The 72,089-nt window shown below is 33.5% G+C and overlaps 2 protein-coding genes across 2 annotated transcripts; one reads left to right on the top strand and one right to left on the bottom strand.

Moving 5' to 3' along the window:
* Positions 1–36,685: 36,685 nt before the first annotated feature.
* On the bottom strand, positions 36,686–37,182 carry LOC139848820 (TPD1 protein homolog 1B-like). The gene is made up of 2 exons (XM_071838511.1): positions 37,122–37,182; positions 36,686–37,029 (listed from the first exon to the last, which is right to left on the bottom strand). Exons 1-2 carry the CDS (start codon positions 37,180–37,182, stop codon positions 36,686–36,688), a joined length of 405 nt encoding a protein of 134 aa, XP_071694612.1.
* A 1,369-nt stretch (positions 37,183–38,551) lies between these two features.
* LOC139848819 (uncharacterized) lies at positions 38,552–39,496 on the top strand. The gene has a single exon (XM_071838510.1). It carries the CDS (start codon positions 38,552–38,554, stop codon positions 39,494–39,496), a length of 945 nt encoding a protein of 314 aa, XP_071694611.1.
* Positions 39,497–72,089: the final 32,593 nt, after the last annotated feature.

The following is a 72,089-nucleotide window of genomic DNA, read 5'->3' as shown; positions in this document are numbered from 1 at the left end:
GTAACAGGATGGCGTGTATGTATTGATTATAGAAAATTAAATAACGCCACCAGAAAAGATCACTTTCCCTTACCTTTCATAGATCAAATGTTGGAAAGATTAGCCGGAAATAGTTACTATTGTTTTCTAGATGGATTTTCCGGATATTTTCAAATTCCAATAGCACCCGAAGATCAAGAGAAAACCACATTCACGTGCCCTTATGGTACTTTTGCTTACAAACGCATGCCATTTGGACTTTGCAACGCCCCTGCAACCTTTCAAAGGTGTATGATGGCGATTTTTCATGACATGATAGAAGAATGCATGGAAGTTTTCATGGATGACTTTTCAGTCTTCGGTGATACATTTGAATCATGTCTAGTTAATCTGGAACGAATGCTTATTAGATGCGAACAATCAAATCTAGTACTTAATTGGGAGAAATGCCATTTCATGGTTAAAGAAGGCATCGTTCTTGGACATAAAATTTCAAAAGAAGGAATTGAAGTGGATAGAGCTAAAGTAGATGTAATTGCTAAACTTCTACATCCCACCAATGTTAGAGGAGTTAGGAGTTTTCTAGGGCATGCCGGTTTTTACCGACGTTTCATAAAAGATTTTTCTAAAATTGCCACTCCTATGAATAAACTCCTGAAAAAGGATGCTCCATTCATCTTTTCAGATGAGTGTATCAAATCTTTTAATATTCTTAAAGAGAAACTCACTAATGCACCGATCATGATAACACCAAATTGGAATCTACCATTTGAACTAATGTGCGATGCAAGTGATTTTGCAATGGGAGCCGTTTTAGGACAAAGGATTGAAAAATGATTTCAACCTATATATTATGCTAGTAAGACGTTACAAGGAGCACAAACGAACTATACAACTACTGAAAAAGAACTCCTTGCTATTGTCTTTGCTTTTGACAAATTTCGATCATATCTCGTTCTAGCAAAAACGGTGGTCTATACCGACCATTCTGCTCCTAGATATCTATTTTCAAAACAAGATGCTAAACCAAGATTAATCCGTTGGATCTTACTCTTACAAGAGTTTGATATTGAAATCCGAGATAAAAGAGGAGCAGAAAATCTCGCCGCTGATCATCTTTCTCGTCTTGAAAATCCCGAATTAGAAGTTCTAAATGAATCGGCCATACAAGACAACTTTCCTGATGAATATCTATTGAAGATAGATTATAATGAAATTCCATGGTTTGCAGACTATGCAAACTACTTAGTTTGTGGATTCCTTGAAAAAGGATTATCGTACCAAAGACGAAAGAAATTCTTCAGTGATATAAAACACTATTTTTGGGAAGATCCACATCTGTTTAAAAGTTGTCCCGATGGAATAATACGCCGATGTGTATTTGGAGATGAAGCTAGTAAAATTTTAAACCATTGTCACACAGGACCAACAGGAGGGCATTATGGGCCTCAACTAACAGCAAGAAAAGTTTATGATGATGGATTCTATTGGCCTACAATTTACAAAGACGCACACCTTCTTTGCAAATCCTGTGATGCTTGTCAAAGGGCCGGAAAAATAAGTCAACGTGATGAAATGCCACAAAATGTCATCCAAGTATGTGAAGTATTTGACATTTGGGGTATTGACTTTATGGGTCCATTTCCAAAATCTCATAATAATCTATATATACTCGTAGCCATTGATTATGTATCTAAATGGGTGGAAGCACAAGCTCTACCAACTAACGATGCACGAGTTGTAGTCAACTTTTTAAAACGTCTTTTTGCAAGGTTTGGAACACCGAAAGCTTTAATAAGTGATCGGGGTACTCATTTCTGTAATAATCAACTTGAGAAAGTTTTTAAAAGATATGGAGTAACTTATAAAATCTCCACCGCATATCATCCACAAACAAGTGGACAAGTTGAAAATACCAACCGAGCTTTAAAACGTATTCTAGAGAAAACCGTAGGATCAAATCCGAAGGAATGGTCCATTAAATTGGAGGATGCACTCTGGGCTTTTAGAACATCCTACAAAACTCCAATTGGAACCACACCTTTTAGACTTGTTTATGGATAAAGCATGTCATCTTCCAGTAGAAATTGAACACAAAGCATTTTGGGCTTTGAAGACATGTAATCTTGATTTACATGAAGCTGGATGTTTACGATTAAATCAACTAAACGAATTAGAAGAATTAAGACATGAAGCATACGAAAATTCATTAATCTATAAAGAAAGAACGAAGAAATGGCATGATAAAAGAATTAGAAGTTCAAAAGAATTTAAAGAAGGAGACAGAGTTCTTCTTTTCAATTCACGATTCAAGCTATTTCCTGGAAAATTGAAATCAAGATGGTCTGGACCATTCATAGTCAAAAGTGTTTTCCTATATGGAACGATAGAATTAATAAATTCAAATGGGATTGAATATAAAGTTAATGGTCACAGAGTTAAACATTACATACATGGTCCGATGGAAGTTGACAATGAAGTTAATCATAATTTCACCACCCAAGAAAACCTTCAAAATGAAAACATAAATATGTTATCAACAACATATGAAAAATCAAAACTGGAATATAGGGAGGATTCAAATTTGAGTGATGAAGAAGAATTCCTATACAAACCTCCCATTCCAAGAAACGAAGAAAAATGTGAACAAGAAATTCAAATAGAAATGAAAGAACCAAGGAAAGAACACCCGAAAAAGGTTTACAAACCAACTCGACTTACTAAAGTAGGAGACCCGGGTGAATTTATCATTTCTTGCTTACTTAATGATGGTGCTGTATATAATGGACTCGCAGATTTAGGAGCAAGTGCAAATATTATGCCTCTTTCCTTATACAAAAGATTAGGCATGGGTAAATTAAAACCAACCAAAATAGGTGTTCAATCATTTGACCAAACCATTAAACACCCGGTTGGAATAGCAAATAATTTACTTGTTAACGTGGGAAGTTTGACCTTTGTTGCAAACTTCATAGTGATTAATATGGAGGAAAACCTTGATATTCCTCTAATTCTAGGTCGCCCATTTTTAGCAACCACCGAGGCATTCATTGATGTAAGAGAAGGTAGAATGACACTTAGGAATGGTGATACATTGATCACCTTTGTGAACCGAAAGTTTAGATCTCCACAAACCAAAACTGTTAGACCAAAAAAAACGCATAAGTGTGCGGAAGATGAAGAAACACTTAATGATGATCCAATCACAAAGAATGCCGTTGATGATACGAAATTAGATGAACCCATTTTTAACAGTTCAACGAAGAAACTTTATAAACGGATTCACGATGCTAAGATTAAAGGAAACTTTAAGTTATATAACCGATTAATATCTAATTTATCGTCAAAAGAAAAAGCAATATTAGTTGAATTTGTGAAAGTTACGGAGGAAATCAACAAATGGATTGAAGTAAAAGTCAAAGATATACAAGTTGTTGATGATTCAATTGAAAATAATGTTAATCACAATTTCGATACCACAGCTGACTAAGTGTGGGGAGAATCAAGGGGTTTATGTATTTCTGTTAGAGTTAGATTGTCTGTTTTCGTGTAGTTCTCGAAAATGGAACCCGAATGGTCTTTCCCTAGCAGACCCTAAAGAACTAGTCTTCTCCCCCCATTCTGAATTTTTATTTTTTTTAGGTTTTTACAAAATGAAGACTGCCTGTGAACTAAACCATGGTCTAATGCTACACGCTTTGATCACTAAACGTAATAATGACACACTACCGAGTGAAATAGTATCAGTAATCAGAGAAAGAATGGACGGAGTTAGAAAAGAATCCAGATGCGAAGATAATAAGTTACAATTTGGTAAAGGAAAATCAAAATCCGCAGCGAAAAGAAGAGCACGACACCTAGAAAGATGTCACAAATGCGGAAAATGGTCACATGGAGGTAAATGTTCAAATAATCAAACCTATTCAAACACCGAATTTGTTACTTTATGCAGAGACGGACCGTTCGTATGTTTAGAAGAAAAAACACTGAATGCTAGAAGTTACGCCTATGTAGCCATGGAAAACCAATTAAACCGACTATCTTATGAATGGGATAGATCATATAACTAAGAAATCTATTTCACAGGTAAGTCTGTACAGTTTTTTTTTGTTTTTTTTTTATTTTTAACCTTTTGATAATAAACGCTAATTTGTTCGCTATAAAGTATTAAATTGGTATTGAATAAAATTAGGTTTGGCGACCGAAATTGTTGATATCATACAAAAATTTATTACATCACTGCGAAATTTAACGTTTATTCTTAAGGTATAAATATCTTTAATCAATCAATCCAAAATATTTCAAAAATTCGTCATGAGTTAAATTAGGTCTTGGAACCGAAATTACTTTACCGAAAAGAGGGGCGCGTGTTTTTGATAATATTTGATTGATAAAAGTGGGATAAAAAGCCAAAAAGATTTTTAATTTTATTTTTACCATGTTTTTAAAATTAATATTTAAATCTTAAATTAATATTGTAAACTTTGTAAAAACAATATATTTAAAATTATAAATATTTGAAAAATTAATATAAGTTTGGTGTGAATTTATAATATGAATTTTTAAATTAAGTTTGGTATGAATTTTTTATTTTTAAAATATAAATTTTTAATTTTATGCATTTTAAATTTTAAAGTTTGGTGTGAATTTTTAATATTAATTTTGAATTTTATATTTAAATTGTGTGAATTTAAAAACAAAAATTTACTTTATCTCATTAAGTTAAAAATATGATTTTTAAAATTCGTCGTAAGTTGAAGACTAGGTCTTTGAACCGAAATTGCTTTACCCGAGGGAGGGACGAGAACTTTTATTATCATTATTTTTAATCTTATTGAATTAAAGTATGCCAAAAACATTAAAAAAACCCAAAAATCTTAGCTTTTAAAACAATCTCTACAAAAAGACAAATTTTAAAATTTTGTCGAAGGACGGACTAGGACATCGATCCGAAACGACCTCGTCCTAAATAACAAGGGAAACAAAATTTTAAAATTAATTACTTAATTGTTTTAATTAGTATAAGATGTAAAAAAAAAAAAAAAAAAAAAAAAAAAAAAAAAAAAACTCCGCGAGTCGCGGAGTTTGAAAGGTAAATCCACCGCGACTCGCGGAGAATGAAAAAACCAAAAAAAAATATATACTGATGGAACTGATCAGTCCCAACACAGAGAAAAAAAAAACTGCGAAAAACCTGCGCGAAAAAATCACGAAAAACACCCCCAAAATCACAATTTTTAACCGTTAATCATCAAATCTTTTACTAAAATCATGTTGAGAAGGATGCTATCAAGGAATTACTCAAGAAAAACGGTAAATTTCTACACCTAAACACCATTTAATCCGAAAATTAGTGTTCTTGAGCAATTTTTTCCCCAATTTGATTTTGATGCTTTTTAGTGTAATTAGGCTTAAATTGTTTATGTATTATGCTTGTATAACCTAGATTGATGCTGTTTAACATGATTAGAAGCCTTAAAGTTCAAATTTTGAGTAATCTAGGGTTTGTGTTCTTGAGCAAATTTGGGGCTTTTTGATATAAACAGGTTATGGCCGATTTTTGTCATGAATTGTTGCTAAATTAAGTAGTGTAACATGTTTAGGTAGTTAAATGATCCAAACTTTGAGCCTAAACATGATTTTGAGAATTAAAGTGGACTTTTTCAAGTCTAAAATTCATGAACTTGATTTTTGAGAGATAATGCCATTTGAAACTTGTTTAATTGCTACTAATGATTATTTTGACATGTTATTTGAGTTGAATGCTTATGAACTTGGCGAACATTTTCGTATATGCTTATTTGAAAAAGTGTAGATTTGATAAAAATGTGAAAATAAGCTTAAGTTTGATATAAATTGATCATTTCATTGTAATTATTTTGATTGATGATTTTGCTGACACTAATGCATATTTGGATGCACAAAAATTGTGTTTGATGTGTTTTGCAGACTGAAAGGGGTGAATCTTCATCCCAAGCTCGCAATGCTCCTGCTGAGAATGCGGAACAACAGGAGGTGGATAACTACTACAAGCAAGATATACCTCATCCAGTCATGACCTTTTCTGATATGCACTTGGAAGATTTGCACCCGAACCTGAGATTTGACAGACTTTGGATAGATTATCCAAAATACCAAAGGGGTTTGCATACTCTTCATTCTAAGGTTGTTGAGGTACCTAGGGTCATAGAATGGGGACCATTAGAAGCTGTAGAATTGGCCGGGCCAATTAGGGAATTACTTGTACAGAGGTATGGTAATTCTACTTTTAATGACTGGGTACATTTATTCACCATGCGTAGACCTGTATATAAAGTATGGTGTGAAGAATTGTTGTGTAGTATAGAATTAAATGATCGGGTAGCTAGTTTAACCGATCGATCTTTTATCAGATTTTTGTTAGGAGGTTCGATGCGCCACATGTCTTTACTAGACATGGCTCAGGCTTTACGTATATATACGCCTGAGGAGTTAGCATCTGCCGATTGTAGAGGGTTGATACTAAATGGTAGAAAGATAGATGAAAATTTTGATACACACGGTGTATGGAGTCAAATGACAAGCCATCACCGATTCAAAGGGGGAAATTACTCTTATTTGGATATAGATAGAGCTGAATTAAGAGTGATTCATAGGTTTTTAGCTAATTCGATTACACAAAGAGGTAAGAACAAGGAAAAGGTAAATGAACAGGATTTGTTTTACCATATGTGTATTCGAGACCCACAAAGCGCTGTAAGTATACCTTATTGTGTGGGTTATTATTTATTAGCTATGGTTAGGGGGATGAGACCGCATAGCATAATAGGAGGTGGTATTTTTATTACTTTGATTGCTGAATATCTCGGTGTGGATATAAGTCGGGGGGGATTATTAGTCGAAGAACCAGAACCCCGCGATACTATAGGTTTAAATGTATACCATGGTGCGAAAGTTTTGAAAAGGCGAAATAACGCCGCAGTACAATACCATGGTAGACATCCACAGGTTGAGAGAAACCAACAGCAAGGTAATGTAGGAGGGGGAAATGAAATGCAAGAAATGCAAAGGTTTATAGCTTCACAGGAGTACGAAAATGTTAGACAGAGAGCATTTGAAGATTGGCAAGTTCATCAAAACCAAATCATAGCTCATTGCCAACATATAGGTAGAAACTATATTCCTACTCCAAAACCCATATTCCCTCCCTGGTCTATAGAGATGCAACCACCGTATCCTACGTATGACCCTGCCGAAGCATTTTATAGCACCTATGGTTATGCTTGGAACCCCTATTGGTACCAGTATCATCCCTAGTCTACTTAGTTTTATTTATTTTGTAATTTGTAATGTTGATATGTTTAATACTTATGTTAATATTGTAATAGTTTTTATAATTTTCTAACTTTTATTCTTAGATTTTAATAATTTTTGAATGTGAGGTAATATACCAAACTTCAAAAATATGTATATATGTTTGTAGTTTATCTTATGTACACAACAGGGTAAAACAACGCATTTTCAAAGACTGGCATTAAGTTCAGCAAAAGCAACTAATTTTGACGACAAGATGCAAAATATATGTGAAATAACAACAAGACGGAATGAACAAATGATGTGCACCATTTATCATTCAGCAAACAAACGCCAATATGTTTGGAAACTTTGGTAAATTTTAATCATTTTCACACAAATCACCCTCAATAATTTAAATTGTTACTGATTTCTTGCAAATGAGGGCATTGCAAGATCTTAAGTGTGAGAAGGGGTTAAATTCTTTCAGATTTTAAAATTTTTATCTTAAACACTGGGTTACCATTAAAAATACTAGTAAAGCAGTAGTTGTATTAGAATCTAGTGCTCTCTGATAATAAAGAACAGCCATAGTCTTATATACTGACTACCCAATTCTAGTAAAAATTTTCAAAATTTTCAATTAAATGAACTCAAATTCATGTTTATACATATTTATGAATGATAAAACTAGGTTTTAACACCGAAATTATTGTTACCTCAGAAAGGACATAAATTGAGAAACAAACCAAAATGTTAAAATTCATTTAAAATGGAATAGAGGACGATAAAAAGGAAAATAAAAGCCAAGTGTGGGAAAATTCTCCAAGTTATTCAAAACATATGTCACATATTTTTGTACAAATAAACTGAAAATACTTTTGCTTTGAACTAAATTAATTGTTTTACCTGATTTACTGTAAGAAAGATGGATCTACACGATGAATCAATTCCATCATTAAAAGGAAGTAAAGTCTTCCGAAAAAGACACGCGCTTCTTGATTTAGGTCAAGAAGTTATCGTCCAGACCAGCTGTAGGTTGACGAAAAATCTAGAAAAGTAATCACTAAAATCAGCAGGAAATCCACGGACCTCAGCATTAAACAGGGTCGCCAAGTGGTCAGATTTATCCTAACCATGAGAAGGATTTATCTCGTAAAATGGGGGGCACCATGCAAATTAGCTGGATAAGACTAATGAATCAGATCCCCAGAAAGGATAATCTCCTTAAAGATTAAAAATCAGCTTTTAAGACTGATATTACTCAATCCTAGAGATTGACCTTAAAGATTGAGAATTACAAACTCATGGAATTCAATGATATCTAAACTCGAGCTTGAACGAGAAAATATTTTGATCAAAATTACAAACCGATTTGTTTTCTGAAAACCCTATTTTCAATGCGTTCATTACCATTGAACGTGAAATCCTAGGAATTCACCTGGAATTCATTAGGTCACCTGAACTAAATCAGGTGTCAACCGTAAGAACGGTGATTGCATAGTGGTCAAAGACAGGACCTTGTGCCAGACCGAAAAATTATAAGGGTGAGCTTTACTATTGCTCCTACCAAGGATAGTAATTGCGTCCGACACATTATAGACCATAATTAAAAGCATGTCATGGGACATTGCCTTAACAGTTGCTTGTTCAACGCTTTCCTTTACAACCGGACGGTAGTTTACCGAAAGGTAATATACGGGACAAGTAAACTGGATGTGTTGCTTTCCAAATACAAGGTTAGCAAGTGGATGACACAAAATCATAAGTTTTGAGCTAAAATTTTCAAATATGAAACCCACCAAACCCACAAAAATATTTTGCAAACACCGGTGAAGGGTTATTCCGGAAAACTTATCTAGAGTAAAAACTAGATTTAATTTTCAAAAGATCAAATGTTTTCATAAAGATCCAATTTCCTTAATGGATCTAAAATTTTTATAGTCATGTGGGACTGTAAACCATATCGTTACTACCATTGTTTATACCACCGTATAGAAATCACTGATGTACAAAGTGTGAAGAATAAAGAAGTGATTCTAGTATTTCAAGATGATATTGCTTGAGGACAAGCAACACTCAAGTGTGGGAATATTTGATAATGCTAAAAACGAACATATATTTCATATCATTATTCCTCAAGAAAGACAAGCTTTTAGTTGCAATTGTTCTATTTACAAGTGATATTCGTTTAAATAATAAAAGGTGAAGACAAAATACAGATTCGACGAATTGAAGACGCAAACGACCAAAAAGCTCAAAAGTACAAAATACAATCAAAGAGGTTCCAATTATTGATAAGAAACGTCTCGAAATTACAAGAGTACAAGATTCAAAACGCAAAGTACAAGATATTAAATTGTACGCAAGGACGTTCGAAAATTCGGAACCGGGACCAGAGTCAACTCTCAACGCTCGACGCAACGGACTAAAAATTACAAGTCAACTATGCACATAAATATAATATAATATTTAAATAATTCTTATAATTATTTAATATATTATATTTATTTATAAAACCGTCGGTAAACAAAGAGCCAAACTTGTGTGAGCTGTATTTACAAACTCTGCGACTCGCGGAGTTTGAAGGCCAAAAGAGCCGCGAGTCGCGGAGGCCCAAACTCTGAAAGTCCCTATAAAGCCAACCGAATTCTGATCATTTTTCACACTCTTAATCTATCTCTCTTTCAATATATACGTAAAAATATATATATAATTTATATTTTAATTTTAATTTTAATTTTAAATCCTAATAATAAGGGCATGTTAGCGAATGTTGTAAGGGTGTAAGTCAAAATTCTGTCCGTGTAACGCTACGCTATTTTTAATCATTGTAAGTTATATTCAACCTTTTTAATTTAATGTCTTGTAGCTAAGTTATTATTATGCTTATTTAATCCGAAGTAATCATGATGTTGGGCTAATTACTAAAATTGGGTAATTGGGCTTTGTACCATAATTGGGGTTTGGACAAAAGAACGACACTTGTGGAAATTAGACTATGGGCTATTAATGAGTTTTATATTAACTAAACAATACCTTGTTAATTTAATATACAAACTTATAATTCGACATATTTATATATAACCACATACGCTTGACTGGGTACGGTGGGCGGGATATCTATAAATACCAATAATTATTCATTTTACCGGACAAGGAACTGGATTAATAGTTAATAGACTTGTTGAAACAGGGGTGAATTACATTCAAGGGTAATTGGTGTAATTGTTAACAAAGTAGTAAAACCTTGGTTTACACGCAGTCGATAACCTGGTGTATTCATTAAACAAAGTATTAAAACCTTGTTACAATTCGAATCCCCAATTAGTTGGAATATTTGACTTCGGGAATAAGAATAATTTGACGAAGGCTTTCGCTCTTTATATTTATGACTGATGGACTATTATGGACAAATCCGTATGGACATATTAAATAATCCAGGACAAAGGACAATTAACCCATGGGCTTAAAATTAAAATCAACACGTCAAACATCATGATTACGGAAGTTTAAATAAGCATAATTATTTTATTTCATATTTAATTTCCTTTATTTTATATTTAATTGCACTTCTAATTATCGCATTTTATTTATTGTTATTGTATTTAATTGCACTTTTAATTATCGTACTTTTTAATTATCGCAAGTTTATTTTATCGCACTTTTATTATTTGCAATTTCATTATCGTTATTTACTTTACGCTTTAATTTAAGTCTTGTATTTATTTTTAATATTTTACATTTGGTTTTAACTGCAACTAAAGTTTTAAAATCGACAAACCGGTCATTAAACGGTAAAAACCCCCCTTTATAATAATAATATTACTTATATATATATTTGTAATTTTAAAAAAGTAAACTAATATAGCGTTAAGCTTTGTTTAAAAAGATTCCCTGTGGAACGAACCGGACTTACTAAAAACTACACTACTGTACGATTAGGTACACTGCCTATAAGTGTTGTAGCAAGGTTTAAGTATATCCATTCTATAAATAAATACATATCTTGTGTAAAATTGTATCGTATTTAATAGTATTTCGTAGCAAAAATATAAGCTATTTTATATACTACTCTGCTAAAACATCAGTATAGCAATATAAAGACACGGGAGAATGAAAAACACTATAACCCCAAGGTAATAGTAGAAGAAAATAACCTCCTCTGGTGGCAGATGAAAAAGAAGAATGAATGCTATGATAGAAAAGAAAATATCAAGAATCAGAACTGGATGAAGCATTTTCACAAATCTTTTGTAAGTATGAAATAAGAAAGAAGATTATAGGAGTGGTGAAAATAAATAAAACGGAAGAGGTCAATTTATAGCAAAATATCAGACATAGCAATTGAGGCAGATTACGCATTTAATCAAAGGAAATCTTAATTTTCTTAAAATCTGAAGAATCAAATCTTATTTAGATTATGAAGATTTTCTATTCCTTAAATTCTAGAAATCAATCGTTATTACGTCAAGAAATAAGACGCATCTATATTCTCCATTTCACTCGATTACGATAACTTCTCTCATACGCTTCGAGTAATTGGATTGCTTTATCCATATTATTCAACGGTGATAAAACTCTATTTATCGACTCATATACGTCATGAAAACATTTTTATTGTTAGCCATGACGACCTCACTCAAATTTCGGGACGAAATTTCTTTAACGGGTAGGTACTGTGATGACCCGAAAATTTCTGATCAAATTTAAACTTAATCTTTGTATGATTAACATTTCTGACGCGATAAGCAAAGTCTGTAAAACTGAATCTAAAAATTTTTGAACTTCTTTCATATATTCAAATACCTTTCGGTTGTTTTCGACGATTCGCGAACAATTATATGTAAATAGATACATATATACTATAACTTGAAAAGGTAACAATGTATTAATTGTTTGATACCGTACATTAAACTTATTGGTTTAAATATCTATTTGAATATATATGATAAGTTGAAATATTTATTATTAAAATTTATTTATAAATAACTTCCAATGTGTATTTAAAAACTGATTTATGTATATTAAAAAGATATATACATATATATAATTTCAAGTTATTTAGTAAACGATAGTAACATTCGTTTATTAATTCGATTGATATTTAGATAAGTTAACTAAAGCATTTAAGATGAACCAGTAAAACACTAATTTGCTACAGTATTTTCAAATTGCTACAGTACCCAAAATGCTACAGTGTTTTCGAAAATCACTATTTACTACTGTGAATTGCTGCAGTAAAAATTGACTTTGCTACAGTAAAACACTATTTTAAAATGTATTTTAACAAATAGCGAGACGATGATTTATAGATGTAAATGACCAAAACACTCAAATGTATAAGTTATATTTTGAGTGATATAATTTAGGGATAATTTAAGGCTATATTTTGACTAAGGTACGTGTCCCAAAATGTAATGTACAAGTTTTCTCAGCGTACGAAGGGACATTCGAAAAATCGGAACCGGGACATAAGTCGAGTGACGACGTACGACTTATCGAAACAAAAATTACAAATCAACTATGCACGAGAATAAAATATAATATATAATTAATTAATTTAAATTATATATTATATATATTATAAAAATATGTCGACGAGCTAGTTGCCAAAACATTGTGAGCTGGAAAAGTTTCCCATGCGATCGCATGGGAATTACACTGCCCAGCCATGCGATCGTTTTGTTCGAATATATTTATTTTTTTTCTCAAAATCTCTCTGTCTCTTAAATATATATATATATATATATATATATATATATATATATATATATATATATATATATATATATATATATATATATATATATATATATATATATATATATATATATATATATATATATATATTATTAATCTTATTATTTTTATTAGTAATATTATTAGTATTATACATAAAATACTACGACGAGGTTATGTCCAAACGATTTCAAAACAAGTTTACGAGCAAGCTAGAGTTAAGGAAATTATGGGTTATTGCCAAGGAGGTTATGGTTAATGTTCGGGGGTATATTTGTGAATCAAACCTAGTGTTTATCATCTCCGTTACGTCTACGTACTTTTCTACAATATTAAATCTCAATATTGATACATTGAGATCTATGGTTATTCGATACTCTGAGTTTCGATCACATTACGATGAACGACTTTATATGCTGATAAGGTGAGTTTCATTTGCTCCCTTTTTAAATGCTTTTGCAATATATATTTTTGGGCTGAGAATACATGCACTTTATTTTAAACAATGGACACAAGTACATACTAAATTCTATACTGAGTTTAAACCGAAAATCCCTTAGTTTTGGTAACTAGTAACTGCCGGTTATAAGAACTGGTAGACGCGAGTAGTAGTATATGGATCCATAGGGCTTGACATCCCTGTCTGTTCCAGGTATAGAAACCCTAGCCTGAACTATAACACAGACGTATGCTATTTAAGTTTAGTACACGTTGGTTTGCGTGTATTGTACATGTTGGTTGCATGTATGTTAAAACAGGGGTACTTATTATAACGTTAAAGTTTAGTTACCAGGGTGCTCAATTTCGTAGAATATTTTGATAAACGTTTCTGGATGAAACAACTGAAATCTTGTGATCCATCTTTATATACAGATTATACGAAATATTAAAACTATGAACTCACCAACCTTTGTGTTGACACTTGTTAGCATGTTTATTCTCAGGTTTCCTAGAAGTCTTCCGCTGTTTGCTTATATGTTAGACAAGCTATGTGCATGGAGTCTTACATGGCATATTTATCAAGGAAACGTTGCATTCACCAAATCATCACCATGTATCTTATTTTGACTGCATTGTCAACGGAAGTACTATTGTAAACTTATTTACGGTGATTGTCTATATGTAAAAATCATCAGATGTCGAAAACCTTTGATTTAAATATTCATTTATGGTGTGCCTTTTCAAAAGAATGCAATGTTTACAAAACGTATCATATAGAGGTCAAATACCTCGCAATGAAATCGATGAATGACGTGTTCGTTCATATGGATTTGGACCGATCGTCACACGTTGCGGGGAGTCCAATCTGTCAAATACCAAAGTTACTTAACGGCACACGTTAATCACTTGAAGACATTACTGTCGATTCTAAAAACCCTCACAGATCGTGTAAGATCATAACAAAAAACTACCATATACTACGATCAATTTGAAGCGACTAGCAGAGATGTTTAAGCTTTGAAGACGGTGTCACCTAAGCAAAGCCAGGTGGTTATTTTTCTGCTTCATATCTTGTTCTTATGACGACACAAGATTCACGCCTCCCTGCTGGTACAATTAGGCGTGAGGTTGAAAGTCAACAAACTACAGTTTACCAAACCAAAGAGGCCACCCCTGCTGAGATCAAAACTTAAATTTAAGATTGATTTATGTTTAAATAATGCATTTTGTAACTTATATAACTTACAATTACTAGATGGGAATTACTAATAATCAGAGAAATTACTATATGGGTAGAGGTATAGGCAGAGGCTTCAAGCTAGGGATGACAATGGATACCCGATCCAAGTGGATATTTACCCAATCCACCCGGTTATTTGTGGATATGGACGATATAAATGGATATGAATACGGATATGGATGAATTGAAATGGATATTGATATGGATATGGATGAAAAGTTCATCCATGGATGAACCCGATTTTACCCGAAATAACTAAATATAAAAATTTATCACTCAAATTAATATCATTTATGTAGTGGTATTTCATTAATTATATTCATCTTTCTTTATATTTTCTTTAAAAATATAATCTTTTTCTTATATTTTGTTTTGTTTAAATCATTAAATGTATTTATCGTACTTTGGTGGTATAAATGTGATTCCATGTAATTAAAAGTTAAGCAGCTTATATGTAATCGATATCTTTACACGTTTAATAGGCTATTTATTGACTATCTGTTATATAGATTAGTAAAAATGTGACTTTCGGTCTCATAAACTTTTAAGAAATATTACTTTTAATCGTATACAGTGAATCACCACTTATAATTGTTAAAAATAAAATATATTTAAATGGATATGGATGATTATCCAACCCGCTTCACCCGACGGATATGGATATGGATGAAATTCTTATAAATGAATATGGATTTGGATTAAAAAATGGATATGGATATGAATATGGATACAATCTCACCCGATCTAAAACCGATCCATTGCCATCCATACTTCAAGTAGCAATTGATCATCATATATCTAATGATGATAATATCCGGTTCCGTGTGGATGATTGTATCCTAAGAGCATGATTGTGAAAGCAGACCATAATGTTCACAATTGGAGGCTATCGCCCATCTCAGCAGCTCATGGGTCATCAATTATTAACATGTTTGGGAGCTTGAGAAATAACGGTAAATGGATTTTTCAACATTTTGATGCAGAGTTATCGTAGGCGTGGGGAATAGTGAAGGTTCAAAATATGAAGCTTTTGATTTGCCTTCTATCCTCTCAACTAGGAAAGACGTGTGTACAAAATATGTGCCCTTAGTTTTGGACAATAATGCCCTCACATGATTAACAAGTGCAGTTAGTTAACTTTGGTATTTGACGGATTAGACTCCCCACGCAGCGATTGTATACTACGAGGACTCCCCATACCGAAAAAATTGTTTTGGACTTTTGAACATACCCTAGGGACTCCCGACGCAATTTTGTCTTATAATTATTAGATTCATTGTAATGTTTTGATTGATAATTTTTTTTAGAACATCAAATTTATAAAACAACCACCTTGCTAGCGAGAAACTAGAAGGGGAGCAACCAAAACAATTACAATGGCTTTATTAGCCAATCGTTCCAACTAATGTTTACATGTCCTCTATCCGATAACCAATTATACGAATACATTCTAATCAAATCAAAAAGTTCTTGTTTCTATCGAATAGAAAAGCATTACGATACTTCCACAAAATCCATACCAAGGCCGCAAGTTATTTATTAATTATATTAATTAAATTCACACGGAGTAACGTTTTAATTGTTTTGATGCATAATCTTGAGTAAATTGAACAACGTAGCTATTATCTAAACTTTAAATTCATATTGAAAATTAAAACTAATCAGATCCAATTAACCACACAGTACTTTAGAAGAAACAGGGAAAAAAATAAAAGGAGGGTCCCAAGCATAAAGAAAGCTGACCGACGCAGAACCTCCAATGGGGCGACCTTCGGTAACAATACATTTGTTATTCCCTACGGGGCGGAACAACTTTGGATCGACTTTCTCAGTTGTTTGGAAACCGTCGCAGGATACTACAAGAGATTTTTGAGACAACTGCAAGTGTTTATAAAACTAACATTCCATTCTTGTTTGCCTTGTACTTCTCTATTAGTTCTTTCTGTCCCCACAGTTATATCTTTTAACTCACATTGGGCATGTCCTGCATGAACATAAGTTATATCAATAGTAGTTAATAATCAAATCAGATATTATGTTTATACAGAACACAAGATTACAGAGAATTAAAGATGAATGATAACCTTTGACAAGAAGAGTTAACAGAATTAGTGTAAGGATACACTCAAATGTAGATCCCATTATAGCGACTGATTATGTTATTGCTTTGTTTTTTTGTTTTTGAGTACGAATAACAGAATGTATTCTCCCAATTTATACAGCTATAATTTCGTATACAGCTATACGGTATTTCACTGAATTAGTATGTTATTAATTTATATTTTCATAATCATATTTTACTAAATATATTACTTCATTGCATTAATTATTAATTATATTGTATTAATTACAATATAAATATTAAAAATATATTATTATTATTATGTAACATTATATATTATGCTAGGTTGTGTATCAAGCATTTATTCATTTATTGTTTGCTTAAATTATTAATGTCATACATATAAAATTGACCGACTAAGTAATTTTAACTGAGTTTTTCGAACTCAGTTGCTTGAACTGTATTAGAACAATAATTGATTCAAACCTAGTGCACACACATTTTTACAAGTCATCAAACTATAAAGTTCTCATGTTTTGAGTCGATAATTTCATATATAGCAATATTATTATATTAAATTGCGTCAATATGTTACCAAATTTAACTTTCTATATCTTATTTTTCTATATATTAAATTGCGGCTTGAAAATCAGTTCTCTTTATTCAAATGCTCCGGAAAAAGTGTCGACGAGTGGGTATGGAAACTGTGCGGCTCAGGAATTTACTCCACGAAATCATTGATCGAGTTTCTAAACTCCACGGTTGTTACTCACGCCGAACCTACTATTAGAAATAATCTATTACCACAAAAAGTGGGTATCCTTATGTGGCGTGCCTCCCAGAATAAACTACCTGTAAGATCTGAGTTGGATCGTAGGGGAATAGATCTGGATTCTGTTAGATGCCCGGTCTGCAACGATGATATTGAATCCATAAACCACACCTTCATCCACTGTAAAACGGCTTCGGATATATGGGACAGAATCTTTAAATGGTGGAACCTTAACTCAACAGTTTTCGCGGATATAACTGAGCTCACAAAAGGCTCAAACTCACAGATTAATACGACAACAGGAATCTCCATTTGGCAAGCTATTGTTTGGGTTACGATTTACTACATTTGGAAAAATAGAAACGATCATGTGTTTAATAAATCTAGGCTCTGTAACGCTAAAATTGTCTCCGAAATTCAAATCAAATCATTTGAATGGATCTCATCAAGGCTAAAATATGGGTGTTTAGATTGGCATAATTGGCTAGCAAACCCGAGAAAATTCGATGCTAACCCGCCAAGTAAAGAAGGTATTGGTTAATAATTCAGGGTTTTTTCATCCTCTCTTGCAGGCGATCTCTTAGTTACTACCTAAATGGTGCCGGTTTTAATTGCTTTTTCGCTAAGATAGTTTAGTACTGTAATTATAATTGGCCCAGCTTTTTCTAAAGTGAGGAAAAGCTGAGAGTTAGCCTGCGGGTGGAGGGTTTTTCCCTGAGTAAAAGTTAGAATATACTTCTTAGATCGGTAGGGTTTAATTCACTTGTAAATGCTCGTGTAAGTCTCGTGTATATGGCCTTTGGCCCTTATTGTATCTTCTTTTGGTTTTAATAAAATTGTTGATCTTTCAAAAAAAAAAAATGATGATGATACATTTAAGGCGACCCGTAAATCATAGAATATTTTTTTTTGATGAAAAAATATATGTATATATAAAATATTTTATATGTTACTAAATTTAATTTTTTATATCTTATTTTACTATATATGATGATGATGATGATGATGATGATGATGATGATGATGATGATGATGATGATGATGATGATGATGATATATTTAAAGCGACTCTTAAATCATAGAATATATTCCCGTATATACTGGTATTTTCTTTTGGCGAAAATATATATGTATTATATATAAGAAGATCAAATAGAATATGTTCCAGCCTTTCTTTCACAATCAAGTATACTCTTTTGAAGTATTGATGGTTACTATTAAGGTAATCAAGACTTGAAGACTAATATTGACGAAGAAAATCAAGTTTTGATTTTCGTTAATATTACTTGGGTATAACCGAAACATGAAAATAAATGAGTAATTAGACATGAGAATATTACGTACTTATATCCAAAGGGAGATTAACGAAAACACTATCTTTTAATTAACTTTAACGATTCGGCTTCAAATATAAAGATTTGCAAAATGTCCTCGAAAGTTGCAAGAGTACCTTGCGACTTTACGACTTGCGAATTTCTAGTCATGACCGATAATTTCAGGTCTTTGATTGAAAAATTATCGGTCATAACAGGCCTGGTGTTGGAAAAGTGTTGGAAATATGTTCTCGGGTTGGCTATGGTTCGACCGTGGTTTGACCGTGGTACATATATTCCGAAGATATGCCCATGACATTAAATAATAAAAGTCCATTTATCCTATTCGGTCACACACAAAGGCCAATCGTAAATTGTTTGATATACCTTCTAATCGGAAATTAATTTATTAATCATTAGTTAATGGTTTAATAAATTAAGTAAGTTTTTTTTATATGTGTGTACATATACTTACAAATCTAAATATGTAGAGATTTGATTAGATTTTGCAAATCATATTTTATATAATATATAAGATTTGATTTGATATAAATAAGATTTGATTTGATTTATAAATCTTATTTTATATAAAGATTTGTACTATAATCATATTTTATATAATATATAAGATTTGATTTGATATAAATAAGATTTGATTTGAGTTGTAAATCTTATTTTATATAAAGATTTGATTTTGCAAATTTTTCAAAATCTTTCAAAATCTTTATATTTGTATTATATGTATTATTGTATCAATTTTAATTCTATATAATACCAAATCTTGGTATTGAAAAGATATAGAAACTTGAGATACAAAAACACACATACAAAATGATATTTCTCTTTCTCTTTTTCAAGTAACCAAAATACTTGAGATCTATAATTGGGTTCGGTTTTGGTGGAAATAAGAAAAAAGAAAAGATCCGTTAAGTAGAAGGTATAGATTGAAACAAAGTTGGAACTTTGGGTGTCTACCGTTTAGAGGAACTCTTCTTTGGGTTTTTCAGATTCGATCTTCAAAAGGCTACAAAGGTTGTATTCTAATCTTCTCTTGTTTAATTTCTTTAATTTTGTTTTGTTTGCTAATGTTTTGTACAATGATCCGTGGAAGAGTATGATTTTGTAAAGTTTTAAAAATGCTTCCGCTCGCTTTGAATTTGTATCATACTCCAACAGTGGTATCCGAGCCATCTTGTACAAGTTTTAACAAACTTTTCTTATGATATTTAGTTTTGATGGATGCGTTGTGCATGATTCTTGGAGATGATCATGCATAACAAACATGCAAAACAAGTATCATAATTTATGTTTTATGTTTCCTAAATACTAATTTGAATCTTGGATTTTGGCAAAATGTAAAATGGGTTAAATTCATTTTTTTCATTTAAGAAATTTTTTTCAGCCTGGACATTCCGTATTTGATTGACTGTTTCGGGGCTTTAAACTCAATATTATTGTATGAGACCAATTGCATTTGAAAGCTAACTGAAAGAACTTAAATTTGAAAAAAAAATTCATCGAAAACGGATTAGAAATGAATAAGATATGACCATTTAAAGTTACATGTATGAATCTGCCAAAATCCGAAAATTTTAATGGTAACTTGCATGTTGACTATTAAAGATTCAATGTTTAGGAAAATAAAGTACATGAATTCTTTTCATGTTTTACATGAAATGAGAAAATTAAAATTATTAATTTTAGACTTTATGCTTTGGTAAGGTGAATAAATCTCCAACATGTTTTGATTCACTTAATATGTTTATTTGGATGGTTTTGGCATGAAAACCATACTTACAAAATATGAAGTGGGTTTACATACATATGTTATGTAAACAAGGATTGAATATTATAAGTGCCATTAAGTGTTGTTTAAATCAATCCTTATCGAAACATGTTATATGAAAATGGACGGTTGGCACTCCATTTGTTATGTATGCGATTGTTGTATGAAATCGGTAGTATTTGCCTCAATAAGACCCTTGTGTGGATGTTTGGTTGTATGATTTAATTTATTATTTATTCGGGATGAATGTAATAATTTATTAAACGACTTGCATGTCGTCTTTCTATTTATATTGTATTTGTAATAGTATAGAAAATAGAATAGTTATTTTGTAAGATAATGCAACCAAGATTGAAATCAAGAAGACGATGTTCACAAGGCGGCCCATCCGAGCATATAATGGAGATGGCGGTTTTAGTGGGAGCCAATTCTCACACAAGGTTATGTCCCTAGTTGACCATGTTTTTCCGTGTGTTGGCTCACCGGAAAAACGCATAGGACTCGAGGCATACTACCGATAATTGCGTGTCATGATTATTATTGTTTTATTATTTGTCTATGCCATGCTAGCTAGAAAATGTTTTAAAAAAAAACAAAAAGGGACAATAATCATATAAAACGGTTTGGTTAAAATTAGTTTAACAAACGCAACACGCAATACATAATTAGCAAATGTTTTAAAATGGTGTAAACTACTTTTGCTAAAAGAAAACAAAAACCCGTTTTAAATGTAAACTTTACGCTATCCATGAGTAGTACACACATCCGAACCTTCTACCTGTTAGAGTTCGCGATACCCGAGAGTCTTGGGCCGGACTTTAATTGGGTGTTGGGAAGGGTGAGGTGAATTTCGCGATACCCGAGAGTCTTGGGCCGGATTTCACGTGTATCTATCACGGACGGTTTACAATCTGAAATCGTGGTTTGCGGCAAACCCGCCACGAGGAAGGATTAGCGTAGAAGGGATTAAACATGCCAAGTGAAATAATTGATTATCACTAAATCCCGCAGAACCTAAGAATTTCATAATGGATGAAATTGGTAATATAGTTACCTACCTAAATAGCTTATGGTTGGCGATCCGCGGCGAACCCGTCGTTAACATAAGTGAAATATGGATCTTAGTCTTGTTAATTATAATTGTTTGAATATTAAACACACTTGGGTAATTATCTTAACAAGGTTTAAACATATCAAACTAACTAATACAACTTACTTTAAAAATAAAAATATGACAGATGTCTGCAACAAACACAAATCCTACTCCGTCATCAATCACTAATTTCTGCTTTAAAGGGCTCCTCGAAAAGGACAAGCTTACGGGTTTGAACTACATGGACTGGCTTCGCAACCTAAGAATTGCTCTTAGGATGGAAGGAAAGATCAGGGCTATTGAGGAACCCTTACCGGCAAAACCCGGATCGAGAGCTACTCAAGCGGCTAGGGACGAGTTTGAAAAACGGCGTTCTGAGTCTAATGAGGTAGCATGCTTGATGTTGGCGACCATGTCTCCAGAGCTCCAAAAGGGCATGGAGAGCTTAGGATCATATGACATGCTTAACCAACTCAAGGACATGTTCCAACAACAAGCAAAGCAAGAAAGGTTTGACACCGTGAAAGCTCTCGTATCTTGCAAAATGGCAACGGGAAGTAGTGTTAGTGTCCATGTACTACAAATGAAAGGGTACATAGACCGGTTGGAGTGCCTTGGTTTTTTCATAAGTCAGGAGCTTGCAACGGATTTTATCCTGAACTCGCTGACTAGTGCATATGAAGGATTCATTATGAACTATAATATGAACAATATGGAGAAAACAATCATGGAGCTCCATGGCATGTTAAAAACCGCTGAGGCTAACATGGCCAAAGCTAAACCCGCAACTACCGTTCTAGCCATTCGTGAAGGTGGGATTAAGAAGAAGAAAAACAAAGCAAAGGGCAAGAACAAGGGCAAGGGTAAGGTTGGCATGTCCAACTTCAAACCTAAACCTAAGGGCATTGCTAACTCTTCTACTTCAAAGATCCACAAACCAAGTCTCCTGAAGAAGCAATATGCTTTCATTGTGGGGATAAAGGACATTGGAGGCGCAATTGTACTAAGTACTTGAAGGAACTTAATGAACTACGGGCTAAGGGAGTCGTCGTACCTTCAGGTTTGTTCATGATTGAACTAAACAATACTACTATTTCTAATTCCTGGGTATTGGACACGGGATGTGGTACTCACATTTGTACAAATGTGCAGGGACTCACAAGAAGTAGGAAGCTGAAGACCGGGGAGCTTAATCTAATCATGGGGAATAAGAATGTTGCCTCTGTTGACATGATTGGAGAATACAAGCTTTCTTTTGATTCTGGTTTATGTATTGTTTTATCTAATGTTTGCTACAGTGCCGAAATGGCAAGAAACATTATATCTTTTGATGCTTTATTTAATGATGGTTTTAATTTTAGTTTTGATAATGGATCAATACTTGTTCACAAAATGGGATGTTTTATTTCAAGGCTAGTCCTTGTAAAGGCATCTTAGAAACCACAGCAAAGCTAAATGATAGTTCAATCTACAATGTTGATTCATCCAAAGATGTTTTGGATAAAACGTATCTATGGCATTGTCGTTTAGGCCACATAAACAAGAAACGCATAGCCAAACTCCAGTCAGATGGAATTCTAGAATCATTTGATATAATATCGTATGATGAATGCGAATCTTGCTTATCAGGAAAAATGACAAAGGCACCTTTCACAGGAAGCTGTGAACGGGCAAAGGATCTGTTGGGGTTGGTACACACTGATGTGTGCGGTCCGTTCAGATCGCCTACTAGACACAAGGAACGATACTTCGTTACATTTACTGATGACTTCAGTAGATATGGCTATGTTTATTTAATTAAACAAAAGTCTGAAACTGTTGGAGTGTTCAAGGCATACCAAAACGAAGTAGAAAATCAACTGAACAAAAGAATTAAGATTCTCCGATCTGATAGAGGTGGTGAATATCTTAATGATGAATTTCGTGATCATTGTAAGACCCAAATATTTATTGTACATAATGTATTTATGGTGTACGATGCGTGTATGAAGTGTACGAGACATGTACGTGTTGCTTGCTCGAACGTCGAAGAAAACTGGACGTTGTTTGGAGTCACAAGGTGTGTACGTACCTTTTCGACCCCAAATAAAGTTTATGTTGATGTTTCAAAGCCTTACCATTGGAAAGAAAATCTTATTATGTTTCCAACGATATTTGATTCATCGAAAACGGAGTTACGGTCAAAAAGTTATGGCCAAAACAAGTTTGCTGAAGTTCAGATGAAACAGGCAAATGCCGCGGCGCGACCAGAATGGCCACGGCGCGACAAATGCCTATTTTGAGGGTCAGAAAGCTTAAAAAAAGTGATCTAAAACCACCCTTTGGGCCACGGCGCGACAAACCTGCTCCGCGGCGCGACAATAGGCACGTTCTGGTACTTTTCAGCCTTTTAATGAGTTAAATGAGGGGCAAAGTTGGTATTTCACATATGGACGGGTCTTTGGCCATAAAACTGATCCTAATCTTATCTAAACCTCATTTCCTTCTCATTTCTTCCCTCCCACTCACACCCCAAACCCTAGAGAGAGAGTAAAGGGTTTAGAGAGAGAAAGCTCGAATCGGGGATGAAGAAGAGTGATTCGGGTCGGGTCTCAAGAGTTAAAGTTGTTCTCCTCGTTCACGGCTACGTTGTGATAGTGATGGTAAGTTCTAACTCCGAAATTCATCTTTATGATTTGGTATTCAAGTTAGGGTTTTTAGCTTTTTAGTTGTAAAACCCATTTAGATGATGAAGTGGGTTTATGGAAACTAGTTATTTTTGATACATGGCGGGTTTTGGGTTGATTGACGTTTTGACCATGATTAGGCTTTGGTTTTGGGTGTAATCACTTAGTTTAGTGATTTTGGAAGCATTGGAACCCTTTTGGGTGTATTCGAGTTGACTAATTTTGAAATGGGTCAAAATTAGGGTTTATGTGTCAAAGTGGGTTTCGAGTGATGAAATTATGAGTTTGGGTCTTGCGTATGTTGGTTAAACCTTAGAACACTTGTATTGACTTGATTTTTGGGTGTAAACCCTAATCTAGGTCAAAATGGGTCGAATGGGTATTTTGGGTCAAGTGAGCTTGATTCGGTGTCAAACTAAGTTATGGGTCAAGATTTGATGAACCAAGTATATAAATGTTTGATTCAAGTGTTAAATGGTATTTTGGAAAGTTAGTCACTAGCCGTTAGTGATTAAAGATGTTTTTAGGACTTATGTCAAAATGGGTTGACTTAGATGGGTCAAATTTGGTAATGACTTTAATTTTGGATTAATTGGATGATAAGCAATTTTGGTTAAATTGTACTTGTTGGATGGGTCGGAATTACCACCCGTAGTGGTAATTGGTGAAGTCCACTTTATGTGTCTAAATGGGCGGTTTGTGGTGATAGGTGTAAACCCTTGGTTAAGGGTGTTGAAGTCGAATTCTCTCATAGAGAATGTATGTTGATTGTTTGTATATCTATACGCGTATTATAGGTAAAAGGTTTGCTCGGTTGCTTTTGGAGGCGATTTACGTTTATGACTTGTGCTGGCAATTCGAGGTGAGTGGAATAATTATGCGTGAACGTATATAATGTATTTATTTGTGTGGTATGAATGTGGAAGTGTCGCGGTGTTCAAGACACCACATTCTAGGTAACGAGTAGTATTGTCGCGGTGCTTAAGACACTACTCCTTGTGTAATTGACTTGTGGGATTGTCGCGGTGTTTAAGACACCACAATGTCGTGAGAGTGGAAGTGTCGCGGTGTTCAAGACACCACTCATTATATTGAATGAAGTGTGGATTCGTCGCGGTGTTTAAGACGCCACATTGTTGTAAGGGTGAGTTAGTCGCGGTGTTTAAGACATCACCCGGGGGACTAGTGATTACGCGGTGTATAAGTAACACTAGTGGATGTTATGAACTCCAACGGACTTACATGTACCGTTCTCTTGTATACTTGGTTAACCATGGTTATTGTGTTGTAGTGTAGCATATGATAATGTTCGAGTTATATATATGCTATTGTTGTGCTAGCTTGTGGTATTGGAGGTTAATGGCTTTGTACTTGTGATGATAAGCTAATTGTGTTGCTAGCATGTATGCGGTATGTGAGTAAGTGTTTGCAAGTAGGTATATTATATATGTATGTGTATAATTATTGCATTCACTAGGCTTTATGCTTACCCCTCTCGTTGTTTACCTTTTTACAGGTATTTTGTTATGAAGCTAGCTAGTTGTTAGACTAGATGCATAGGAGCGCTTGGGCTCGAAGGGGTAGCTTTTGGTTATATGGACGCGGATTGGGGATTTGGTAGTCTCCGGGATTATGCTCTTGGTATTGGGTTGGGTTATTGAGTCTTAACCCGTATTTCTTGTGATCGGGTCATTATTACAAATGATTTTGTAAAGTGTAATTTGTGTGCCAAGGGTCATGATAGATTGTTAAACGTATCCTTATGATGTTATGTTTCGATTAAAACAGAGTTGAAAATGTATTATATTAATGGGACCTAACTAAATTAAAAAAAAAATGTACTCTGTTTTTGGTTAAATGGATTTGGGTTGTTACAAGTGGTATCAGAGCATAGTCTAAGGGAATTAGGTGACCTTGGAATAGGTGCCTAGTCTTAGACTTATTGGCGGATGTGCGTTATTTGCGGGACTTGTAGGAATACGGGTCAGATTGAGGTTTGTTAGTGCCTTAGAGTAGGTGACTAACTAGGACTTGTTTTTGTCCAAAGTGTGATTATGTGGGGGCCTTATTTCGTGTTTAAATTAGTGCCTTAGCTTGCTAGTGCCTAATGTAAGTAGGCGAACTTGGACGTTGTTTTAGTGATAGTCACCTAGGTTGTAGGTTGACTTGTGGTTGCGGTGTACTTGTGTATATTTATTATTATATTGTATATAGGTGTATATATACAGGTATCTATTGGTGCGGTGTCCTAGAGACGAATCTATTGGAGAGATTCGAATGTTTGACGGTTTGAGTGATCAAGTTCGCGGTAAGGACTTTGGTCATTTGGGTACTAGGAGTTATCGCGTGTTATTTTGTGTGAATGTTGCGTCAGTCCGGGTAAAGTACTTTGCATGACCATGTGGAAATGGTAAGGTACGCATTTGTAATAGTGATTGATCACCATTATTACGAAAGTGTATCTTGACATCGAGCATGACATGACAAGTACCGAACGGAGGAAACGTGGCATGGTTGGGGTAGAACGGGACGTGTTAGGAATCTTTTATTGGTTCCTAGGATATAGTGGTCTCGAGTGATGTGTTTGTTGTCACGTCGAGTTCTTTACGAGTCGGGAAGTGTTACGCTGGATTCGGTTAGCTAAGGTGAGTGAGCAACTCACGAGTTTGGCGCGTGCTTAGTCACCCTAAGTAGTGGGTGTACTGTTGAGAATGTTATTGGTTTTAGTTACCTATCGTAACTAGGATGACCGATTTACGTGTGCGTGTGTGCGGCGAAGACTTGAATTCCGTAATGGAATGCAATAAGTCTAATGATTGTAGTTTTGAGTTACACTCGGTAGAGTGTGTGGTTAGAGAATCGTGTTGGGATTCTTGTTGTGAGTCGCCTTGGAATTGGCGAATCGTGGAGTCGTTGGGTCGTTAAACTCATGGGAGTGGGACCCGTATGATGGTGATTGCGTTAGTGCCTTATGGATTGTAGGGTAACATTCCTAACGGAATATCCCTTGTAGTAGTGGTGTTATCGAGATGTAGAAGGGTGTAAGACTTGGTGTTCCCGAGCATCTCTTTAGTGTTAGATGAAGGGTTTCGTGAGGCTATATCGTTTGGCCTTGTGGACTATTGCGGGTAGCGTGTGATCGCTAGGAATTTTCGATAAGACGATAAACCGTAAGGTTTGTCGGGTATGTATGACTCCAGGTCATTATTATAGAGAGACGGGTGACATCGGGCGTATGGAACCTAAAGGTCGAGTTTCTAAAATTCGGTTGATTGTGGTGGGAGTCTGCATGACACGGCGTCAGGTGCCTTCTTATACCTGCTAGTGTAATGTTCAACTCCGGTGATGGTGTGATCACTTTGTGCTTAGGGTGCTTGTGAGATACCCTTTGGAAGCATCGAAGATTTTAAATAGTGATCGACGGGTGATAGTAATTCGACGGTTGCAAAAGTCGAAGTTTAGGAGCATTGTAGTAAATACTTCTTATGAAGTGGCAGATGAGCGAATCTTGTTGCTCTTATGTGATGGACGAGTAAGGATGACCGGTGAGCCGGTGATGGGCTTAATGGTCGATTAGGTCGAAGGTTATGATGAACCGTTGATATTGCGGTCGATGCAATTATTGTGTCGGATTGGTCACTCTTCCCCATGAGAGTGAGTAATTGTTGATAATGGTTCGTTGCGTAGAAGGTCGGGTGATCTCGACTGAGATGCACGAATGATTTATCGGAGTGGCATATGCCTAGTCATAGAGGCGTGTGTGGGACTTTGGTGGAGTTTGCTTTGCGAACGATGAAGAGCTGTAAATTATGATTTGTGGTATGACGGTGCGATGTCGTCGCGTGTACGACGTCTCAAGTGATAGTACATGTCGGTTCTAAGAGCCTAAAGTGAATTTGCGGTGATTTGATGTTTATGACCAACGGTGAGAATGGTCAGGTATGACGTGAAATTACAATTCCGCGGGATGTTATCATCTTGGCGGTGAGAATGGAGAGATAAATCCTAAGTGGGGGAGTTGGTTCTTGAATCGGAGAACATTCATGATTGAACGGTTGAGTGTAAATTTATGAACCGGTGAAGCACGGAGTTTTAACGCGGCATGAATCCTTCTCGATTTGGATTAATGCAAGACTTGGGTCACAGCGTAGTGGACCTAGTAGATCGCGTTGGGTGATATAGTTAAGGATGTAGCTTGTTGCGAGTTATAGCCGAGAGAACTTGAAGGGATGTTAAGTGGTAAGTGTTATTCGTAAGGATTTACTTTTACTCGGTCTTCGTCATTTTGGATGTTGACCTTATTGTAGGACGTGGATACTATTGGCATTGTACTTGTTAAGGGTATACCAAAGGGGTGATATCTCGGTACGAGATTGGTTGAGTTCTTCCCGATGTGAGGGATTGAGCAAGTTTCTAGTGCTCGGATTCGTGGATTTGGTAAATCGCGGATGGAGATTAAGTTGAAAGGGGGTGATTCATCGGAAGGGTCGCTTAAGTGCGGTGTAAGATCTTCGTGTTGCGGGAAATTTCGTAGACTTCGAGTTCGAAAGTACGTCGAAGGACCATAGGATGTAGGTCCGGATGGGTTAAGTGATGAAGATCACGAGGACGTGATCGAGTTTAAGTGGGGGAGAGTTGTAAGACTCAAATATTTATTGTACATAATGTATTTATGGTGTACGATGCGTGTATGAAGTGTACGAGACATGTACGTGTTGCTTGCTCGAACGTCGAAGAAAACTGGACGTTGTTTGGAGTCACAAGGTGTGTACGTACCTTTTCGACCCCAAATAAAGTTTATGTTGATGTTTCAAAGCCTTACCATTGGAAAGAAAATCTTATTACGTTTCCAACGATATTTGATTCATCGAAAACGGAGTTACGGTCAAAAAGTTATGGCCAAAACAAGTTTGCTGAAGTTCAGATGAAACAGGCAAATGCCGCGGCGCGACCAGAATGGCCACGGCGCGACAAATGCCTATTTTGAGGGTCAGAAAGCTTAAAAAAAGTGATCTAAAACCACCCTTTGGGCCACGGCGCGATAAACCTGCTCCGCGGCGCGACAATAGGCACGTTCTGGTACTTTTCAGCCTTTTAATGAGTTAAATGAGGGGCAAAGTTGGTATTTCACATATGGACGGGTCTTTGGCCATAAAACTGATCCTAATCTTATCTAAACCTCATTTCCTTCTCATTTCTTCCCTCCCACTCACACCCCAAACCCTAGAGAGAGAGTAAAGGGCTTAGAGAGAGAAAGCTCGAATCGGGGATGAAGAAGAGTGATTCGGGTCGGGTCTCAAGAGTTAAAGTTGTTCTCCTCATTCACGGCTACGTTGTGATAGTGATGGTAAGTTCTAACTCCGAAATTCATCTTTATGATTTGGTATTCAAGTTAGGGTTTTTAGCTTTTTAGTTGTAAAACCCATTTAGATGATGAAGTGGGTTTATGGAAACTAGTTATTTTTGATACATGGCGGGTTTTGGGTTGATTGACGTTTTGACCATGATTAGGCTTTGGTTTTGGGTGTAATCACTTAGTTTAGTGATTTTGGAAGCATTGGAACCCTTTTGGGTGTATTCGAGTTGACTAATTTTGAAATGGGTCAAAATTAGGGTTTATGTGTCAAAGTGGGTTTCGAGTGATGAAATTATGAGTTTGGGTCTTGCGTATGTTGGTTAAACCTTAGAACACTTGTATTGACTTGATTTTTGGGTGTAAACCCTAATCTAGGTCAAAATGGGTCGAATGGGTATTTTGGGTCAAGTGAGCTTGATTCGGTGTCAAACTAAGTTATGGGTCAAGATTTGATGAACCAAGTATATAAATGTTTGATTCAAGTGTTAAATGGTATTTTGGAAAGTTAGTCACTAGCCGTTAGTGATTAAAGATGTTTTTAGGACTTATGTCAAAATGGGTTGACTTAGATGGGTCAAATTTGGTAATGACTTTAATTTTGGATTAATTGGATGATAAGCAATTTTGGTTAAATTGTACTTGTTGGATGGGTCGGAATTACCACCCGTAGTGGTAATTGGTGAAGTCCACTTTATGTGTCTAAATGGGCGGTTTGTGGTGATAGGTGTAAACCCTTGGTTAAGGGTGTTGAAGTCGAATTCTCTCATAGAGAATGTATGTTGATTGTTTGTATATCTATACGCGTATTATAGGTAAAAGGTTTGCTCGGTTGCTTTTGGAGGCGATTTACGTTTATGACTTGTGCGGGCAATTCGAGGTGAGTGGAATAATTATGCGTGAACGTATATAATGTATTTATTTGTGTGGTATGAATGTGGAAGTGTCGCGGTGTTCAAGACACCACATTCTAGGTAACGAGTAGTATTGTCGCGGTGCTTAAGACACTACTCCTTGTGTAATTGACTTGTGGGATTGTCGCGGTGTTTAAGACACCACAATGTCGTGAGAGTGGAAGTGTCGCGGTGTTCAAGACACCACTCATTGTATTGAATGAAGTGTGGATTCGTCGCGGTGTTTAAGACGCCACATTGTTGTAAGGGTGAGTTAGTCGCGGTGTTTAAGACATCACCCGGGGGACTAGTGATTACGCGGTGTATAAGTAACACTAGTGGATGTTATGAACTCCAACGGACTTACATGTACCGTTCTCTTGTATACTTGGTTAACCATGGTTATTGTGTTGTAGTGTAGCATATGATAATGTTCGAGTTATATATATGCTATTGTTGTGCTAGCTTGTGGTATTGGAGGTTAATGGCTTTGTACTTGTGATGATAAGCTAATTGTGTTGCTAGCATGTATGCGGTATGTGAGTAAGTGTTTGCAAGTAGGTATATTATATATGTATGTGTATAATTATTGCATTCACTAGGCTTTATGCTTACCCCTCTCGTTGTTTACCTTTTTACAGGTATTTTGTTATGAAGCTAGCTAGTTGTTAGACTAGATGCATAGGAGCGCTTGGGCTCGAAGGGGTAGCTTTTGGTTATATGGACGCGGATTGGGGATTTGGTAGTCTCCGGGATTATGCTCTTGGTATTGGGTTGGGTTATTGAGTCTTAACCCGTATTTCTTGTGATCGGGTCATTATTACAAATGATTTTGTAAAGTGTAATTTGTGTGCCAAGGGTCATGATAGATTGTTAAACGTATCCTTATGATGTTATGTTTCGATTAAAACAGAGTTGAAAATGTATTATATTAATGGGACCTAACTAAATTAAAAAAAAAATGTACTCTGTTTTTGGTTAAATGGATTTGGGTTGTTACAATCATCTACGGGGTTGTGGGATAATCTCACAATTAGCTCCTCCTAGAACACCACAACATAATGGTGTGGCTGAAAGGAGGAATCGAACATTACTTGATATGGTTCGATCCATGATGAGCCGCACAATGCTTCCAAACAGTTTTTGGGGTTACGCCCTACAAACTGCCGCAAGGATCCTTAACCTCATCCCAACCAAGAAAGTTTCCAAAACACCTTATGAGATATGGCATGGTAAAACTGTGTCTCTCTCATATCTAAGAATCTGGGGTTGTGAGGCTTACGTTCGTCGTGAAGCTCAAGATAAACTTGAACCCAGATCTGAAAAGTGTTTATTTGTTGGTTACCCGACTGATTCTTTGGGATATTTGTTTTACAACCCTACTGAGAACAAAGTCTTTGTGTCTCGAAGGGGAGTCTTCCTTGAAAAGGATCTCATATCGAAAGGAACCAGTGGCAGCAAAATTGACCTTGAAGAAATTCAAGAATCACCCGACATGGAAACCGATATTGGAACCGATTCTCCTCAAGAGGTCAACGAGCCTGCAATTGAAAGAGAAACTGACCTACAGCCACCACCCATACGTAGATCTGATAGAGTGCGTCGAACACCAAAGAAATATAGTTTACACATATTTGAGGGTGATGACGAAAATATAGATTCGGATGAACCTATTACCTATCAGGAAGCGATGACAGGCCCCGAGTCTGCCAAATGGAAGGAGGCTATGGACAACGAGATACAATCCATGCATGATAATCAAGTCTGGATCTTGATTGATCATATACCAGGTATTAAAACTATTGGGTGTAAGTGGGTCTTCAAGAAGAAGACCGATATGGATGGAAAAGTACACACATTCAAAGCTAGACTGGTGGCTAAGGGTTACACGCAACAATATGGTGTAGACTATGATGAAACTTTTTCACCAGTAGCTATGTTGAAATCCATTAGAATACTTCTTGCCATAGCTACATTTTATGACTATGAGATATGGCAAATGGATGTAAAAACAGCTTTCCTTAATGGTAAACTAATAGAGGATGTGTTTATGACACAACCTGAGGGTTATGTACATCCTAAGTATCCTAATAGTGTGTGCAAGCTTCAAAGGTCCATTTATGGACTTAAACAAGCTTCTCGTACCTGGAATCTTTGCTTTAATGAGAAGATCAAAGAATTTGGTTTTATTAGAGGCGAAGATGAGCCATGTGTCTATGTTAAGTCTAGTGGGAGTGTTGTAGTCTTCCTTGTACTATATGTCGATGACATATTACTCATGGGAAACGATATCCCGACACTGAAAGATGTCAAAGCTTGGCTAGGAAAATGTTTCTCCATGAAAGACATAGGAGATGCATCATATATTTTGGGAATAAAGATCTATCGAGATAGGTCAAGGAGATTAATTGGGCTAAACCAAAGTGCATACATAGATAAGATACTGAAGAAATTCGGTATGCATAACTCTAAGAAAGGGTGCATTCCTATGAACCCTGGAATGATATTGAGCAAGTCTTAATGTCCTAATTCTGACTTGGAGTCAGCTACCATGAGTCGTACTCCATATGCTTCAGCTATAGGATCGATCATGTATGCGATGATATGCACTAGGCCTGACGTGTCGTATGCACTAAGCATGCCTAGTCGTTATCAGGCCAATCCTGGTGAAGCTCATTGGATAGCAGTCAAGAACATTCTAAAGTATCTTAGGAGGACCAAAGAGATGTTCTTGGTCTATGGTGGAAATGACGAGCTGAGCGTCAAAGGATACTCAGACGCTAGTTTCCAATCAGATAGAGATGATTGCTCTTCACAATCAGAATTTGTATTTATGTTGAACGGTGGAGCCGTCACATGGAGAAGTGGCAAGCAAAGTACTATTGCTGATTCTACGACAGAAGCCGAGTATATAGCGGTAAATGAAGCTGCTAAAGAGGCCATGTGGATAAAGAAATTCATCGGGGATCTAGGAGTGGTTCCTACAATCCATAATCCTGTTGAGATTTTCTGCCACAATGTGAGTGCGGTTGTCTTGGCTCAAGAACCGAGGTCACAAAAGTGCACACGGCATATACTCAGAAAGTACCATTACATCCGTCAACTTGTAGCAGAAAATGACATATTATTAAGTAGAGTAGACACGACTAAGAACTTGGCTGATCCTTTCACCAAGCCTTTGCCACATACTAAGCATGATGCTCATAGCATGTCTATTGGCATTCGTGTCATTGATGATAAAGTTTGATTGTATTTATTATGTTAAGTTTGAAACTTTAAACATTGGGCAATAATATATGTTGCAATTGATCTGATGATTAATATATTGAGATTATATTATACGCACGATGCGATCATTTCATTGTATATTGCCATGTTTCATTTTGCATGTTTTAACTTCCAATGAATACTATTTCATAAACTTCCACAGTCGGTCATTCTCTAAGGAAGAAAGAATTGAATTAAGGCTGCTATGAAGTGTAGTAATATAGGCTTATATGAAACTACATTCATGAGGAACTTGATAGTTGATTCAAGGTTCTGGAATGACCACACTTAGATGCTACTTCATGGTTTTAAGTCACAAGTAAGCTCTAAGATGGCAATATCATTTATCCCAGAGTGGATATGTATGAGGAATCCTGACACAAACTATATTCTACTTTGACCTGTATTTAACGCTGTGCGTAAATGCCAGTCATAAGGGTGCAGATCAGGTACAATATGGGATGTGGTGGATGTCTATACAGTTGAAGCAATTTGTTCCTTCTTCTCATAGCAAGTTGAAGTGATATATCTGGGCCCCTCGTTGATTTGTGCTGCATTAAATGCATGGCCATGCTACGACTGAATTGATGCAATAGCAGTCTATTTGATCACCACAAATCTCTATCGGGAAATATAATCTTGAACGATGATGATTGACACTTAACCATGTCACACGTTCATAAAGATATCTAGAACAAAAGGATGATTGATATAAATAAAAAAATAGGAGTGTAACGTAGCAGACTAGTTGTTACACATGGTGTGTCTTTAAGACTAGCCAATATTATTAATGTCAGTGCAAGTGGGAGTCTGTTGGAAATATGTTCTCGGGTTGGCTATGGTTCGACCGTGGTTTGACCGTGGTACATATATTCCGAAGATATGCCCATGACATTAAATAATAAAAGTCCATTTATCCTATTCGGTCACACACAAAGGCCAATCGTAAATTGTTTGATATACCTTCTAATCGGAAATTAATTTATTAATCATTAGTTAATGGTTTAATAAATTAAGTAAGTTTTTTTTATATGTGTGTACATATACTTACAAATCTAAATATGTAGAGATTTGATTAGATTTTGCAAATCATATTTTATATAATATATAAGATTTGATTTGATATAAATAAGATTTGATTTGATTTATAAATCTTATTTTATATAAAGATTTGTACTATAATCATATTTTATATAATATAGATTTGATTTGAGTTTTAAATCTTATTTTATATAAAGATTTGATTTTGCAAATCTTTCAAAATCTTTCAAAATCTTTATATTTGTATTATATGTATTATTGTATTAATTTTAATTCTATATAATACCAAATCTTGGTATTGAAAAGATATAGAAACTTGAGATACAAAAACACACATACAAAATGATATTTCTCTTTCTCTTTTTCAAGTAATCAAAATACTTGAGATCTATAACTGGGTTCGGTTTTGGTGAAAATAAGGAAAAAGAAAAGATCCGTTAAGTAGAAGGTATAGATTGAAACAAGGTTGGAACTTTGGGTGTCTACCGTTTAGAGGAACTCTTCTTTGGGTTTTTCAGATTCGATCTTCAAAAGGCTACAAAGGTTGTATTCTAATATTCTCTTGTTTAATTTCGTTAATTTTGTTTTGTTTGCTAAAGTTTTGTACAATGATCCGTGGAAGAGTATGATTTTGTAAAGTTTTAAAAATGCTTCCGCTCGCTTTGAATTTGTATCATACTCCAACAAAAAGATGACCTTGCGACTGGCCGCGGTTGATCGAGTTTTGACTGGCCTTGCTACTTGCGACTGATCGAGATTAATCGACTTTCGACTAACCTTGCGACTTGCGTATATCCCGTAATCTTATTGAGATAAAATTTTCTGACATTTTATGAATTTTTTCGATTACGTTTTATCCTAACTTACATACTGGCTTGAAAGTTTATTATTTCACACATTAAAAAGATCACTTTCAACAAACTCACGGAGATTACACTCCGATTATGGTACGATTTTAACAATTTGTCTACTTTCAAATTTCGGTTTACAGTGAGTTTAGGTAGTAGAAAAGTTGTTATTCATAAATATTATGGAGTTATGGAGGTGCTTTCGAATACATTCATAACACTCCTATTTATATGCCAAATGACTATTTTTAGAACTCCTTTAAAACTCCAAAGTGTGTACCGAAAAACTATTAATACGAAAAATCTAGTTATAAGACGTTCTTAAAAATTTAGGGCTACCACTTAATTGACCGGTTCTATAAAATAAAAGGTAGATAATTATACTTTTGATGTTATGAATGATATTGAATATTGAAGGTGAAACAATCGACATTTGGTCATGGTTTTTGAGAAACCTACGAGACCATCTTAAATAAATCCGTTGGTATGGGTGAACATATTACAAATCCAACATTTATTTCTAATCGTGCTACTTCAATAACAATAGGTGTTCCAAATGTTTTTTCACAAGCCTTTCACAGTCATTGGCAACGTCATTTGTATATGAAATTATAAATGAATTCTAATTATATTAAATTCTCCGATTGACGCTATTGGAAGATGGTCAAGGCCTATCGCTTTCTATTGACGTTATTGGAACATGGTCAAGGCCTATCGCGTGTTCGCTTGTGACTGCCTAATTAATCGCGATCAGTCACAAAGCACAAGGTCATCTTGTCTGAGACCATGCCGGTGTCTGTGAAATTAAATAATTTTAGAATTATATGTCAGTAAGTATATGAACTAAGCAAAGAAAATGTCCCATTTGAATCATCATATAACATAAAATACTGAATAATAATGCTAGTAAACATAAACTAATCATCAGATCCCATAAATCCAGGACAACGAATTTTAGATGAATAAGGCTTAATATCAAAAGCAAAATCCCAAGCATAGGAAAACACAATCTGCGCATGAGGTCCGAAATAGCCGCCAGCTGCAACAAGGTAGATGTTATCCCCTGCGAATCTAAACAAATCTGGGTCAATCTTCTCCACTGATTGAAAATTGTTGCAAGAGACTACAACATTATATTGTGGACAATTTAGTGCACAATTGTTTTGAACTTTAACATCCCATTCTGGTTTGCCTTTTACTTGTCTATTAGTTTTCTGTGTCTCAATGCTCATATCTTTAAAATCACATGCTTGTGCATCACCTTCAATTCATCAACAAAACTTATCAGTAGCAATTAATAATCAAATGCATATAGAATACAAGATTATAAAGATTTGGAGATGGATGATTAACCTTTGACAGCAAGAAGAGTGAAAAGAAATATTGTCAGGAAACACTCAAATGCAGATCCCATTATAGCGACAGATTATGTTATGGCTTTATTGTTAATATTAGTGATTAGTATACTACAGAATAAAAATAATGTATGCCCCCTATTCATATACGTTAGTTCATGTTTTGAGCTGATAATCTCAAATGGAGTTATACTATATTTAATCATCATTATTATTATTACATATACTGTACATATATATGAAACAGAAACATCAACGGCCACATGTCAACTCCATAACGCTTCAAATATTATATTAATATTAATAAAATAAGATTAATAATAGAATTAGAAATAATGACTAATTAAAATCAAATATTTGGTTTTTGACTAATTACAATCACGTCGATAAAAAAGATTCTAATAGCATCCTAATTCAATTAATGGAATCAACTAGTTTTCGAACCCTCGCTTCGCGCCGGGGTTCGATTTTCAATGTATTTTATTGCGTTTAGTTTGTAAAATTATTTCGTGGCTAACGATGATGTCGTTGAAGCGCAACTCGACTCGAACTAAAAGGTATAACCCGTGAAAGATTTGAATGTTATTTTAAATTAACAATATATGTGCATCTCCGCGTTTCGCTATGGAATTGTCGACTTTTAAAAATTTAACGCAAAATCAACGTGTATGAAAAGTTCCCCAAATATTTAGCGTTTTTTTAAAAAAGAATCCGTTTTGCGTATAGTTAGTGACGTTGTGTTCGTAAAATTATTTCGAGTTTAACGATGATGCCGGAAAAATTTAATTCGTTGCGAGCGAGGAGATATGACCTGTTGAATATTTGGGTGAAATTTATTTAAAATTTTTTATGAAAATGTTGATTTGACACTTTACCCCCTGTTTGGGAGCCAATTTTAATGTTTGGGCAAAGTGTGAGGGGTTTTTTTTTGGCAAAGTGGAAGATTGTAAAAAAAAAGGCGAAATGGCGAAAATACCCCTGACACTATTCATCATTTTTGTCTAATAGTTAATATGGTAATGGTTATATGACACTTTACCCCCTGTTTGAAGGGTCGATTTGAATATTTGAAAAAAGTGTGGGGGTCTTTGTTGATGTAGTGAAATTTAATTAGAGTTAAAAAAAAGAAGGTGAAAGGACGAAAATGCCCCTAATTACTATTAACCATTTTTGTCTATTAGATAATATAGTAATAATATTTGAAATTTGAAATTTAAATATTTTAAAATAAACTCTTTCACTAATAAAGAGTATATATGGATAATTAATGAAAGACATAACATTATTAAAGGAGGTCTTTCGGTCAATTGTTTAAAGTCTTTAAATCTTGCTCTTCTTTACAAATGGAGGTGGAGATTCTTTTCTAATAAGGATGCGCTTTGGGTAAAGGTTATCTCTGCCATTCATGGGTTACACAAAGGTAATTCAATGCCATGTATGCCTAATGCTTCCGGCTCATGGTCTGCTATTCATTCTGTTGTTTCAAAATTACACCATGATAATGTTCTTCTGCAGGAAAGTTTGCGCATCAAGGTAGGAAATGGGTTACATACGGATTTTTGGCATGACCCTTGGATTGGTCATGACTCTTTAGCTATCCGCTTTCCTCGATCTTTCGCTTTGGATACTGTCAAATTTGGTTCTGTTGCTTCGCATTTTTCTGATTCTGGATGGTCTTGGTTATGGCGTCGTGAGCACAGAAGTGGGGCCGAGCAATTGCAGCATGCTCAGCTTCTTTTTCTTCTCGATTCTGTTTCGTTTTCAGGTGAGCCGGATCATTGGTGGTGGGATAAATCTAATGATGGTGTTTTTTATACGCACTCTGCTAGAAAAATTATTGATTCTTCTTATCATGCCTCATTTTCGTTTAAAACTGTTTGGTGTAATTATGTTCCGATCAAAGTTAATATCTTTATTTGGCGGCTAAAACTTCACAGACTTGCTACTCTTCGGAACTTGGAAGCTAAAGGTTTAACCTTTGATAATTCGTGTTGTGGTTTATGCGACGTTTCGGAAGAATCTCATAGTCATCTGTTTGTTAGATGTGATACATCCTACCAGATTTGGTGTAAGGTAGGACGTTGGCTTGGTATTTCTATTCCGATATGGGATTCAGTTGACGAAGTGTGGAGTTGGATAGATTCTTTTTCTAGTCATCGAAAGAAGAAACTCATAATTATGATTAATGTTTTCTCGACTTTTTGGAACATTTGGTCGCTTCGCAATGGCATTATTTTCAAAGATCATAAGCAATGGAAATCTCATGTGTTTGACAACATTGTTTCTTCTGGTTTCTCTTGGTTGTTTTCGAGACTTCACAAACCCAAGATAAATTGGACGGATTGGTTGAAAGATCCTTTAAATTCTATGTAATTTTTTCGTTTTTTATTTCTTTGGTTTTTTGCTTTGTTTTTCTTCTAGCTTCTCGCTAGTTTTTTTAATATATTGTGACCGTTCGAAAAAAATAACATTATTAATTAAGATACATATAAGAAAAACTGCACGAACGAGTTCATAACTAAGATGTTATAAATTACTGCATATTTTTATATCATATTTTATAAATTATAATACGGAGTATTACATTATGATAGATAGACCTTATGCGTGGATATTTAACAAAAATATATACGAGCTAGATCGATTAATAACAAGACGGAAGCAATTAAACACCAAATCAATGTTAACCGAACGATTTATTGATAACTAAACATTGTCGAACGATTACAATTGATTAAACAGAGAAACAATGGTTGACAAGAGATGATTTGAGGCATAAATCATCCCTTACACGTCCCTAGAGCCGCAACTCCAGAGAGAGGGTTTCACAAAATGTTTAACCCTAAAATATACATAAACTGGTATATATAGGCCACGAATGGGCTTCATTCGTACGAACGGGCCTTCAGTCACATATGCTCCTACAACTGACCAGTTTCATGCATATACATCAACCTAGGTGTATAACATAAATATGACGATATTCTAAACTATTCGTCAAGCGATGGACATCCAGAAAATGCATCAACAAATTCTCCCTTGGACGTTGCTTGCGAATTGCTATAAACACCACTTGCAATCTACAGTCAATCTTTGCAGTGATGCTATATCTTCTTATTCTCAAGCTTCATTAAAGTTATTCTCGAATAAACGTTATGCAGGAACTTCGCACTTCAATGATTTTTTAGTCATTGAATCCGATTTGGCGGATTGCCGTTTGATATTCTTGAAGAACCTTCAGATCTACTTGAATTTTTTTTACCCATATCACCCTAGCTTCGAGATTCGCCCTGTGACTGAACATGATTGTAATCTTGATGAAATCTTCATACCCGATGACTCATTCAGAATCATCAACCATAAATCTTCTCCCACACTGTTAGTTATATCCTAATATACGTTAATAACCCAAATCTTCTTATCCTCGTGACATGTATAGGCAAAAGATGTAGAGGAGTCCAATCCACAACCAACACATCCAAACAAATCATCACACATTTAGATTCAACAAGATTAACGTTTTAGTATCCTGTGATTGCGTATCCAAATCCATCAATAGATTCCATCCACAAAGTGGAATCAACAATATGCGGAAGATAAAAGTTTAACTTGGTTGGCCCATAAATAGTCGTATGCTCCCGACTACCCCACAATACTTCTCAAAACCCTCATGCTCTTCATATTCACTCTCTTAAATAAATTTATGAACTAAGGAGGTTGTCCACAAGTTTTCAACATTTAAGCTTGGAGATACTTAAAATATGAAGAACAAATACCTTAGTTAACTCGAATAAACTTCTAGAATCTGCAGAAAATTCGAAATTACATAGCTGAAAATTCAACGATCCGATCATCACCAAATTTTCACCACATCAATATTTGTATGTCTGTTACCTTCATCCAAAATTTCAAGTCGATCCAACGGTAGAAGAAGTCGTGGTGAATTTTCTATTTTTGTAGCAAAATCATGCCCTTCAAGACGGCGCACAACTTCGAAAACTTATATCTCTAGATTGTACGGTCTGATCGCTATGAAATTTAGAGTATCGATGTATCTATACGTATAGCATTTACAGTTCAAAAATCAAGGAGATCCAAACGAACATGTTACGAGTTTTCTTCCACGGCAGCTCCGGAACCTCCGAATTTTTAACAATTCTTTAACGTCTTCAATTTTAAACTATCAAATCGATTAGCTCGGTTGTACCCACTCTGATACCAATTTGATAGACCTTATGCGTGGATCTTTAACAACAATATATACGACCTAGATCGATTAATAACAAGACGGAAGCAATTAAACACCAAATCAATGTTAACCGAACGATTTATTAATAACTAAACATTGTCGAACGATTACAATCGATTAAACAGAGAAACAGTGGTTGGTAAGGGATGATTTGAGGCATAAATCACCCTTACACGTCCCTAGAGCTGCAGCTCCAGAGAGTGTGTCACGACCCGGAAAATTTCGACTAATTTTAAAACCAAATTCTCGATACGATTTAATATTTTTGACACAATAAGCAAAGTCTATAAGGTTGAGTCTCAAAAGAATTTTGAATTGTTTCATATGTTCATTTGATCTTTGACTATTCCCGACGATTCACGAACAAATGTTGTAAATAAACAAGTATATATAGGTATGAATTCTATACATAAGTAATACTATAAATATCATAACATATATAAAGTAATTAATAAATATTAAAGAATCAATACAATATGTAATAAGTAAATATGATACAATTAATAAATTGTAAAAGTAATTTCAAGATAAATATAGTTATTAACGTTATTGTTATTATTTTCATTCTGATTAAAGATAAATGTTAATATTAACATTATCGTTACAATTATTAGTATCATTGTATTAATAAAATTTTAATCTTGATTATCATTAGGATTATTAAAAGTGTTATTATTAATTTAATTACTAACAATTATAATGTTATTTAAAATTTTTATTTTCATTAGTGTTAATATGATATTAATATTATTAATATTATTATTATTAATATTAGTAGTATTCTTATTAAAATTAATAACATTTCAGATTTATTAAATAGATTCATATTATTTGGTAATCATACAAAATTTGATAAGATATATATATATATATATATATATATATATATATATATATATATATATATATATATATATATATATATATATATATACACACACATGTAAATATATAACAAGTATACATAAAATATATAAACCATCACGGATGTATATAAATGCAGTCATATAACATGTATATATAAATAAAGATATACTCAGTGTATATAGGAAAATACAGATATACTCTGTACGTATAAGTAAATACAAGTATATAGATATAAGATTATATGGATACAGTATTATATATAAAAATATCAATACAGATACATTGTTTACCTATACAATCTATAACAAATCGTTATCCTCCTGTTTAATCTGCTTACCTATTGATTAAACAGACGAATCCAAATCACATAAAATTCGAATGCTGTTTCAAGTCATTGTCAAAATATATTTTTTTTCATTGTTTTTGGATTGTTATTTACGTATCACATGTCAGACTATTGTTACCAGTCTCAATCACTTTACTTTACAGCTAATCGATCATATCCTCCTTATTAATCTTCAACAGAACGAGTTCTGTCATTGCACATTCTATAACTCGAAAAATAAAATCAGAAATTTTGAAGAAAACCACAAACGACCCTGTTATTAAACTTTTATGCAATAATTCGATTTTGAACCGTTTTCAAAAATATAAAAATGCAGATATGTACTAAATCCATTACTCAAACTACCTGCAAATTTACAAGTTTCAATTCTTGTTATTGATTATAAATTTTGAAGTCAAAGTTTTGTATAAAAAGTCAACCGAACACTTTAAGATCAAAATTGAAGTTCTGAAAGTTAAGTCTGTTAAAATTAACGATTTAAGAAGTTTTTAATCATGATTTACAACACTTTTTATGTTGTAACTATAATGTGAAACAGCCATGAAATCGAAATCAGTTTTTGGGTTGAGTTTATTACTCGCGAACTGTAAACAGCAAGTCTGTTCTTTCATTTTTTTTTTTTTCATTTCAAATTTATTTAAACAAATAATATGGATCGATTATCTTTCGGTTGTAATTATTTTAGATCAAACAAACTACAATTTTGTTACAAATCATTAGTCCTCTGGTCGACTAAGTTCAAAGGAAGAAGTAGAACAAGGGAACTCGGTTTATATTTATATCTATATAGCTAATATCAGAAAAACAAAATAGAAGAGATGGTTAAGGGAGTGAGCGGGTATACGAGAGGTCTTAAGTTCGAAACTAGGCCACAGCAAAACATTTTTCCTTTTTATTTACAAGGGAAGCTTGGGCTGGAATTTTATGAAGGCTGCCCTATTGGGCCGAATTAATTGATGAGCCTGTTGGGCTGGAGTAATCATGAGTTATAAGGTTTTAATTCAATACTAGTAACAGAAAATTTGTAAGTGGAACCGTGGTTAAGGGTTTGAGTTTTTAACGAGAGGTCGCGGGTTCGAGCCCGGGCATGGACAGTTTTTCTTTTTGGAGCTTTCTCTAGTGAGGTAGTTATTATTATTACTCTCATTATTATCATTATTATTATTATTATTAATATTATTATTATAAGTATCATTATTATTATTATCGTTATTAATACTATTATTATTATTATTATTATTATTATTATTATTATTATTATTATTATTATTATTATTATTATTATTATTATTATTATTAACAATATTATTATAACAGATAAATATTTTTATATAAGAGTACATTTACAACTACTATGATATTACATATGATTATATATATTTATATAAATATTTATACATAACAAAATATTGATTTTTACTATAATATTAATCATATATATACATATATATAAATATATAAAACTGTATAAATATTAATTATTTTAAAAATATATATATACAAATTAGATACATAAGGTATATAATTTAAGCCAAATATATAAATCGTTCGATTACGATTATATATGTGTTAATATTAATATAATGGTATAGGTTCGTGAATCTGAGGCCAACCCTACATTGTTCAGTATCGTCGTATATGTATTTTTACTACAAAATACAATACGGTGAGTTTCATTTGCTCCCTTTTTAATTGCTTTTGCAATATATATTTTTGGGCTGAGAATACATGCGCTGCTTTTATAAATATTTACGAAATAGACACAAGTACTTAAAAATATATTCTACGTTGAGTTGTACCACTGGCATACTTCCCTGTAGCTTGGTAACTACTATTTACATGGGTATTGTAAACGCGAATCCTGTTGATAGATCTATCAGGCCTGACAACCCCAACCGGACTGGACGACCAGTATTCAACGGTTGCACAGTACTTCGTTTTGGTGACTACACTTGGTACGGTGTAGTGAGATTTCATAATAAAGGGAATATGCGACGTTGATTAAATGTTAAGTATTGTTACCAAGTGCTCAACCACATAGAATGCTTTACATACACTTGCGAGTGTATTATGTTTATGATTATGAAATCTTGTGGTCTATTAAAATATTGAAATGATTATTATGATAAACCTATGAACTCACCAACCTTTTGGTTGACACTTTCAAGCATGTTTATTCTCAGGTACAAATTAAGTCTTCCGCTGTGCATTTGCTCATTTTAAGGACATTACTTGGAGTCGATCATCGCAATGGGACCAAATGTTGATGACTTCGTCCAGGAGGATAAGGACAGGTCGTTACAGGTGGTATCAGAGCGGTGGTCGTAGCGAACCAGGTCTTGCATTAGTGTGTCTAACTGATAGTTGTTAGGATGCCTTAGCAAGTCTGAACTTCGACCTTAGCTGCATGTTATAAGTATTGTAATATCATTCCTAGTGGAAAATTACCTGCTTATCATTCCTAAGTCTAGACACGACTTCCTGCACTTATTTGATAGATAGTGTATAGATAAATTCATATCTTAGCGTATCTGTTGCTGTAGACTTTATCTGACACGTTTCCTTAAATCCCTTCGTAATCTACGGGATCTTATGTACTATGTATAGGTATTCTATATAATTAGAATACCATCCGATATCCGAAATTCATTTCATACCAAAAAAAAAAACCCTTTATCTAACCTTATCAAATGAAACTCAACACTAGTTCAAATCCCTCGGATTCCGATATGAAGTCCCACTCCAGCTCCGAAAGCAGCGTCACCATAATGAATCAATCAATCAGCTATCCTCAATTTATCTGATGAGTTTGTAGTCAACTAAACCAATGGAGACGAGAAGAAGGCTATCCCTTCCACCAACCGAATTCACCTTTTGGCGAAGAACCTGAATCACTTATCGGCGAACCTGTTCGAAAAACCATTTTCACTCTCATTGCCTGAATATCTCGCCACGATTATTTTTTATCCACAATTCTAAACCTTATTCATCCGCTCATTCCAACCGACAATCATCCCGGAATAATAGAAGAAGTCAACGAATTTCGCGCTCGGGTTGTAGCTTTGGAAAATATGGTGCAGAACTTACCAGCTTCAGCAACATCATCGGCACCAATGTTACCATCAATAACAACGCCAGCACCATCAACAATCACATGCCTCAACATCTCATTCTGTACCTCGAGCATAATCATCGTTCTACGTATCGTTCTATCTACTTTATCTTCGTTCTACATATCGTTCTACATTGATTATTTTCGCTCGACATGGCGATTATGTAATTTCTAAAGTTTTAGAGATTATGTAATCTAGTACAAACGATAAATCAAATGAGTTTAATATCTTATTAACTCATTAAATCCATGATTGTATCTGAAGAAAATATATATGTATATATGTTTTCATAAAGATTGTAATTAAAAATTCTTTAGTACAAAGTGTTAATTGTGAAAATATTTTAACGGGTAGGTAATACCCGAGGAATATTCAGATTTCACATTAATAAGTTACAATGTACATTCTTCGAAGCTGATTCAACAGTCGTTTACTATCCTACTTACATCCACCGATATACGTATCCGTTCACCACAGAATAACCATTTTCATTCAATTTCATATTTGGATTTTGATCTATCAGAATCCAACAAGTGGCATAATGAAGAAAACATCGGACAAAGTAAAATTTGTTAGAAACAAACGAACTAACTAATTGAAATATTGTTAAGAACCCACGCTAACTGTTCCTAGCTAACTGTTCCTAGCTAACTGGTTACATTTTATTTATTGCAATTTACATTCTCGCAATTTTACTTATCGTCATTTAATTTCTGTTATTTACTTTACGCACTTTATTTATCGTCATTTAATTTCTGTTATTTATTTTTACGCATTTTTAATATCGGGACACGTATACAAGGTTTTGACATATCATATCGACGCATCTATATATATTATTTGGAATAACCATAGACACTCTATATGCAGTAATGCGGGAGTTAGCTATACAGGGTTGAGGTTGATTCTACAATAATATATATAGTTTGAGTTGTGATCGAGTCTGAAACGTATACGGGTCACGAAACGTATTAATTAATTCGAATATTATATATTAAACTATATATGAATTATTGGATTGTTAACTGTGGACTATCGACTGTGGACTAATAATATTGGACAATTAAAATGAATTAAAATATTGATTGTAACATATGAAACTAAACATTTCTTCAAGTTTGCCACTTAATCTCATTTTAAACCTCATTTGTATCTTGACGATTACAATCTGCGTTCAAATCTTTCATGATTCTTGAAAACACCTCTACCGAGAGGATGAACCAGCCGCATTTCATCTACGGAAGAAAAGGTTGATGCATATAGTTATGCACCTGAAAAACCCTCGGAAACTGAGTAAACATTTAACACGTAGCTGTACTAATTCCTTTAGTGTTATTATTACCCAAAATGATTTGGTAATCCCTTTCAAAGTAGCAAATTTTATCACAGCTCCAGCAAGTCAACTCCGACTTTTCATCCGAAACAACCTTATTATAACCTTGATATATATGTGTACTCTTTATTGTTACTGGAGAACCTTTTATATTTCACCATATTACCATCAGCGTTTAATCATCTAAAAACACAATTCTCCTGAAACCACCTCAGTTTGATACCCGATGACCCAGATCCGTTAACTTTGAAAATGCTGATAAAGTAGCATGTTGTAGATGGTCTTAATGGCCAATAGTTGATGATAAAGAAGGAAGTGTTGGGAACGCTCGATAGAAAATTTGGTACTAAAAATCGGATTGAGCACACCGTGAAGGAAACAAAGAACAAATACAAATACCAAACCCTATATTCAAAGAATCCAGGTAATTCTGGATCCGATGAAATCTTTAGAGAATATCTTGCTCCAAAGTCGTGTTAAAATCTTGCAGAAAATCTTTCTTCATTCACCTTCGAACTTAGAAATTTCAAAATATCATCATAAATATCTTTGATATTTCTGCGGATATTTACATAAATATTCTTGTCCGAAATTATCTACCTCTTCGTGTTTCCAGTATCCCATTATATAGGAAATTTTGGTAAAATCCAAGTATAAATTATGAATGAATTGTGGAGAAATGTTGGGAACTGAAGCATGAGTTAGTATAATATAATGCGCTTGGCCAACGTGATTATATTACAGTAAATCATGCTGAGTTTCTAATGAAATGTGATGATGGTTCACAATAGATTACACCATCATCATGTGTCATGTTACATAACTCTTTCATTCTACATAACCTCCGAACTTATCAAGAAGAATATATTCTTGATAATTCTATCTTCAGTAATTTTGATAAATTTGAAAATCAAATCGTGCCATCATGTTCCTTCTTGCCTAGAACATTATAATCATTCGAACTTCTATATGTACGAATTCTGGACCATTATTCGCTTGACTTGAAGTCGGGAAGAGAAAACAAAAGCATAGAGCTTCGAAATATAAGGGAGAATATAAAGCCCGATAACAACACATAAATTACAAACCGTGTATGTCAATGTTTATCGCAACATAAAGACACGGGAGAATTAAAAACAATATAACCCCAAAGGCGAAGTAGAAGAAAGTAGATTCCTCTTGTGGAAGTTGAAAAAGGAGAATGAATGTTGCGATAGTAAGGATGAGGACAACAATCAGAACTGGATTAAGCATTTTCACAATTGTTTGAAAGTATGGATCGAGAAGAAAGAATTGAAGTGGCGAAAATAATGGAACGAAAGAAGTCTATTTATAGTGAAAATACTAGACAAAGAAATCAAGACAGATTTCCACATTTAATTGGAGAGATCCTAATTTCCTTATTCGCCGAAGAGGCAAATCTTTTAGATTTTAAAGATTTTCTTTAATCCCTTGAATTCCGGAATTCAACCAAGACAACGTCAAAAGTTAAGACGCACCTTATTTTCTAAATTCCACCATGACTACAGCAAAAAGTTAAATCTCTATCTCAATCTGTTGTGACAGCTTCACTCGTACGCTTCACCTAACCGAATCGTTTTATCTATATTACTCAATAATGATAAAACTCTATTTAGCAACTCATATTCATCATGAAAATATTTTTAGTGTTAGCCATGACGACCTCGATCAAATTTCGGGACGAAATTTCTTTAACGGGTAGGTACTGTCACGACCCGGAAAATTTCGACTAATTTTAAAACCAAATTCTCGATACGATTTAATATTTTTGACACAATAAGCAAAGTCTATAAGGTTGAGTCTCAAAAGAATTTTGAATTGTTTCATATGTTCATTTGATCTTTGACTATTCCCGACGATTCACGAACAAATGTTGTAAATAAACAAGTATATATAGGTATGAATTCTATACATAAGTAATACTATAAATATCATAACATATATAAAGTAATTAATAAATATTAAAGAATCAATACAATATGTAATAAGTAAATATGATACAATTAATAAATTGTAAAAGTAATTTCAAGATAAATATAGTTATTAACGTTATTGTTATTATTTTCATTCTGATTAAAGATAAATGTTAATATTAACATTATCGTTACAATTATTAGTATCATTGTATTAATAAAATTTTAATCTTGATTATCATTAGGATTATTAAAAGTGTTATTATTAATTTAATTACTAACAATTATAATGTTATTTAAAATTTTTATTTTCATTAGTGTTAATATGATATTAATATTATTAATATTAGTAGTATTCTTATTAAAATTAATAACATTTCAGATTTATTAAATAGATTCATATTATTTGGTAATCATACAAAATTTGATAAGATATATATATATATATATATATATATATATATATATATATATATATATATATATATATATATATACACATGTAAATATATAACAAGTATACATAAAATATATAAACCATCACGGATGTATATAAATGCAGTCATATAACATGTATATATAAATACAGATATACTCAGTGTATATAGGAAAATACAGATATACTCTGTACGTATAAGTAAATACAAGTATATAGATATAAGATTATATGGATACAGTATTATATATAAAAATATCAATACAGATACATTGTTTACCTATACAATCTATAACAAATCGTTATCCTCCTGTTTAATCTGCTTACCTATTGATTAAACAGACCAATCCAAATCACATAAAATTCGAATGCTGTTTCAAGTCATTGTCAAAATATATTTTTTTTCATTGTTTTTGGATTGTTATTTACGTATCACATGTCAGACTATTGTTACCAGTCTCAATCACTTTACTTTACAGCTAATCGATCATATCCTCCTTATTAATCTTCAACAGAACGAGTTCTGTCATTGCACATTCTATAACTCGAAAAATAAAATCAGAAATTTTGAAGAAAACCACAAACGACCCTGTTATTAAACTTTTATGCAATAATTCGATTTTGAACCGTTTTCAAAAATATAAAAATGCAGATATGTACTAAATCCATTACTCAAACTACCTGCAAATTTACAAGTTTCAATTCTTGTTATTGATTATAAATTTTGAAGTCAAAGTTTTGTATAAAAAGTCAACCGAACACTTTAAGATCAAAATTGAAGTTCTGAAAGTTAAGTCTGTTAAAATTAACGATTTAAGAAGTTTTTAATCATGATTTACAACACTTTTTATGTTGTAACTATAATGTGAAACAGCCATGAAATCGAAATCAGTTTTTGGGTTGAGTTTATTACTCGCGAACTGTAAACAGCAAGTCTGTTCTTTCATTTTTTTTTTTCATTTCAAATTTATTTAAACAAATAATATGGATCGATTATCTTTCGGTTGTAATTATTTTAGATCAAACAAACTACAATTTTGTTACAAATCATTAGTCCTCTGGTCGACTAAGTTCAAAGGAAGAAGTAGAACAAGGGAACTCGGTTTATATTTATATCTATATAGCTAATATCAGAAAAACAAAATAGAAGAGATGGTTAAGGGAGTGAGCGGGTATACGAGAGGTCTTAAGTTCGAAACTAGGCCACAGCAAAACATTTTTCCTTTTTATTTACAAGGGAAGCTTGGGCTGGAATTTTATGAAGGCTGCCCTATTGGGCCGAATTAATTGATGAGCCTGTTGGGCTGGAGTAATCATGAGTTATAAGGTTTTAATTCAATACTAGTAACAGAAAATTTGTAAGTGGAACCGTGGTTAAGGGTTTGAGTTTTTAACGAGAGGTCGCGGGTTCGAGCCCGGGCATGGACAGTTTTTCTTTTTGGAGCTTTCTCTAGTGAGGTAGTTATTATTATTACTCTCATTATTATCATTATTATTATTATTATTAATATTATTATTATAAGTATCATTATTATTATTATCGTTATTAATACTATTATTATTATTATTATCATTATTATTATTATTATTATTATTATTATTATTATTATTATTATTATTATTAACAATATTATTATAACAGATAAATATTTTTATATAAGAGTACATTTACAACTACTATGATATTACATATGATTATATATATTTATATAAATATTTATACATAACAAAATATTGATTTTTACTATAATATTAATCATATATATACATATATATAAATATATAAAACTGTATAAATATTAATTATTTTAAAAATATATATATACAAATTAGATACATAAGGTATATAATTTAAGCCAAATATATAAATCGTTCGATTACGATTATATATGTGTTAATATTAATATAATGGTATAGGTTCGTGAATCTGAGGCCAACCCTACATTGTTCAGTATCGTCGTATATGTATTTTTACTACAAAATACAATACGGTGAGTTTCATTTGCTCCCTTTTTAATTGCTTTTGCAATATATATTTTTGGGCTGAGAATACATGCGCTGCTTTTATAAATATTTACGAAATAGACACAAGTACTTAAAAATATATTCTACGTTGAGTTGTACCACTGGCATACTTCCCTGTAGCTTGGTAACTACTATTTACATGGGTATTGTAAACGCGAATCCTGTTGATAGATCTATCGGGCCTGACAACCCCAACCGGACTGGACGACCAGTATTCAACGGTTGCACAGTACTTCGTTTTGGTGACTACACTTGGTACGGTGTAGTGAGATTTCATAATAAAGGGAATATGCGACGTTGATTAAATGTTAAGTATTGTTACCAAGTGCTCAACCACATAGAATGCTTTACATACACTTGCGAGTGTATTATGTTTATGATTATGAAATCTTGTGGTCTATTAAAATATTGAAATGATTATTATGATAAACCTATGAACTCACCAACCTTTTGGTTGACACTTTCAAGCATGTTTATTCTCAGGTACAAATTAAGTCTTCCGCTGTGCATTTGCTCATTTTAAGGACATTACTTGGAGTCGATCATCGCAATGGGACCAAATGTTGATGACTTCGTCCAGGAGGATAAGGACGGGTCGTTACAGAGTGGGTTTCACAAAATGCTTAAGCTTAAAATATGCATAAACTGGTATATATAGGTCACGAATGGGCTTCATGCGTACGAACGGGCCTTCAGTCACATATGTTTCCTCCAGACCAGTTTAATGAATATACATCAACCTAGGTGTATAACATAAATATGACAATATTCTAAACTATTCGCCAAGCGATGGACATCCGGAAAATGCATCAACACATTACAGTGTACAATGTTAGTAATATATATATATATATATATATATATATATATATATATATATATATATATATATATATATATATATAATTATATTATAATTATAATATTATGCTAGGTTATGTAGTTCGTTTTAATTAGTAGTGTTACTGTTATATAAAGATTATTATGTTTAAATAGTATTGTTATATAAAGTTTGATTGATTATACGTATACCTTAATATCTATTATCTATCTATGAATCTATCTATTAATTACTGTAAAATAGTATAGTATTTACGCAACATAGCACTACCTTATACTTGAATGGCAGTGCTAGTTTATACTAAGGCCACTTGCTATGATTTCCAACTTTAACACAAAATTTTTCCTTCACATCAGCACAAACAATTTAATATTTCTTTCACTAAACACTCACAATCTTACACTCAATTTCAAACTTTAACCAATTTAAAATTATTAATAAATGCAATTTAAAATTATGTAACCAATTATTATTTAAATAAGATGTGTGTGGATGTGATATTAAAATGTGGGTTTTTTTTTTTTTTAACGGCGAATTTGCATCAGCGAATCATTTATTAATAATCGTGGGACCTGGGTTGCTTGGCAACTAATCGCAGAAAATTGGAGAGAAAACCTTTCACCCCCAGGAATTGAACCCGGGTTGCTTGGCAACTAATCGCAGAAAATTGGAGAGAAAACATTTCGCCCCCAGGAATTGAACCCGGGTTGCTTGCCAACTAATCGCGGGCCCTTTCACACTGAGACTTGATACCGTTGAAGCAAACGTTCGTTGGTTAAAATGTGGAGCCTTTGTTTCACAATTTTCTTTTTCTTCCATTGCAGGAATGGCTAGTTTAACCAACTACCCACAATCTTTGTTAAACTTTAACAATTGTTAACATGACACTTTAACGGACCATAACAGGTGGCCTAATGGGTAGTGGTAGCGTGTACCTATCTTATATCGAATTGCGCGCGAAAGAAAATTTTAGTCCACTCCTTTAGTTGAAAACCTATTGCTATCCGGTTTAACACAATTTTTAATCATTTGAAAAAAAAAATTATTTAAGCTTGTAAGAAGTTAAGAAAAAAACTGATTACATGTGGACTATAATCATTTGAATTTCTTATAAATGATCTGTTAACATAGATGTTTAGTTGACTCTTAATATTCGAATCTAGAACTATGTACGAAACTAAAATGTTTATTTTCAGGACAAGAAGAAAAGAAAGTGATCATCAACAAATGTGCGTGCACAAAAGAATCAAATATCAAATATATCTAATATCCTGAATAAACATTTTTAAGGAAGTTCAATTACAGTACTAAAGTACATAGCAGGCTTGTTGTAATAAGAACAATCGAATTGACACATTTACTGAACTTTATTGAATCATATGAAAATGAATTACAAGAGAATTGAGAGTAAAATACATTGAATCAGAAAACCCCAATTCTAACCCTAGATACTTATACTACAGTAACTAGCAAACGATTAACAACTTAATCCGTTATTAACCACTAACAGAAAATAAGAACTTTTCACATTACACCCTTGAACAGTTTAAAGAATGACTAAGTAACCCCTAGACTTTGTTGACTGCAGTTGACTTGACAAATTAAATCAATACATCACAATCTCCACCTTGATTACTTGTCAATAAGGATTGACTCATCAACTCCAATACTTACTGCATTCAAACACTTCTTAAACTTCTCAATTGGTAATGACTTCGTTAACATGTCAGCTGCATTATCCAAAGTATCAATTTTTTCCACAACAACTTCAACATCTTTAATAACTTTCCTGATGAAATGCAGCCTAACATTAATGTGCTTAGTTCTCTCATGAAACACTTGATTTTTAGACAAGTGTATTGCACTTTGGCTATCACAATTCACAACTGGGACATTTATGACCACTCCCAGCTCTGTCAACAAACCATTCAGCCAAATTGACTCTTTTATGGCTTCTACAAGTGCAATGTACTCTGCTCCAGTAGTAGAAAGAGCAACTACATGTTGTAAACATGACTTCCAACTTACTGCAACACCATATAAACTAAACAAGTACCCAGTTATTGATCTGCCATTATCTTTATCTTTTGCAAAATCTGCATCAGTAAAACCTTCAAGAACATGACCATCTTCAAAAACTTGACCTTGTCTACCATATATCAAACCAACATCAACAGTCCCCTTCAAGTATCTCATAATCCACTTCACAGCTTCCCAATGATTGAAACCTGGACATGACAAGTATCTGCTAACTACACTTACAGCATATGCAATATCTGGCCTGGTGCATACCATCAAATACATTAAACTCCCAACTGCATTTGCATATGGTACTTTGGACATCTTTTTTTCTTCATAAACTGTCTTTGGAGAATCATCCAATGACAATTTGAACTGCTGCCCTAAAGGAGTCAACACCATTTTACTTTGATCCATGCTGTAATTAGCTAACACCTTCTTAGCATAAGAACTTTGAGACAACTTCAACAGTCTTTTACTCCTATTTCTATGAATTTCCATTCCCAGTATTTTCCTTGCTTGACCTAATTCTTTCATATCAAACTCACTACTCAACATTCTTTTTATATCACTAATCATAGCCTTATCTTGACAAGCTATTAGCATATCATCCACATACAACAGCAAGTATATGAACTTATTATGTTCAAACTCTTTGAAATAAACACAAGTATCATACTCACTTCTTTGGAAACCAATGTTGACCATGTGACTGTCAAACTTCATATACCATTGCCTGGGACATTGTTTCAATCCATATAAAGCTTTCTTTAAAAGACAAACCTTGTTTTCTTCACCCTTAACTTCAAAACCTTTTGGTTGAGCCATGTAAATGCTTTCTTCTAAATCTCCATGTAAAAAGGCAGTTTTTACATCAAGCTGCTCCAACTCATAATCATTGACTGCAGTGAGATTTAAAATAACCCTAATTGAAGTATGTTTAACCACATGTGAGAAAATTTCATTGAAATCTATTCCTGCTCTTTGAGTAAACCCCTTTGCTACCAATCTTGCTTTGTACCTTGGTTTCTCAATCCCAGGAATTCCTTCTTTCAACTTGTATATCCACTTACTACCCACAAGCTTTTGACCATCTGGCTTATCAACTAATACCCAAGTACCATTCTTATCTAAAGAACTCATCTCCTCTTTCATTGCTGCATACCACTCGCTCTTTTCTTTAGAACTCATTGCTTCTTCAAAAGTTTGTGGTTCATTTAAATCTTCCAAGCTGCAGCAGCTAAGGCAAATGCTGTTAGATCTTCTTCATTAGACCTAAACCTAACAGGAGGTACAATAGTCCTTCTAGGTCTATTTCTTGCCACACTATACTCTGTGTTTAACCTCTGATCAACAGTACTATCTCTGGTCAACTCTACAGTATCATTATCCATCTTAGGTGCATTAAGCTCCACCTCCAATGGTAAACTATCTACTGTATCATCTTTCTTTACAAGGGTATCTCTGTACACTAGCTTTTCATTAAAAACTACATCCCTGCTTACAATCACTTTTGGTTTCTCATTTACACATTTCCAAAGCCTATAACCTTTGACACCTTCAGGATATCCTAAGAAAATACACTTTATTGCTCTAGGATCTAATTTACCCTGATTCACATGTGCATAACAAACACAACCAAATATTCTCAAATGATCATAGCTTACAGCTTTCCCTGTCCATACTTCCATAGGTGTCTTTAACTCTATAGCAGTGGAAGGAGACCTATTAATCAAGTATGCAGATGTGGTAACAGCTTCTGCCCAAAACATATGAGGTAAACCAGATTCTGATAACATGCACCTTACTTTATTGAGTAATGTTCTATTCATCCTTTCAGCTAAACCATTCTGCTGTGGAGTACCAGGAACTGTCAAATGCCTTGCTATACCATTTTCTTTACAATATTCATTGAATTGACCATTACAAAATTCTAAGCCATTATCAGTTCTTAACTTTTTAACTCTTCTTCCAGTTTGATTTTCAACTAGAACTTTCCATTCTTTAAACTTGGCAAAAGCTTCATCCTTATGTTTTATCACGTATACCCAAACCCTTCTTGAACAATCATCTATAATTGACAGAAAATACCTAGCTCCACCTAGAGATGAAGTCCTAGCAGGCCCCCACAAGTCTGAATGCACATAATCAATAATGCCCTTTGTGGTATAATTGCTTTTACTAAATTTGACCCTATGTGATTTACCAAACACACAGTGTTCACAGAATTCAACATCACTAAGTATCAACTTTCCAAATACTTGTTTCTTATTTAACTCAACAAGCCCTTGACTACTTATGTGTCCCATCCTCTTATGCCAAATCATAGTATTATCAATTGACCTACTCTCTACAACAGATGCATCACTAGTCAATGCTGTACCATTAAACATATAGATGTTATTCCCTATTCTACTCCCCTACAGAATAACTATGGCTCCTTTACTCATCTTAAGTTTTCCATTTTCAATTGAAACCTTAAGACCTCTACTTTCCAACATACCAACAGAAATTAAATTTCTCTTAAGGTTTGGAATATATCTAACATCAAGCAAATCATAACAACAACCATTTTCATTCATAAGAGTAATCCTACCAATACCTTTAACCTCACAGGCAGTATCATCACCAAGAACTACTGTACCTTTGTTAACTTCTTGATAGTCTGTAAACAACTCATTGCAGGGTGTCATATGAAAAGAGCAGCCAGAATCCAATATCCAACTTTTTGTTGCTTTACTATCTGTGACAACCAATGCTTCAGCACTTTCATAACCTTCAGACCATGTATCAGATGACAGCACATTTTTTCCTCCTTTTTGATAACCATCAGTCTTCTTCTTTCTTTCTGGACAGTCTCTTCTAAAATGGCCTTCTTTGTGACATTGAAAGCACTTCAATGGTTTACTTCTTGATTTAGGTCTGTCACTTATATTTCTCTTTTTGACATCTCTTTTTTCTGACCTTCCTCTAACATACAAACCATCACCAGAATCTGAACTTTGTTCACTCTTTCTTTTCAACTCCTTAGAGTTAACTTGTAACGACCCGAAAATTTCCGACCAAATTTAAACTTTAATCTTTATATTATTCCGACACGATAAGCAAAGTTTGTTAAGTTAAATCTCAAGAATTTTAAACTGTGTTCATACATTCATTATAACCTCGACCAAATTCCGACGATTCACGAACCGTTATATATAAATAGATATGTATATGTATATATATATATATGTATATATATATATGTATATATATATATATATATATATATATATTATGACTTGAGAATATTAATAAAGTATTAAACGTATAATACTTTACACGAACGTATTTGTTTCAATATGTTTTTTGACGAAATTAAAAAAAATATATTAAATGATTGAATTATCAGAAACATTGAATTATGATTACAAGTCTCTGTTGAGAGGTCCACTATGATTTGAGAAAATCTATTCCTCTTAACGATATTCAGAATAATTTGTAAAGCTATTTATAAATAAAAACAAAAAGTGTCATTTACGAAAGTTAGACAAAAGTTAGTGGAGAATTGGTTTCCATAATATTCTATTAATCTATTTTCAAACGTACAAAGACGTTTTCAGTTTAAAAAGAACTTTATTATTAAAACGTATATAACTTTTATAAATATCTAGAATCACTTTTGACAACTCATTACTTAACCAGTATAATAAATATAACGATATTTATATTTTATTTCATTAAATATATATAACGATTTAAATTAATAATATATATATTTATACGCGTATTATACATACATAGTTTTTATACTTTTACTATACTTTAACTTTACATTTACTTTACTTTTACTTTACTTTAACTTTAATAATTCACTTTAATAATTCATACTTTAATAATTCACTTTAATAATTCATACTTTAATAATTCACTTTAATAATTCATACTTTAATAATTCACTTTAATAATTCATACTTTAATAATTCACTTTAATAATTCATACTTTAATAATTCACTTTAATAATTCAAAAATCTATTATAAATAGAATTCAATAGGTTTCATTATTTCATAAAAACTTGAAAATATATTTCTATAAACTCTCTCAATCGATTTATATATATATATATATATATATATATATATATATATATATATTTGCTCTGTATTATTTCAAGATATTATTAGTATACATAAAATATTACGACGGAGTGCTGTCCGAGTGATTTCAAAATGGTTTTTTTGAATGAGTCGATGCTAAGGAAATTATGGGTTATAGCTATGGATGTGATGGGTATGGTTCATGGGTATGCTCGTGAGGTCAATCTAGTGTTTTGTCATCTCCGTTGCGTCTACGTACTTTCCTGCAATATTGAATCTCAATATTGATACGTCGTGAATCCGAGGCCAACCTTGCACTTGTTAAATGATGTTATATGTATTTTTACTTCGAAATACAGTATTGTGAGTTTCATTTGCTCCCTTTTATATATATTTTTGGGACTGATAATACATGCGCTGTTTTTATAAATGTTTTACGAAATAGGTACAAGTACTAAAACTAATTCTACGTGGGTTTAAACCAGAAATATACCCTTAGCTTGGTAACATTAAACTACTTGTCTATGTACGGTAGGCGCGAATCCTAAAGATAGATCTATTGGGCCTGACAAACCCCATCCTGACTATGGGATGCTTTAGTACTTCGAGGTTATTTTAAACACACCTGATCCGGTGTACTTCAGAGGGTAAAACATGAACGTTAAAGCTTGTTACCGGGTGCCTACAACTTATAGAATACTTTTATACACTTGCGAGTGTACATATATTTATAAACGGAAATCTTGTGGTCTATTAATATATTGAAATGATTGTTATAATAAACCTATGAACTCACCAACCTTTTGGTTGACACTTTAAAGCATGTTTATTCTTAGGTATTAAAGAAATCTTTCGCTGTGCATTAGCTCATTTTAAGGATATTACTTGGAGTCATTCATGGCATATTTTGGAAGACGTTACATTCGAGTCATTGAGTTCATCAAGATTATTATTAAGCCAATTATAGTTGGATGTATTATGAAATGGTGTGCATGCCGTCAACTTTCATTGTAAAGAAAGTTTGTCTTTTAAAAACGAATGCAATGTTTGTAAAATGTATCATATAGAGGTCAAATACCTCGCGATGTAATCAACTATTGTGAATCGTTTATAATGTATATGAATGGGTCCTTTCAGTTGATATCAGAGCGGTGGTCTTAGCGAACCAGGTCTGCATAAGTGTGTCTAACTGATAGTCGTTAGGATGCATTAGTGAGTCTGGACTTCGACCGTGTCTGCATGTTAAAAGTTTTGCTCATCATTTTTGTCGGAAATTACCTGCTTATCATTCTTAGTCTAGACACATCTTATTGCATTGATTGCATGAATAGTGTATAGACAAAATTCATATCTTAGCGTATCTGCTAATTTATATCTTAGCATATCTGTTACTGTAAACTTTGCCTGACATATTCCGTAAATTCCTCCGTAATCTACGAAACCTTTTGCTCTATATAATTAGAATACCACCCGATAGCCGGAAAAATCATTTCATATCAAAAAATTCTTTATTCAATCGTACGAAATGGAATTCGTCATTAGTTCAAGTCCCTCGGATTCCGAAATGGAATCCCACTCAATTTCCGAAAGCAGTGTGACCGGAATGGATCAACTAATTAGTCATCATCTATTCTGGATGAATTGGGGATGGGTTCGTAGCCTCCTTAATCATTGGAGATAAGAAGAAGGTGATCCCTTCCATCCACCACATTGCCCTCTTGGCGAAGAACCTGAAGCACTTACCGGCGAACCTATCCGAAACACCATTTTCTCTCTTATTTCTAGAGTATCTCGTCACGATTACATACTACACCAAATTCTAGATTTTATTTATCCGCTCGTCCGAACCGACAATCACCCCGGTGTAATAGAAGAAGTCAACGAGCTTCGCGCTCGGGTAGTGGCTTTGGAGAATATGGTGCAAAGGTTACAAACACCAGCAGCAGTACCAGCAGCATAAACAGTACCACCATCAGCAACACCAACAGTACCATCACCACCACCAATAACAACATCCACATCCCACACCGCAACATCACAATCTGTATCTCAAACATCAACGTCATACGCGCTGTAAATATCCAGGAATATCAACAACAACAAACGATGAAGTATTAATTCATAAACTTCATTGAAGAGATATCTCTGCGGCAGTTATGTAATCTCCAAAATCTTAGAGATTATTTAATTCTGACCGTAAATTGGATGAGTGAACGGAGATGGTAGAGTAGAAACTTTGATCGAAAATGGTGTACGATTTACAAGCTAGAATTGTTTTACCAACAGCATCAACAGGACCGTAGCATCATCAACACAGTCAGTGCCGTCAGTATCGTCAGAATCAACAGCACCTGTAACATCACAAACTCTGTCAGTTCAAGAATCATTGTGGACATCATTACGAATCAACAACAAATATATTGTATCAATGAGTTATGAAGTATTAACTCATTTCCAATCGAAAGATTTATATGTATATTTTATATAAATAAATTTTTAAACCATAATAAATCTTCCCGTACTAAGCTATTATGTGTGAATCTTAACTACTCAGTTAATTCATGTTACAAATATGCAATGATGTACGTCCTTCGTCCACAACTTAACCATCGTTAATTACAATCTCTGTCTCAATTCAATAAAAATCTAATTCATAATAAATCAAGTGTATTATTCGATTATATGTTTGATTTTACACTTTCATCATCGATGTACTCGAAACTTTTCAAATAACATCATTCATACCTTGTGAAGTTCACAAGAATTTCACGAAAACCAACCAATAACAAAGTAATGATTCATAATTTCAATATTATTGAAGAAATACTTATGCAATTTATAAAGTTTTAGGGATTACTCAATTCTAGTTCAAACCATAAAACAAATGAGTTTAATTTAATATTAACTCATTAAATCTATATTACATCTAAAGAAAATATACACATATATTTTCATAAAGACTGTAATAAACTTCTTTTGTACAAAATATTAATTGTGAATTTTTTTTTAACGGGTACGTAATACCCGAGAGATATATAAATTCACAATTAATATATTACATTTTTCGAAACTGATTCAGTAATCATCAACTATACTCCCTACTTTCACAACAATATCCATTCTTTCATATAAATCAAAACAATCATACTCATTCAAAATTCAATTACATATTCTGATTTTGAAATCGCATAATTCAATTCGAAATATAACCAGTATCATCACTCTTAGATTCCTATATCTTTCAAAGCTATACTTTGACTTCAAAACTGTGTTAGGACATCATATGTATTAACGATTACAATATGTGCTCAAACCCTTCGAAATTCCTGAAGACACTTCAACTAAGGAACAATCGAGATGATGATCCAACCACATGTTACCCACAGTTATACACCTGAAAAACTCTCAAAACCCAAGTCATAGTTCGACAAGTATCCGTGTTAGACCCTTTGGCATTTACTAGCTAAAATAACTTTTCAATTCCGTTTCAAAATAGACAGTTTTGTCACAGCTCCAGCAAGTCAACTTCGACTTCTCAATCAAAACAGTCTTATTATAACCTCGATAGATACGTTGCCCTTTCGCCAACGTTACCGGGGAATCGTTTATATTCACCACATTAGCAATAAACTTACCAACAACTTCACTGATCTTTGACTTTCCAAAAAAAAAAAATCATTATAATTATCGAAACCCTATCATATACTCATTCGTACCTTATAACAAGAATTGCCATACCAATTATTGAGAATCAACAATCAGTATTTTGAAATCTCGCAGCATGTCTACATCAATAATTACATATACACACAACGTCTACCTCCAAGACTTACATTCTTTGAATGAGAAATTTCTGAAAAACACCCTAAACTGCGAACCAGTTCTCGAAATTTTTGAAAAATGCTGATGAAGCAGCAAAAACTGTAAACGACCTTAACAGTAAAAAGTTGGATGATAAAGGATAGTATATTGGCAAAGCTCGGAAAAAGAGAAGCTTTGGAACTGGAAAACGGATTGAGCAAAGTATGAAGGAGGCTGTGGACAAATCACAAAGGCTGAACCTGCCTTCAAAGAATCCAAATGATTCAGTACTTGCTGAAGTCATTAACGAATACCTTGCTCCTGACTCTAAACCCCTGCAGACAATATCCTTCATCATCCTCTAATATTAGACATTCTAAGATATCATCGTATCTTTCATTATAAATATCATCCATACTTCTGAAGATATTTTTATAATTATTCTTATCTGAAATCATTTACCTCTTCGTGCTATCTGTATTATATCATAAAAGAAACTATTTTAGTTTCTAAATTCTGAAACATTCGAGTTTAAAATAGGAATATCCTTGAAGAAGTGTTGAGAGCTGAAGCATGAGTTAGTATAATATAATGACACTTGATCAACGTGATTATATTACAGTAATTCATGTTGAGTTTCTAAATGGAACATGATGATTCACAGATCATAACGTCATCATGTGCTATGTTACATGACTCTTGTATTCTCTTTGATCTCTAAATATCAAGAAAATATTTCTTGATGATTCAGCCTTTTCCGAGGTATTATGGTAATTTGACAAGTCAAGATCGTGCCATTACAATTTCCTTCCTAGAACATTAACAATGTTCATTCCGAAATTTATATCTGCGAATTCTGGACCATTACAAGCGGTGCTTAATCACAAGAAGAAGAAACGAAAGGACAAAGCTCCGAACTAGAAATGGGAGTATAAATCATAGCAAATAGAAGAGAGCATTAACTGTGGATGACAATGATTATAGAAGAAGCAAGGACTTTGAAATATAAGGGAAGATATAAAACCCAACAACAACCCAGAAATCACAAACCGTATATATCAATGCATATAGCAATATAAAGACACGGGAGAACTAAAAACACTATAAAACCAAGAGTATAGTAGAAGTAAATAGATTCTTCCGGACGCAGATGAAAAATAAGAGCGACAGATATGAAAGTGAGGAGTATATCAAGAATCAGCACTGGATGAAGCATATTGACAAATACTTTAAAATATGAGTTGAGAAGGTGTGAGTTGTAAGAAAACAAATGAGGTGGATTTATAGTGAAATATCCGACAGAGAAATCAAAATGGATTATCGCATTAATTCGAAGAGGATCATAATTTCCTTAATCGCCGAATAATCAAATCCAATATAGATTACAAAGATTTTATTTTCGGAGATCAATCGTGATGACGTCAAAAGATACGACGAATCACTATTATCTTATTTCATTCATTTACGATAACTTCACTCACACGCTTCGAGTAATCGAATTATTTTATCCATTCTTCTTGAACATGATAAAACTCTATAATAGTTATAATAACATTCTCATTGTTAGTCATGACGACCTCTATCAAATTTCGGGGACGAAATTTCTTTAACGAGTAGGTACTGTAACGGCCCAGAAATTTCTGACCAAATTTAAACTTTAATCTTTATATTATTCTGACACGATAAGCAAATTTTGTTAAGTTAAATCTCAAGAATTTTAAACTGTGTTCATACATTCATTATAACCTCGACCAAATTCCGACGATTCACGAACCGTTATATATATATATATATATATATATATATATATATATATATATATATATATATATATATATTATAACTTGAGAATATTAATAAAGTATTAAACGTATAATACTTTACACGAACGTATTTGTTTCAATATGATTTTCGACGAAATTAAAAAAAAAATATATTAAATGATTGAATTATCAGAAACATTGAATTATGATTACAAGTCTCTGTTGAGAGGTCCACTATGATTTGAGAAAATCTATTTCTCTTAACGATATTCAGAATAATTTGTAAAGCTATTTATAAATAAAAACAAAAAGTGTCATTTACGAAAGTTAGACAAAAGTTAGTGGAGAATTGGTTTCCATAATATTCTATTAATCTATTTTCAAACGTACAAAGACGTTTTCAGTTTAAAAAGAACTTTATTATTAAAACGTATATAACTTTTATAAATATCTAGAATCACTTTTGATAACTCATTACTTAACCAGTATAATAAATATAACGATATTTATATTTTATTTCATTAAATATATATAACGATTTAAATTAATAATATATATATTTATACGCGTATTATACATACATAGTTTTTATACTTTTACTATACTTTAACTTTACCTTTACTTTACTTTTACTTTACTTTAATTTTAATAATTCACTTTAATAATTCATACTTTAATAATTCACTTTAATAATTCATACTTTAATAATTCATACTTTAATAATTCACTTTAATAATTCAAAAATCTATTATAAATAGAATTCAATAGGTTTCATTATTTCATAGAAACTTAAAAATATATTTCTCTAAACTCTCTCAATCGATTTATATATATATATATATATATATATATATATATATATATATATATATATATATATATATATATATATATATATATATATATATATATATATATATATATATATATATATTTGCTCTGTATTATTTCAAGATATTATTAGTATACATAAAATATTACGACGGAGTGCTGTCCGAGTGATTTCAAAATAGTTTTTTTGAATGAGTCGAAGCTAGGGAAATTATGGGTTATAGCTATGGAGGTGATGGGTATGGTTCATGGGTATGCTCGTGAGGTCAATCTAGTGTTTTGTCATCTCCGTTGCGTCTACGTATTTTCCTGCAATATTGAATCTCAATATTGATACGTCGTGAATCCGAGGCCAACCTTGCACTTGTTAAATGACGTTATATGTATTTTTACTACGAAATACAGTATTGTGAGTTTCATTTGCTCCCTTTTATATATATTTTTGGGACTGAGAATACATGCGCTGTTTTTATAAATGTTTTACGAAATAGGCACAAGTACTAAAACTAATTCTACATGGGTTTAAAACAGAAATATACCCTTAGCTTGGTAACATTAAACTACTTGTCTATGTACGGTAGGCGCGAATCCTAAAGATAGATCTATTGGGCCTGACAAACCCCATCCTGACTATGAGATGCTTTAGTACTTCGAGGTTATTTTAAACACACCTGATCCGGTGTACTTCAGAGGGTAAAACATGAACGTTAAGGCTTGTTACCGGGTGCCTACAACTTATAGAATACTTTTATACACTTGCGAGTGTACATATATTTATAAACAGAAATCTTGTGGTCTATTAATATATTGAAATGATTGTTATAATAAACTTATGAACTCACCAACCTTTTGGTTGACACTTTAAAGCATGTTTATTCTCAGGTATTAAGGAAATCTTCTGCTGTGCATTAGCTCATTTTAAGGATATTACTTGGAGTCATTCATGGCATATTTTGAAAGACGTTGCATTCGAGTCATTGAGTTCATCAAGATTATTATTAAGCCAATTATAGTTGGATGTATTATGAAATGGTGTGCATGCAGTCAACTTTCATTGTAAAGAAAGTTTGTCTTTTAAAAACGAATGCAATGTTTGTAAAATGTATCATATAGAGGTCAAATACCTCGCGATGTAATCAACTATTGTGAATCATTTATAATGTATATGAACGGGTCCTTTCATAACTGCTGCCAATACTTCTTCCATTGTCAAAGCATCTCTACCATATAACATGGTATCAACAAAGTGTTCATATGACTCTGGCAATGATGCTAGAAACATAATGGCTTGATCTTCATCTTCTATTGTTACATCAATATTTTCAAGATCAACAATGATCTTATTGAACTCATCTACATGATCATCAATCACTTTTCCTGAGTTCATCTGGAATGTATATAACCTTTTCTTTAAGTACAGCCTATTGGCTAAAGATTTGGTCATATACAGACCTTCAAGCTTTTCCCAAATTGCCTGTGCAGTAGTTTCTTTCCCTACTTCTCGTAATACTCTATCACCAAGACACAAGATGATCGTACTGTGTGCTTTCTCCAATATATCTTTCTTTTCTTTTTTTGACAGAGTATCAGGTAAAGATTCTTCACCTTCTAATGCAGATGCAACACCTTGATGTACCAGAAGAGCTTTCATCTTGAGCCTCCATAGCCTAAAATCATTCTTGCCATCAAACTTTTCAAGATCAAACTTCGTATTCGTCATCCTTCAGTTTTCCAATCAAAACAGTGTTCTTCGTCTCCGGTGAACTCAACACCAGCTCTGATACCACTTGTTGTAATAAGAACAATCGAATTGACACATTTACTGAACTTTATTGAATCATATAAAAATGAATTACAAGAGAATTGAGAGTAAAATACATAGAATCAGAAAACCCCAATTCTAACCCTAGATACTTATACTACAGGAACTAGCAAACGGTTAACAACTTAATCCGTTATTAACCACTAACAAAAAATAAGAACTTTTCACATTACACCCTTGAACAGTTTAAAGAATGACTAAGTAACCCCTAGACTTTGTTGACTGCAGTTGACTTGACAAATTAAATCAATACATCACAAGGCTCAAAACAGCATTCACTGTAGAAAACTCATCCCAGCCATATACACACTAGACTACTAGCATGACAATAATCATTAGCACACTAAAATAATATATGTGTTCCCCAATCTTTCAGAGTTGCATACGAAGAACTGATCCAACGAAACATCAATACACTTGCACAACAGCTTCATCAGCAGATACACCTTTTAAAAATCGTCCAAACCCAAATTGACTGAATCGTCCCTATATTATTCATACAAATTCAACCCATTAAACCCTTGTTCCTCCAAGTCTTCCCAAATCTGCATTCCATTTTCCATGCTGTCCTCAGCCTTATAAGCATTTTTCATCCGTGGACTCCCGACTCCGTAACCTCATTCAATAGACCAATGATTCTCTCGTCTATCTCGTATTTCAGTTGGTTAAATTATGTTTTGTTTAAGTGGGTTGGAACTCGATGCCACAAATAATTAGACCAGACATACTTCCTTCAAGACATACCACCTTCAAATCCATAGGAATATCAATGTTATTGTGATCATCATTTTGCTCATTTAAAGAATCAAATTCCCACAATATAACTTCCATCCATCCATCTTCTCTTTTCTCTGGAAGTCTTTTATCTCTGTGTAAATTCACTGGGACCGGGGATCTAACATAAACAATCATCGTGTTGTCTTTATTCTTCTTAAGTAAATCCCGTACTTTTACTGGACACCTCAAACCCGTAACATTTTCTGGAATTTCAAAAACAAGATAACAAGCATAGGATGTATCTAGCGACAACAGTTTACTTTCAATGTCACATTTGATACAAAATGCTTGGTGGGATTGAATCTCAACAACCTCTTCAAATCTGCATTAATATCAAAATCAACACTCATTACATTTTATCATAATTTTTTGAGTTCTAAATTGAGAAAAAATGATACAATAATGAAAAGGCTAACCTGGATGTCTGTGGAGGTGAGCACTTTATGTATCGAGATTTGTATATAACTGAACTTGCTGATAACATATGGCATTTTCTCCCTTTCACTTTGCTCAAAGAAAACAACTGTTCATCATAGATTTGCAAATATTTTTTTATTAAAAACGCGTGGAAGTTTGAATATCATTTATTCTTCAGTAGTTACAAGTTAAATAAAAGATTAAGCTAGAAAAAACTAAACCTTTTCCTTATTGTCAATAAGGATCCCTTTAGAAAAAAGCATGTGAATTTCCTCTTTAGGTGATCTGGACACATTGTATTCAGACCTCTTGATTACTTCTTCAATATCACTTGGCAACTGTTCACTATAGATAACGCTCAAATATGGATCTGACATTCCGTTCACTTTCTCTTTGTGACCCACCTATAATTATGCAAAGGGGTGAAATGCATAGGTTTTCCGTGTTTTAGCTACCTGGGTGGGAGTATTTTACTCAAATGTACGAGTCCTAACAGAGATATCCTGTGACCATTTCCAACTCTAGTACATATTGTCACAGTAAAAAAATTTTCTGAACGCCAATTAGGAGTCATTGGCGGGGTCTGGACGCGATGTCATAACCCACCCACCCGATCATTTCCTTGGAAGAACCATTACAGTCCTACCCCCCCTCAGGAGGAAACCCCCACAATAAATTTATATGGGAATCGCATGTAGTAAATTCCACTCAGGTGAGGCTCAAACGCATTATACGTTCGAAAACCTCCGAGGCCCATGAAATGGGCGGGAAAACACAAGTCGCGTGTAGTAATATCCACTCGGGTGAGGCTCAAACGCATATACGTTCAAATACCTACAAGGCCCATGAAATGGGCGGGAAATCACAAGGGAGATATTTTTGCAACACATGGAGTCGAACCCTCTCTAGTGATCCTTGGTTAACTTTGTTTCTGTGAGAAATTACCATATTAACTATTAGACAAAACTTATGAATAGTACTAGGGGTACTTTCGTCTTTTCACCTTCTTTTTTTTCCCTTCTTTCTTTCAAGTAACACCACAAAAGCCCCCCACACTTTGTTTCAAAATTAAAATCGGCCCCACCACAGGGAGTTAAAACGTCAAATCAAAATTTTCATAAAATATCTTAAATAAACTCCACTCAAATATTCAACAGGTCATATCTTCTCGCTCGCAACGAGTTAAATTTTTCCGACACCATCCTTAAACTCGAAATAATTTTATGAACACAATGTCACTAACTATACGCAAAACGGACATTTTTTAAAAAAGCTAAATATTTAGGGTACTTTTCATATATGTTGATTTTTCACTCGCAGGCTCCGTAACTAAACACAATAAATTACATTAAAAATCGACCCCCCGCCGCGAAGCGAGGGTTCGAAAACTAGTTATGAACTATTGTATTTTCTTTATCCTCTTCTTAAACATAATATAAATATAAATATTAATAAATATTAAATATACACAAATATATATATATATATATATATATATATATATATATATATATATATATATATATATATATAACAAATAAATATATATATTTTTTTAAAAAGATGGTGGTGTGGGTTTTAGAGTTTGAAGTAGCAGCTAAGCTAGTTAGATTTAAAGAACACTCTAATTGTGTGAAATACTTGATTAATATAAAATACATATGCACTCAACACATGTATACATACACAGACGCTAGACTGACTTGTTCAATAGCTTGGAAAGCAACGCCTTCAATAAATATAGCAGGACTGCCACAGGAGTAGCTTGAAAGGCTTTTCAATATAACCTCAAATTCATAATTTAGGCTATTATTCATGAACCTAATCAGTTCAATCCTCATCCAATTGTCATCTATCCACTCGGCAATGTAAGCATTATAGTTTCCACTAGGAGTCTTGCATTTTAGGTTCACGTGGAGTGGTTGTCCCGAAACCTTTCTTTGATCACAATATTTAAACACAAGATAGGCACCATAAATTGTCCCGGGTGATAAAAATTGAGTTCTGATATGAACATGGATGTTGAGATTTGTAGTATCTGATATCTTTGCCACTTTACGGAACCTGCAGAACAGCTTATATCTATATAACTTATATGTATTTGCAATATATAATTAATGCCACATCAGTTTTTTTTTTTCTTTCTAAACGGCTATTTCGGCAGAGGGGACTAACACTTTTGCCGTCATTGCCACCCACGCACGCTACGGAGGAAACCCACCTGGAAACCGAGAAGGGAAAACCCCCAAGGAGATTTAAACCCGGAAATCCTCAAAATTTGCCTCTCCTAGGATTCAAACCCGGGACAAAGTCCTCAAAGTTCAGCCTTCTATACCACTCAGCCAAAGTCTCGATGGTCACATCAGTTATTAGACAGATAGAGAGAGAACCTTGATTTCTTTATAGATTTCCATTTGAGAGATCTAAGAACTTTGTATGAAAACTGTTCTGCCGATATCATTTCATTGTTTGCTCCATCCTTGCTTAGTGAAAACAACTGTTATGTGGAACAAATAGACACAGATACATAAAATTAAAGAGGGTTAAACCTATCTGTCGAAGACACATGTGCTAGACAATAATAACGTAATGAAGTAGTTTGGGTTTAAGGATAAAGCTAATAAGCAAATTAAGGTACAACACAATTCCCGATTTCGGGTGAAACCCTTCTGATTCCGAGTTTTAAATTGCATTAAGCCTTACCATTTATTTCTGATTTATATATAATTTTCTTTAGGATTAGGATTTTTCTAATGACTTTTACTTTTTAATAACCACCATATTTAAAGTCATTCTATTTTTAACGGCGATTTTTTTGCATATGTAGATCATTTATTTCAACGACTTTCATCATTTGCACGTAACACACACGTTCGGGCAGAAACCCGAATCCGATCGAAGGTACTCGGGAATACATCCATTCGGGCAGTGGTCCGGGTAGAGATCCGTGAACGAATCCGGTAAAACCTCCCTATAGGCTAGGGCCAATATATACCACCATTATTGGTGTTCAATTAGTTTAACGAAAATCATGTCATCCCTAAGGATTAAACCCATGACATGTCCCTATCCCATGACACAAGGAAACCGTTGGGCTATGCCCGCAAGTTATATAAAAAGTCAATTGCTTCATACTACACAGTAATGCATATTTGGCGGTCTATGTTTCACATAAACAATAAATACATATAGCTTAAACATAAGATATTGTTAAACGAAGGATTAATGTCAGGATGTAGATTGGATTAAAAAGGAAATCACCACTTTTTTATCGTTAAGGAGGATTCCTGAAGAGAAATGGGAATGGAGTTCCTTCTTCTTAATTTTTGATGACACCGTCATTTTTGACATATTGAGAATTTGCAAATAATCCTTTGGGAGCTTTTGCTCCCATTCCCATTCATCCTGTGTGTCATGTCAGTGAAACATGAAGATGTAAAAAAGCTGCAATACATCTAAACTATGTGAAATAATACAACTTACTTGACATTCTAAAGCTTTCTCAAGTTCCGTAACAACTTCAAGCATTGTTGGACGATCCTCTATCTTTTCCTGCAAGCACCGATAGGCGATTGTTGAAAATATTGTTAGAATGTAGCATCAAAAGTCAACAAGGTCAAATTACCTTTTTTAGGTAATTTGACTTTAGGATCAGAAGCTGCAAACTTCATCATCTCCCAAATTTGTAATTCACAAGGAACATCTACAGCTGGACCAACGGATACAAATCTGACCACAAAACAGCATCTTTTCCTTTTATACAAAAGTGGTTCCGAAAAGTGTTATGGAGCCTACTTAAAGTAGAAATAACTGTTGTAGTTTAGGTGTTTAAAAACACTCATAGCAGCATGTAAAAAAACCAATTCAATTGTATCAAATATTTTCAATTCAATACAAGATCAGTTTTTAATTCAAAACATGGTATCAGAGCGGTGTTGCTGATCTGGGATCATAGCATACACTCTTAAAAGCTCAATCATCTACCAAAATTTAAATGACTTCCATGCCTAATGAAGGCGGCAGCCCACCATCTGTCCAATCCACCCACACAAGCCAAATCAATGATCTTACAAGTCAACTTGCCAGCTTGTTGAGAAACAATATGAGTTTCCAACAACCCAAAATCTCAGACACCCTGAAAATTAGCCTGAATTTAAACAGTTTCAACTATTCTCTATGGTCAAGAATGATGAAGGTAGCCATTGGAGGCAAATCCAAGGCTCTCCTTGCTCATTTGACACATAACCCACCTGAAAACAACCATGAAACTTATGAACAGTGGGAACAGGAAGATCTAATCGTTTTTTCATG

The sequence above is a fragment of the Rutidosis leptorrhynchoides genome, chromosome 5 (assembly GCF_046630445.1).
Source record: "Rutidosis leptorrhynchoides isolate AG116_Rl617_1_P2 chromosome 5, CSIRO_AGI_Rlap_v1, whole genome shotgun sequence".
Lineage (NCBI taxonomy): Eukaryota > Viridiplantae > Streptophyta > Magnoliopsida > Asterales > Asteraceae > Rutidosis > Rutidosis leptorrhynchoides.
This window is presented reverse-complemented; position numbering and strand designations above follow the sequence as displayed.

Excerpts from the sequence above, each read along its gene's own strand:
- LOC139848819 (XM_071838510.1), top strand. The coding sequence starts at position 38,552 with ATGCCATGTATGCCTAATGCTTCCGGCTCATGGTCTGCTATTCATTCT.
- LOC139848820 (XM_071838511.1), bottom strand. The coding sequence starts at position 37,182 with ATGGGATCTGCATTTGAGTGTTTCCTGACAATATTTCTTTTCACTCTT. Across the intron at positions 37,030-37,121 it reads CACTCTTCTTGCTGTCAAAG|GTGATGCACAAGCATGTGAT; the intron begins GTTAATCATCCA and ends GATGAATTGAAG.